At 38.9% G+C, this 71,708-nt stretch overlaps 5 protein-coding genes across 7 annotated transcripts; 2 read left to right on the forward strand and 3 right to left on the reverse strand.

Annotated features, from left to right (window-relative positions):
* Positions 1–5,213: 5,213 nt before the first annotated feature.
* Positions 5,214–9,826, forward strand: LOC144711713 (Serine/threonine-protein kinase WNK (With No Lysine)-like protein). The gene is made up of 10 exons (XM_078585730.1): positions 5,214–5,463; positions 5,579–5,684; positions 5,914–6,003; positions 6,147–6,312; positions 6,409–6,468; positions 6,703–7,449; positions 7,523–7,624; positions 7,708–7,842; positions 7,921–8,046; positions 8,292–9,826. Exons 1-10 carry the CDS (start codon positions 5,304–5,306, stop codon positions 8,478–8,480), a joined length of 1,881 nt encoding a protein of 626 aa, XP_078441856.1. The 5' UTR covers positions 5,214–5,303; the 3' UTR covers positions 8,481–9,826.
* Positions 9,827–9,947: 121 nt separating this feature from the next.
* LOC144711714 (UBX domain-containing protein) lies at positions 9,948–14,326 on the reverse strand. Its single transcript, XM_078585731.1, has 4 exons — positions 13,373–14,326; positions 11,866–12,036; positions 11,589–11,792; positions 9,948–10,441 (listed from the first exon to the last, which is right to left on the reverse strand). The coding sequence occupies exons 1-4, from the start codon at positions 14,135–14,137 to the stop codon at positions 10,208–10,210; spliced, it is 1,374 nt and encodes a 457-aa protein (XP_078441857.1). The 5' UTR covers positions 14,138–14,326; the 3' UTR covers positions 9,948–10,207.
* A 7,132-nt stretch (positions 14,327–21,458) lies between these two features.
* Positions 21,459–24,103, forward strand: LOC144712416 (transcription factor MYB30-like). Of its 2 annotated transcripts, none has more exons than XM_078586670.1 (3): positions 21,459–21,640; positions 22,642–22,771; positions 23,696–24,103. In XM_078586670.1, exons 1-3 carry the CDS (start codon positions 21,499–21,501, stop codon positions 24,009–24,011), a joined length of 588 nt encoding a protein of 195 aa, XP_078442796.1. In that variant the 5' UTR covers positions 21,459–21,498; the 3' UTR covers positions 24,012–24,103. The 2 variants fall into 2 exon arrangements, with proteins under 2 accessions (XP_078442796.1, XP_078442797.1); XM_078586671.1 differs by having other exon boundaries at positions 21,460–21,640; positions 23,699–24,103.
* A 2,281-nt stretch (positions 24,104–26,384) lies between these two features.
* On the reverse strand, positions 26,385–31,305 carry ERCC1 (nucleotide repair protein). Of its 2 annotated transcripts, none has more exons than XM_078586453.1 (9): positions 31,096–31,305; positions 30,531–30,651; positions 30,342–30,445; positions 30,043–30,142; positions 29,546–29,622; positions 27,816–27,915; positions 27,563–27,634; positions 27,383–27,451; positions 26,385–26,908 (listed from the first exon to the last, which is right to left on the reverse strand). In XM_078586453.1, exons 1-9 carry the CDS (start codon positions 31,299–31,301, stop codon positions 26,609–26,611), a joined length of 1,149 nt encoding a protein of 382 aa, XP_078442579.1. In that variant the 5' UTR covers positions 31,302–31,305; the 3' UTR covers positions 26,385–26,608. The 2 variants fall into 2 exon arrangements, with proteins under 2 accessions (XP_078442579.1, XP_078442580.1); XM_078586454.1 differs by having other exon boundaries at positions 26,772–26,908; positions 27,394–27,451.
* Positions 31,306–53,868: 22,563 nt separating this feature from the next.
* LOC144712403 (AAA-ATPase At2g46620-like) lies at positions 53,869–56,337 on the reverse strand. The gene is made up of 2 exons (XM_078586658.1): positions 55,156–56,337; positions 53,869–54,320 (listed from the first exon to the last, which is right to left on the reverse strand). Exons 1-2 carry the CDS (start codon positions 56,098–56,100, stop codon positions 54,000–54,002), a joined length of 1,266 nt encoding a protein of 421 aa, XP_078442784.1. The 5' UTR covers positions 56,101–56,337; the 3' UTR covers positions 53,869–53,999.
* Positions 56,338–71,708: the final 15,371 nt, after the last annotated feature.

The following is a 71,708-nucleotide window of genomic DNA, read 5'->3' on the forward strand; positions in this document are numbered from 1 at the left end:
TTTCATTGATAACCGCAAAGACCATGATCTTAAGCCTCGTCAGCCGTTTTATTATTATTATTTTATGATAACGGTAACCGTGAGGAAGAAAGAAACAGCCGTTTGTCCAACAGTTTCTTTGCGTTTCTCGGTTATCACTGCAATTGGTCTTATTCTCGTGGAAGTTAGTCGACATATTTTCGCCATCGCCATCTACTTCCTAAATCAACTTTGATGCGGGCGTTAATGAGAGAGAAAGCATCAGAAAAAAGCTTCAACTTTGGCGACTGACGTAGTTTCAGACTACTGTGGTGGGGCTGGGTCTTCTACATGCAAGTCAGAATCATGACCTTGGTAACTCGGTAAAGAGAAACGGACGCCCGGAGAACGCGGTAGACAACTTGTCAGTCGCAAAAGATAGCTCTCTGTCTTTCTCTCTCTCTCTCCCTATCTCTGTCGCTCTTTCTCTTTCTTGTTCTCTCTCCCTATCTCTCTCTCTTGTTCTCTCCCTATCTCTGTTATTCTCTCTCCCTTTGTCCCCTTCCCTCTCCCGCCCTCTATCTCTCACTTGTTCTCTCCTTCTCTTCCTCACTGTCTCTCTCTCTCTCGCTCTGTCTCTCTATTGTTTTCTCTTCCGCACTCTCTCTCGCTCTGTCTCTCTATTGTTTTCTCTTCCGCACTCTCTCTCGCTCTGTCTCTCTCTCCCTTTGACTATCTCTTGTTTGCTATTCCTCTCTCTTTCTCTGTCTCGCTCTATCTCTCTACACATTCTCTTTCCCTTTGTCTCTACACTGTGCATTTTGGCTTCCGAAGAGTCAGGCTGAGTGTCATTGTTTGCTCCCTCAACCCGGTAAAGCAAAGAATTTATATTAATCACGCGGGGACTTGAAGATTCGGAATTACCCTGCAGCATCTGAATGAAAAATGATTGCAAGGGAGGAGACGAGGAGACGAGAGAAAATGAATGCAAGGAACTAGCGACAAAGATAGGGAGGGATAACCGAATAAGACTCTTATCATATGCGACAGTTTATGCCTTGTCAGAGTTTCATGGAGCCACCTCCCATTATTCTGAAGAAAATGTGTGCTTAACTCGGAAGTTTCAAAAGAGAGACTCGTATATAACGAGAGTTACTGGTCCCTCATCGTTGCCTCTCTAGGTGTCTCGTTCAAGAGACCTGCTAGCTCATGAAACCACGTCTAGAACAGGACTACTGTTCATGTCTTGACCCAGATATTGTGGTAAGGAGGAGGTAGTAATTTTACGCATACTAGTGTTCGTAGTTTTCACCGGACTAATGTCCAACTAATATCAGGCAGTATGAGCTTTGTAATTAAATGTTTCCCAAAATAAGTGGTTTGAGTTTTAGCCCACGAAGAAGATTAAAGATGATGCAGTGGTAGAGTTTTAGCCCACGTCCGAAAAGACGGCATAAGGAACAAGGACGGCGAGCAGCTCTTACCACCAACCTCATCAAAAGGGCGTAAGAACGAAAAGGGGAGGCGTGGCCGCGTGAGATCCGTCATCTCTCTCTCTCCATCACAATCTGTGTGTCTTCTCGTTATTGAAATGATTCTTCGCCAGAGCTGCTCCAGCACAGATGCTTTGTTACCTCTCTCTCTCTCTCTCTCTTAGCCACTCTCTCTCTCTCTCTCTCTCTCTCTCTCTCTCTCTCTCTCTCTTAGCCACTCTTTTTCTCTCTGTGTGTCTGTATCTCTGCTTCTCTACCTCAGACTCTCTCTCTTAGCCACTCTTTTTCTCTCTCTGTGTCTGCATCTCTGCTCTCTACCTCAGAATCTCTCTCTCTTAGCCACTCTTTTTCTCTCTCTGTGTCTGTATCTCTGCTCTCTACCTCAGACTCTCTCTCTCTCTCTCTCTGTATCTATCTGTCTGTCTCTATCCCTCCGCCTCTCTCTCTCTCTCTCTCTCTCTTAGCCACTCTTTTTCTCTCTCTGCGTCTGTATCTCTGCTCTCTACCTCAGACTCTCTCTCTCTGTGTCTCTCTCTCTCTCTGTATCTATCTGTCTGTCTCTATCCCTCCGCCTCTCTCTCTCTGTCTGTCCATGTCTCTCTCTCAGCCTATCTCTCTCTCTCTCTCCCTCTATCAACCTCTCTCCCCCGCTGCGTCTATCTATCTCTCTCTTTCAGCCTCTCTGCGTCTATCTCTCTCTCCCGCTCTGCCTCTATCTATCTCTCTCTTTCAGCCTCTCTGCCTCTATCTCTCTCTCCCGCTCCGCGTCTATCTTTCTCTCTCTTTCAGCCTCTCCGTGTCTATCTCTCTCTCCTCTCCGTGTCTATATATATCTCTCTCTCTCTCTGAATCTATTTCTCTCTCTCTCTCTCTCTGTATATCTATCTATCTATCTATTTATCTCTCTATCTCAGCCTCTCTCTCCCTGTGTGTGTCTGTCTCTCTCCCAGCCTCTCTCTCTCTATCTATCTATCTATCTCCCTCTCTCACGCTCACTCTCTCTGTGTCTGACTCTCACTCTCTCTATATCTATCTCTCTCCCTCTCTCACTCTCACTCTCTCTGTGTCTGACTCTCTCTCTCTCTATCTATCTCTCTCGCTCTCTCACTCTCACTCTCTCTGTGTCTGACTCTCTCTCTCTCTATCTATCTCTCTCGCTCTCTCACTCTCATTCACTCTGTGTCTGACTCTCTCTCTATCTATCTATCTCTCTCCCTCTCTCACTCTCACTCTCTCTGTGTCTGACTCTCTCTCTCTATCTATCTATCTCTCTCCCTCTCTATCTCTCAATCTCTCTGTGTCTGACTCTCTCTCTCTCTATCTATCTATCTCTCTCCCTCTCTATCTCTCACTCTCTCTGTGTCCGACTCTCTCTCTCCATCTCTCTTTCTCTCCTATGCTCACTCTCGCGCTCTCTACGTACCATGTGCGACGGTATGCAACTCAGCCAACAATGCTCATCTCTACGTGCAACATGCACAGTATCCACAGAGATAGAAAGAGAGACTGGGGCCTCGCTTTTCGCGAATGGTATCCTCGACTGCAACGGTCCCTCCCTCATTCAACGAAGGGTTCATCCAAAGCGGTCGTTTCTTCTAAGCCTAATCTTCCTTTCGAATCTACTGCAACGCGAAAGCTACTGTTGTACCCTTGGACCAACTCTCTCTCTCTCTCTCCCTCTCTCTCTCTCTCAGTTACTATTCCTTCCCCTTTGGAGCAGTGATGTCAGTCTGGCAATAAACAGGCCGTTGCGGACCATCTGACGTATCCGTCGTTCCCGAGGAGACAGCTGACCGTATTTCCACTCGACATGAAACATAGGAATAATTTCGTTGACGGATGTCATTCCGTCATCCGTCGTCCACTTGACTTCATTGGTACCTACCCAAAGTTTACAGCCATCCTTCTCTGGGCAGCTGCGGGGTCGCTGTGTGGTGCGGTTTGAATTTTTAAAATTAAATAATTTACAAATGACTCAGTGCTGGTGATTGATCAACAGGTTCAATCTGTGGGTTGTGGTGCTGAGTTTGACTCCTGTTCAAAATGTTATTTTGCGTTAAATGCCGTGAATTGTCTTAAATGTGGTGAAAATAGTTCTGTGGAGGGATAGTTTTAGGTGGTGGGTAGCTTGGATTTTCACCTCACAAGTGTCCCTTTATCAGCCCAATGGGTTTGTGGGGGGGGGGGGTCGGAAAGTCATTAAACCTGCATTTCCATTCCATCATCCATAATCAGACCCTCAGAAGAAAACATAGTGAAATTATAGACTCTGTGATGGATAACTATCTGAAATGCCGTTCCGTCCCGTCTCGTCAGGCCTACTCCGTCATCTGTTGTCCATCCTCATTCCTCAAGCCTTACATGAGGATCCCAGTGTTGTTTTTTTCATTGAAGTTTATTATTAGCAAATTTCCTAATAAGCATGAATCTTATCACTTAGTTTAGTGGTGTTTGATTCTGGATTGAGTTTCCTTTTTTGTGCGTGGGCTTCTTGTGGTGGGCCTGAAAGAATCAGGACGATGATTAGATTGTTGGGGCGACCAACCTCTGCCGAAAAAAGCTCCACGTTTATCGTCCTCATCCGTTAATCATGATGGGTTGGGCACTTAGCATATTCCATTCATGGACATTATTTTGCCAACGTGGATTTTATGTGATGGAGAAACTCTACGAATTGAGACGAGTTTGGAAGTTGCTGAAGAGAAATTTCAATTGTGATGATTAGAGATATGACGAAAAAGGAGGGGTAGATTTCGGTGGAGAAGAGTTGAGATAGATAGATAGATAGATAGATAGATAGATAGATAGATAGATAGATAGATAGATAGATAGATAGATAGATAGATAGACTGATAGATAGATAGATAGATAGATAGACTGATAGATAATTAGGTAGATAGCTAAAGTGCGATAGAGGGCGAGAGAGAGAGAAGACGACGGACGTTGTCTTCACCCTTTTGTCCTTTTTCTGCCGGACTGGGAAGAATATTGCAAAGAATTCCGCCGCTTACAGCCACCACCTCCCATCATACGTCACACACACTTTCTCTGTCGCTATTATCTCTCTAGCTTTGTGCGTCGGAATTCTAAACTTCTTTTCTTCTTTGCAGAGTCTTCGGAAATCATATGGAATGATAACAATGGCGATTCTCGGGAAGTTCGGAGCACAACAAATGTTTCTCGCAATTGGCCCGCAAACTCACTCTTATCTTCTTCTGCATTGTAGCTTTTTCGAGGGCCAGTGCCTCGTTTATTATTGCTCGAGTCGAGTCGAGTTATCTTTTGTGCTCTCTCTCTTCATCTCCATCTCTCTCTTTCTATCTCTATCTCTACTCTCTCAGCTCACTTTAACTCTCTCCATCTCTCTCTGCTCTCTCTCTCGCTGTATCTCATTCACTCTCCCCCTCCATCTGTCTCTCTCTATCTCTCACCCTTCTCGCTCTTGCTGTATCTCATTCACTCTCTCCCTCCATCCGTCTCTCTCTATCTCTCACCCCTCTCGCTCTGCCATCTCTCACTTCTCTCCCTCTCCCTCTCCCTCTCCCACTTCTCACTCTATCAACTATTTATCCATATATGTATATATATACAACATCAATCTCTATCTATCCATCTATCTATTAATGTCTCTCTCTATCCCTATCTATCTAGCTCGCTATCTCTCTATCTCTCCCTTTCTATATCTACCTGTCTCCATCAATCTATCTCTCCATATCTATCTATCTTTTTATCCTTCTGTCTAGCTCTATCTCTTCCTATCTATCTCCGTCTCTATTTCTACTTATTTACATTTTTCTCTATCTTTATATCATTCTCTCTCCACTGTGGCACTAGTCCAGTGACTCTGAGTGCATGTATTATCGCAACAGAAAACTTCCAGAGGCCTCCCATTCTAAAGCCACTTTTCCATCCCAGTTTTTTTTGTTTCCTTTCCCTCTAATCTTCTCGTGCACTATCCTCAAGAACAGAACTTCTTTCAAATGCCGGCTGGCCGATGAATCATGCTTTGTTGGTAAGAAGGGGGATCTCGAATGTAAAAAAAAAAGCTTTCTCTTTCGTCTGTTTAAGGAAGGAGGAGGGCTTCAATCCATCGCCGTGATCTCCTTCATTTTCTTTCTCCAAAGAAGGTTATCACGCCATGGAATCGGCAGTAAAGGCGGCTCTAAGGAGGCTTTGCGCTCTCCACGGCTGGCTCTATGGTGTATTCCTGCAAGCTGACCTTGGCGATCCCGGGTAATGGCCAGTGGACGAGTTCTCTTTCTCACTTTAACTTCTTTATAACTGAAGATAGTTCTTCGACACTCTATTATCAAGGGTTCCAACCGTGTCCGTCTCGTATTTCTGTTTTCTCTTCAGTTTCTTTATGCTCTTTATTTGCGTTTTTCTGGGGAAGGATGGAAGGAATTCTATAGTGTAATGAATCTGTCGGAGTGCATGTTCTTACTAAATACTCAATGACCAGCTTACTCGCTCCAGTAGAAATCTACTACGAAGGACGCACTTCCTCTGCCATCGTCAATTCTCTGCGCCGCGTTTACCGTTTGGGAGAAGGGTAAGCTTTTCATCTTGTACCCCTTTTGTTTCCTGAATAAACGCATGTATCATTTCTCTATCTTTTTCTGCCCGAGAGAAAGAGAGGTATGTGTTTTTGGCTGACTGATGACCAATTTGTGGGTTAATCATTCTTCTTTCTAGAACTGGAGAGCGATTTAGAAACGTAATCTTGAGCGGGGGACATCGATGGATCTTCTCAGATGCTCTCCCCTTCGATGGATCTTCACACTCCGCGAAGGTTGAATCCACTAGCAGTTGGAAAATCGATCTCCCTGAGCTGGGGCTGCTGTTTCTAGCAGGAGTAAAGGTTCTTCTCTCTCTCTCCTATACTCTTCTCTCTGAACAAAATAGGCTTCATCTGGACCTACTAATTTTTTTTCTTCTTTTTCCGTAAAATTGACAGACAGTCGCGGCTGTATCTTTGCTACCATTCGGGGTTGTCCTATTCGGATCCGACAATAAGGTGATCTCTCACGAAGAAATGAAAAGGAAGAACATAATCCATTTGTTTCCTCTCCGCGCTATCAATTTTTTTTCCAAATTCCTTTTATTTTAAATTTAAAACCGAAGCTCAACAAACCGTGGTCATCACGTATGAGTTTTATTCAAGACATATTTCACTTTGAAGTTCCAGTGTTCAGCATCCAAATTTATAAACGATGGGTTTGGTTAAAAATCAGATCTTTCTCTGTGCCAGGTCCCAGAGAGCTCGCACTTGGTGAACCAGATAAGACATAGCTTCAGGAAGCTAGGGAATACACATGGCCATCTTATCCGACAAACCCACCAGAGGTCTACCATGACAAACGAATCAAGAGGACTATCTTCCCTTGTCCTGCCCAGCAACCTCGTCAATACCAACAGATATACAGTAATGGCGAGCCCAGCTTTTCCTAACCATGGCAGCTTAGAAAGTGAAAGTTTTTACCCTGCTGATCAATGGCTACCGTCGCCGGCCCTTGATTCCCTCAACTTCTCTGATTGGGCTTATTCCTCCGAAAGCGGAAATCTTCGCGATCTTCTTCCACTATCGTCGCTCGATCTTGACGCCGACTGTTCTCTCGGAAACGGCACTTCCGCGGGCGATTTTGAAGGGTTGCTCTGCGACTTTGACTTTGATTCTAGGCGAGATTTCCAAGCGCCCCCCATCTGGGACAATATTTTCAATGAGGCTTCTTTTCCAGAGATGGGTACGATTGACTCGTACAACAGCCACTCTTCCGCCGCCTGCAGTCCCAGATTGGTAAGAACGTTGACCGAAGTTGAAACTTTTGGTCAACGATCTTCGGATGGCGGCCGGGGGAAAGTGGGTGAAAGCAGCGAGGGCAAGGCACAGAAGAAGAGGGCCCGGCCTGGAGATAGTGCTAGGCCAAGGCCCAAAGACCGTCAACAGATTCAAGACCGAGTCAAAGAGCTTAGAGAACTTGTCCCAAATGGATCAAAGGTCAACCCTCTCCTCTATCTCTCTCGGGCAAAAAAGTCAAACCTTTCTAATTTTGCCCATTTCATCATAACAGTGCAGTATTGATGCTCTTCTGGCCCGGACAGTCAACCATATGCTGTTCTTGAGGGGAGTGATCAAATATGCAGACCAGATCAAGCAAGCAGATGAGCCAAAAGTTGAAAATTCAAAACCCAGATGATCTTTTCTTTTTTTCATGCTGTTTTGAAGAAAGTTCAGTATTTTTTCTTAAAATTGTAGATGATCAGCGAGAGCGGCATTATTCTAAAGGATGATTCCGGAGGTGCCACTTGGGCGTATGAGATGGCTGGTCAAACCATAACCTGTCCTGCGTCCATTGAAGAACTCAACCCTCTTGGTCACATGCTCATTGAGGTGCCTCTCAGAAATAACATTTTTATTGATGTGGATTTAACTTAGTTAAGACCGATGAATTATGTTTATTTCTGGTAGATTCTCTGCGAAGATCATGGGTACTTCCTCGAGATAGCAGATTCAATTCGTGGGTTTGGGCTGACAATTCTTAAAGGCATTATGGAGGCTCGTGGAAGGAGAATATGGGCCCGGTTTCTCGTCGAGGTAAAGTCAACTTATATTACTTCGTTGGTTTTTCATCAAAATCTTATCTTTTCCCTTCTTCCAAACGAAAAAGAAAAGGGTGTATCATAAGGACAAATCAATTTGTTTCATCAGAATACTCGTAGAATTTATTTTTCAAATAAATTCTGTACCTTCATCTGCAACTTGAATGTTTATCTTTGTAAGTTTGAAACGAGATTAATTTAACTCCAGACTTCCAAAATTATTTGAATTTTCCTTTGCAGGCGCATCGGAGTACGAACAGGATGGAGATATTTCTGCATCTGGTTCAGCTCTTGGCAAAGAAGTCTTGCAGTAGCGGCATCCTTAAGGACCAGGGAAGAAGCATTGACTACGCCACGAACGGAGCCCTGACGGCTTACCCTCAATCTCTCATGGCGGTGCCGTCCAGGTCATTAGATCGAGGTCGCTGAAATGGGACGTCAGAGACAGTTGCACCCTGTGCATAGCCCTTGAACATCTCTATCTCTCTATCACTCTCTCTCTCTCTCTCTCTCTCTCTATATATATATATATATATATATATCTCCCTCTGTCTCTCTCTATCTCTTTTTTTTTCTCTCTCTATCTCTTTTTCTCTCCCTCTCTCTCTCTCTCCCTCTCTCTCTCTCTCTCTCTCTCTCTCTCTCTCTCTCTCTCTCTCTCTCTCCCTCTCTCTATTTATCTTTATATATATATCTGTCTCTCTCTCTCGCTCGCTCGCTCACTCTCTTTCGTTTTTTCTCTCTCTTTTTATTTCTCTCGATATATATCTATATCTATCCTTCTTTTCTCTCTCTTTATATATCTCTATCTCTATTTCATTCTCTCTCTACATATATATATATATATCTTTCATTCTCTCTCTCTATATCTATATCTATATCTATCTTTCTCTGTTTCTGTCTCTCTCTCTACATATATATATCTATATCTTTCTTTGTTTCTGGCGATATCTCTTTCTCTCTCTCTTTCTCTCTCTACATATATATATGTATATCTCTATTTGTTTCTGTCTATATCTCTTTCTCTCTTTTTTCTCTCTCTCTATCTCTCTTTCTCTCTCCCTTTCTCACTATATATAGATTTCTTACTTTCTTTCTCTCTCTCTATTTATCGACCATGTTTCATTCTGTCTCTCTCTATTAAAGCGTTTATTTATCTTTCGATCCCTAACTTTATATATATATATATATATCTATCTCTTTTATCTATACTGTCTGTCTCAATCAATATCTCTATCTATATTTCTCTCACTCTGTATCTCTCTGTCTTTCCATTCAGCATCTAGATCTTACTGTAGTGCTAAAAGCTATAGTTAGAAGCAAGTGCATGACACTTTTAAGATAGTTTGTTACTCCAAAAATAGTCTAATGCTACAGCATGAATTTAGTCTAGATGTTCTGCCAACATCATATGCTTGCAAGGATCACATCAATTCACTCTGTCATCAATACCTGAGACCTCGGTGCTCTCTTCAAGATTACAAGGTTGGTTCTAATACCACAACGCAAAATTGTAAAACTTAATCCATGGCACAAATATTACCCTTTTCTCTGTTTTTTAATATCTCATCACTTGAGCAATAAAAATTGTATGAAAGTAGTGTGATCTTCATGAAAGTTTGACAAAGACAACTGTCTGTAGGATTAAATTTTGATCCAAAATTTTACCGACAGACTACGCAGAGTTAACTTAGTCAAATTGACTCTGATCTGTGAAAAAAAAAAGAAAAAACAGTGGGCATAATGATCTGATCAGATCAGTGGTTCCAAATCGATCGACCCACTCATCGAACCTGAGCATGGCTGGATAGATCAACCAAATCAGCTTAGCTGAACTTTGAACAATCTCTTCAGCTAGTTGCTTAACTAAACTTGGCCTCTAATAGTCAATCCGGGTCAATCACAAAACCCTTCTTGTCACATAATCATTGGATAAATAAAGATAAACCAGTTTGGGAATTTCACTTAGCTTCAGTATCTGTAATAGTTACACAAAGAAGCTCACCGTTTTTTCTCAATGTGGAGACATGAGAACACCTCAAGTTTTTATAAAAATAAATATATCTACCTAAGGGAGAAACTTGTAAGCAGGATTCAGGTGCCACCTAGAGTAAGATGGAGAGAGATGGGCTCGGCTTCTCTCTTTCTCTCTCTCTTTATGGCTCGGCCAACTCTACAAAGAGGCCGGCATGAGGGTGTAGCCCAGCCTCCTTCAAGGTGAGGGAGTGCTTCTCTGGGCCATAGGACACTCTGGGGAAGTTGGAGACCAGTTTGTAATTCTCCACTTTGAGGCAGTCCATGGAGTCGACGAAGTCATATAGCGTTTTGACTGGAGATGAGCTGTGAAACCTCCTTTCTCTGCGCTCCCCCGTTGGAAATCTCACCAGCACCTGATCATAATTTCATGAAAGAATTAACACTTACTTTAATCTTTGAAAAAAGGGAAATCATTCGAGTACTTTATCTTAAGTCAGAGAAAAGTTCAAGGAAAAGCTTAAGAAGCCATTTGTTGATAGTATAGTTCAGGGACGCGGACGGGACGATTTTTTCATCCCAGGATGAAAAAATCGTCCCGACCGAGGACACGGACGAATTTCGGGGCGAAAATTCATCCCGATGACCACCAGATGGGACGGTTTTTGTCCCGTGGGAAGAAAAAACCATCCCGTCCGGAGGTCTCGGACGATGGATGGACGGATGTGGACGAAAAACTGCCGGATTCACATCCGACGGTTGAGACCTCGCCACGTGGCCTCGTTATGACAATTTGCATTAAGGTCCCTGTATTTTTTTGCATGTGCAAACTGACACCGCTCAGAATTAATTGTTCATATGCCCATTTGCATTCTCTCTCCTCCATATTTCCCTTGAAAAACTTCGAAAAATCTAGATTAATATATTAAAAATATAAAATGGGTTTTGTTTCGTCCGGGACGAATTTCGGGACAAAAATTTGTCCCGGGAGAACTGGATGGGACAAAAACCCGTCCCGGTATGATTGGACGGGACGGTTTTTTTATCGTTGGACGAAAAACCGTCCTGTCCTTCGTCCCTGAACTTACTCTCGACGTTGGACGGGACAAAATTCGTCCCGTCCCGTCCATTGTCCGGGACGATCCGGAACTATAGTTGATAGTGATTCGGGTTCAGCACGTCTCAATGGCATTGAAATGTGACGTTGATGTTGGTAGGTGTTGTCAACATCAATGGGCATTGTCATCGTCATTGTCAACCATCCATAAAAGAAAATTCCCTTCAATATCATAGTCAAAGTCAAGTAGCCCAGTTGACGTTGACAACAACATTGACAGGGTTTGTGATTTTTTAACTAAAATTTAGCTAAGTTGACTGGAGTTGACAGATGACCTCAACCGTCTGCCATAGCATCTCATCCTCAACATCAATGGTCAACAGTAGCTTCAGCACATCGTTGCCATCATCGCCGACATCAACCACCCAAAAATTCGTCTACCTCGACGAGGGTCGATGATGTTGGCAAGAGCGAAGACTAATAGTGAATTTGGAGAGCAACACTACCTGAGTGACATCAGGACCTTTATCTGGTTCAATACCGAGTGACATGGCTTTCTCTTGCCTCCTGCGCGCCAATGCAGCTTCTCTCTCATTCGCCTCACGGACCGCTCTCTCTCTTGCTTCTTCTTCCTCCTTGCGTCTTGTTTCAGCCTCTGCTGCTTCCTTGTCCAACTGCTCCTGCTCTGCTCTCCTTTCTCGTTCTCTTGCCTACATTTTCAGAGCACGGCTCTCAACACGATGGAAAACTATTAAAATCATTAATTAATGTCTAAAAATGCACCTGGTCAGCTTCTAGTGCTGCACGGTAAGCAGCATCTTGCTCCTCTCTCAAGCGCAAGGCATTTCTTCGTTCCTCCGCTTCCAGCCTGGCAGTGACAAGAACTGTGCTGCTTTCTTCATACACTCGCTGAAGAATTCTTAGCATTTCTTCTGGTGACTTTGGTCCTTCGATCTGCAGGCGTTCAAAAGATAGAAATGGAATTGAGGCCAGAGCTCAGGATACAAATTGGAAAAAATAATTATCATTATTTTCTCTGGACACAACTTTTAAGCGGCTAAGGACAAATGAGTTCACCATTTCGGATACTATTTCCATGCTTACAAAGGTTCATCACCACAACATATGTTCTATTTTCCTGCGATAGTTTCACTGTACATAGAATCAATTTAAAGAAATTATCTTGCAACTCGCACAGCACGGCAACTTTTAGAAGGCACGCTGGAGCATGCTCTTCTTTACAGGCTGAATCATAGAAAAGTAAGATCACAACAAATTTCTAGAATAACGAACACTTGTCCTAATTATTACATACATTGGGCTATCAAAATAAACATCTCTTATCCAAACTTTTAATCCATCATGACGAATTGTTTTTGAAAGGAATGCAGACGATGACAAAATAATCATTGTCATTGCCATTGTTGTCATGAAATTGTCATCGAAAGGAATGCAGACGACGACGAAAGGTCATGCCCTAGTTATCATTGTCATTGCCATTGTTGAGGCCAAGGCCTGACCCACCTAGTTATCTAAACCTGCAATTACAATTTTAGCACGGATGTCCCAGATATCACTATCTCCTCAAAAACTTCTATGGTTTTTGCAAATAGAGAAACAAGATCAGAGCTCTTCTCTTTGCTGAAATAATGTACCGGATGTCTAAACCTTCCAAATTCACAGAAGGATGGAGATAATATTTGATATTAAGGGAAGAAAGAATCCAAACTATATTACTCCGCAGTTAACAGAGCATGGTGGCGGTCAAAATGGATAAGCGTATCGGAAACCCTTGGTAAATAAATTTTAACAAATATTGCCATCAAAGTCGCCTAACTACCGCGTATTAAATGTAAACATCACCCAACTGACACACTGATAATGAACATAAGACGAAATCAAACTAGAAATTCCTCGACAAGATAATTCATTTATCCCGCGCCTTTTAAGAATATTTCGTCACATGATTAAATGTCAAACATCCCGAACACGTTGCTCCTCCAACTGATATCTTTTCCCTGACTGCTCCACTACTCCAAAACATCAAAACTTTATTTCAATTTAATAAGCACAATCTTAAGATGGTAATTTAAACCTTAATAAAAAGACATCCAAGCATGAACAGAAGGACAAAAACGCGGGATATAAAAATAACTTGGGCATTTCATCATCCGCAAGTTTCTAATTGAACTCGAACAGAACAAAACTAGGATAAACTCAAGAAATCAGAACAAAAAAGAGGAAATTTTAAACAAAAATAAATCAGGAGATGATGGAAGGAGGGGCAAACCTGTTGAAGCAGAGCAATCCTGTGATTAGCAGCCGCCATCACGACAGCACAGAAGGGAAACCTCAACGCCCTCAGGCTGTTGCTCATCTTAAATCCCTCACTTCCTCTTACACTACCGCCCCAAGACACGAAATTCACGTTCACATAATCCGCCACAAGATCAGAGCACAAGCAACTCGAGCAGAACTCAGGAACATCAGGGTGGTCAGGCGAGTGGAGGTAGACGAACATCATCTTAAACTCCCTTCTTGATCTCTGCAGAGCGTCCATGAAGCCTTCTTCAACGAAATTCGGCTTGGAAACCCTAGAACCGACGAATTCCCTTTCAAACATGGCCGCAAATTCCGCCGCTTCCGCCGCCTCGGCCGAAACCGGAGGCAAAATCGACGACGACGACCCATCTCTGGACCCTCGGGAAGGAAGAATTCCGATCAAGCCAAGTGATCGCGAGATGACGGTTCCCGCGACCCAAGCGCCGACGCCGACGGCGCCGGAGACGACGTAGAAAGGGAGAGTGACGAGCCTCCACGCAATGCCGGGCCGGGACGCGCCTTCTTCCCGGATAACGTCGCGATCGGGGGCAGTATCGCCGTTGGATCTTCGATCTGCGGCGGCGGAGAAGGAAGCAACGGCGAGATCGAGGTCCCAATCGTGAGCGGCGAGGATCTGGGCGCAGAGATCTGGATCTTCGAGGCCAGTAATCGCTTGAAAGGTGGCTAATTTGTGTTCGAACACCGCAACGCCGGCGCCGGAATCGTCCTCCATCGCCAAAAATCACAGAATTTTTGAGAAGAAGGTGGAAGAGAAGATTGAAAAGAGGGGAATCGACGAGGATTTTGCAAGAAACGATGATCAATTGGCCGATCTGCCTTCCCTCTCTTCCGATCTTCTCGCTCGTCGTCGATCTTCTTCCCGGCTTCCGGCCAGGACTACTCTCTGATGTTCATACTCTGGCCTCCAGACTCTTATCGGCCTTTTTAATGCTCGCTAATGGGCTTTAAGCCCAATTAAGAAAGAACATTCATGTGCATAATATTGATATCTCTTTCCCAATTCTGCTGCTGATTTACATACAACTTAGATCAAACTTTGATGTTTCACTTACAACATAAAAAGAGTTGCATTCCAGATGGATTTCATTGGTTAAATGGTTGAAGGAATACAGTTAACTGAATAAATAAACTAAAATATACAAATGGGGTTTTTAATGCATACTGACACACAGATTTATTGTTTTTGTTGCTTCGGTTTTTTTTACTTTAAAGTTTTACTGCTGTGATTGGATACTTTCAAAGTAAGTTGTCAATATAAATTATTGTGCATACATAAAAATTACAGATAATCATAATACAATATATATAATGATTGAGTTGTGTTATTTCGTAATCATGTCAAATAGTTCCATTATCTCAGAATGTATTATTAGTAGTATAGATGATTTGTAATGAACTTTAAAATAATGTGATATTTCACAGTAAAATGAGTGTGAGATGTTATTTATTAGATACTAATGTTTTATATGAAGTTGAGGGACTACGAAATCATAAAGTTTATGTATCATACTAAATAATCCTAAATCAACATCACAAATTAAACAATTGCTATACTACTTTTACTAATAAAATTCTAGAATATTAAAAAAGTAAGATTAAAAATGCTTTTATATAATTGTTAAACCTTTTTTTTCAAATTTTACATAAGGACACTTATTGTGATCATATCTAACCAAACCATTAAATATGAGTAACTTGGTCAAATGAATATTAACTTGTATAACTTGTTATATGTTTATATGTCATAATTATGCTTTTAATATGTACTATTTGAGAGTTTTAACTCAAAGTGGAATTTAAATTTTTTTTCAATTTTTATGTACCTTTTAAGGGACATTATCAAAAAATGTTATTGTATGACAAGCAATTAAGTGAAGCAAGAACACTAAGAGCACCATATGGCATGCATAGATTAAATTCAGCTATATATGATGACGATCTAAAGAATTTTGATCCAGGCTTCAATAAGTACCATCCCCATATTCGATGGGTTCAATTTATCAACCAATATGACATATTCAAAATTGGTACAACGCATGTCATAGCATAAAGTTTTAACAAGAGACCAAGCACTACAGGCATATCTGATGTGTGAGTTTGAATTAGGTAAATACCACTGACTACATACTTGGAAAATCATTAGAAAGTGAACTATAGACATATATATAATTAATTTTTATATTTGGGTTTATTCTTTCATATTTATACTTTTGATCAAAATAGATAGATGTAATAAATCTTTTTTATAAAATAAACTTATTTCCATTTTGAAGCATCGTCATCATCAATAGTATAGTGCTTAAATTAGGAAATCACAGGCGCCTAAAATCCAAGTGTGCGCTTAAATTAGGAAAATACCATCGGATATTTCCTTCGGTAATCAGTAAACAGTGGACTACAAGCATATCTAAAGTCTTAAATTACCATATCAATGCGTTTTATCCTCAAATCCATATAGAATTAATTTCTATATTTGGGTTTATTCTTTCATATTTATACTTTTGATCAACATACATAGATGTAATAAATCTTTTTTATAAAATAAACTTATTTCCATTTTGAAGCATCGTCATCATCAATAGTATAGTGCTTAAATTAGGAAATCACAGGCGCCTAAAATCCAAGTGTGCGTTTAAATTAGGAAAATACCATCGGATATTTCCTTCGGTAATCAGTAAACAGTGGACTACAAGCATATCTAAAGTCTTGAATTACCATTTCAATGCGTTTTATCCTCAAATCCATATAGAATTAATTTCTATATTTGGGTTTATTCTTTCATATTTATACTTTTGATCAAAATACATAGATGTAATCAATCTTTTTTATAAAAAAAACTTATTTCCATTTTGAAGCATCGTCATCATCAATAGTATAGTGCTTAAACTAGGAAATCACAGGCGCCTAAAATCCAAGTGTGCGTTTAAATTAGGAAAATACTATCGGATTTTTCCTTCGGTAATCAGTAAACAGTGGACTACAAGCATATCTAAAGTCTTGAATTACCATTTCAATGCGTTTTATCCTCAAATCCATATAGAATTAATTTCTATATTTGGGTTTATTCTTTCATATTTATACTTTTGATCAAAATACATAGATGTAATCGATCTTTTTTATAAAAAAACTTATTTCCATTTTGAAGCATCGTCATCATCAATAGTATAGTGTTTAAATTAGGAAATCACAGGTGCCTAAAATCCAAGTGTGCGTTTAAATTAGGAAAATACCATCGGATATTTCCTTCGGTAATCAGTAAATAGTGGACTACAAGCATATCTAAAGTTTTGAATTACAACTTCAATGAGTTTTATCCTCAAATCCATATAGAATTAATTTCTATATTTGGGTTTATTCTTTCATATTTATACTTTTGATCAAAATACATAGATGTAATCAATCTTTTTTATAAAAAAAACTTATTTCCATTTTGAAGCATCGTCATCATCAATAGTATAGTGTTTAAATTAGGAAATCACAGGCGTCTAAAATCCAAGTGTGCGTTTAAATTAGGAAAATACTATCGGATTTTTCCTTCAGTAATCAGTAAACAGTGGACTACAAGCATATCTAAAGTCTTGAATTACCATTTCAATGCATTTTATCCTCAAATCCATATAGAATTAATTTATTTTTTTGGGTTTATTCTTTCATATTTATACTTTTGATCAAAATACATAGATGTAATAAATCTTTTTTTTAAAAAAAACTTATTTCCATTTTGAAGCATCATCATCATCAATAATAGTATAGCGCTCCAAGACACAAATAACAACTAGGTATATTTGGATCCATCTTTAAATACTCACACATCTATACTTTTACATCATCAATAATTTTTCCCAATATCTTGTTCCAATTAATCTCATTCTTCTCGTCTCTTACTTTATCAATTTGTTTCTCAGCTTGTATCACATCTACTCCCTCTTTCATAATTCCAATAATTACAATAATTGGAATCATCAAGATATGCATATAAGTTAATAAGTGCAATTTTACACAACTAGTTTTAATCTGATGATATACTTAGCCGTCATCAAATATGGATTAAAATTTTATTCATCAAGAATATATCCTCCAATTTATGTTAAATTTCTCATATATTATATGACTATACTTCTATTCATAAAATTTTCAATTCTTAAATATCTATTACTTATATTAGCCCAATAGAAAGCCACTTGACCCAAAGAAAGGAGCATGTTCTTCTGTCTTGGACTTATCAAAACCTTTAACTTATTCGTATGGACTTTATACTCAGAACAAAATTATTTCATACATTTATGTAGTGACTATAAATTCAAAGAATATAGTAAATGCTCTTTTAAGCATGAGCATTAGTTTTTCCTTTTGAAGTCAGTGTAACAAAAAATAAATGAATCCCAGCAAAAATTAGTTATATCAGGATATTACAAATTTTAACAGTACATTTAAAAAGTCACTGATAACACACAAATTATTATGCTACTATCATGAATTCCATAACTTAAATGGAATCAAAATGGTAACATATGTGTTTTATCTAAAAATTTTAAAAATTATATTCTGATTTTTATATTTTTGATATTTTTATGAAATTTATGACATCATAACCCTTTATAAAATAATTTTATGAACTAGAATTATGGAAGATCCTTTCATGGGACCAGTGTAAAATCAATGTGATGTGCAGTGTGGTTTTCTTTTTCAGACCACAGAGTGAATAACTAAATAATTCGCACTGCGCATCGCACAATGCCTTGTGTGATGCGAGTGTACAATTTTGGCTGAACATTTAAGTAATAAAACTTTAAAATATGGTTTTTTTATTTAAACAGTTCAAACAACAAAATCTAGCATCCATTCTTCTGACTCCTGAGCACTTCCATTTTTATTGGCATTTCTCTTGAGCACTTCCTCTTCAAGATTAAATTTCTCCTAAAGAACACAAAAAATCCACACCATAGTTTGGATCAGTTGACCAGGTTTATGGCTATATGTTTTGAATGTTCCCTTACTTTTTCTTTTTTGCCCAATTGTAGACTTTGCTTATATTACAAAAAATTCGGACCACACAAGATCATGTTCTTGTGCTTGTTCCAAAATTGTGAAATAGAATGATACAATGCAACCAAAATCATGTCAATTGATCAACAATTCAGGAAGTATTTTTTAGGGAGAAAAGGGCTTTGGCATTCTAGGACTACAAATTAAGTTGTTCTGTGTCATTCGCGCCAATGCATGACAATTGAATAATGTGACTCTGGTCCTAGATAAAGGAAAATGTATTTTGATTCAATTCTCTTATGTGTCCAACTAAGAATGTTATTGCCAAATTTGTTATGGTTTTATTCAGCCACTTTGTTTCAGCTGGTCTACAAGCAAGCTATGCCAATGTTTAATATTGTAGAAAATATAGATCCCTAGTAATCTCATAGGAGAAAAAAGGCCTGTAAAAGAAAACCAAAATAAACTGATACTGAAGTATCTCATTGGGGCAGAACGCTTTCAAAACAAAACACTCTAACTCTAATATGTTCTCTTATGTGAATGTTTAATATGTGCAATGCTTCTTTGTAGTTCACCTGAAGACTTGTAAGCAGTTATGGTGATCAGTAGCTAAGCTCCCCTTGCTCTAATCAGGTATTTCTTTGCACTTTTCATTTCATTTTTCATTTATCATTCTTTGTTTCATTTACCTCAATAAGGCCTTTCACCCGGATGTGATTCCTTAGCCTTTACTGATTTTTCTAAAACTATACTTCAATCGTAATATAGCTGACTTTAAAGAAGAGTCAACATATGTTCAGCTTACTCCTGATCTCTTATGAAATTCTGACAAGGAAATCAATTTCTTATTATAGTTCAGACATCTCATCAAAATCAGTTGTCTGATCTGTAATAAGGTGGCCGCATTCCATCAACGTGACCTGATATCTGGTATTCTTATTATTCGTAATGCTGAACAGGTGATGCTTCTGTTATCTCTTCTTCTCCCTCTCCCCCTCTCTCTCTCACACATGAACTATCTCTCTCAATCACACACACTATCTCTTTCTCTCTTACACAAAAACACACACTATATCTTTCTCTCTTTCAGGCCCACACACTATATCTCTTTATCGTAGATAGACATATACTATACTTATCTATCTATCTCTATATATATGTTCATATATATATGAAATTTAAATTTATATTGAAGGATGTATTATCAGTCAACGTTCATGTTTATTTGGACTTCTCTAAATTATCATGGGGTCTCCATTATGGGAGCAATATGTTGCTGTTTTTTAAATCAAGTTTGATATTTTTTTTCATCTTTGACTTTATTCTCCCGGCATATTTTTCCAATATAAATGAGGATAAGAATTAAAGAGAGAGAGAGAGAGAGATGATATTTAAAAAGATAAATCTTATTGTGTGATCCAAGACATTCTTGATTCAGATTGATTCATGATCATTTAGTTGACGATCCTTCAATAAAATATAAATTGAAGCTGAATAACCAAAACAATCTACCCAACTATTGACTAACTTTTACCATGTTTAGTTATATTTACTGATTCATAGATGTCTACAGGATACAAATGCTGGAATCATCATGCAAATATGCTTTGAAAGTTTAAATGAATGGATAAATAAAGTCGATAAATCATGAAATAAAATCTTAAAAATCGTAAAAAATTATTTAAAAATTAAAATAGATTTCCTACAATGTCATTAACTATAGTTATTATGTATTTCAAAATTTTGCCTTACATGAATTATTAAATAACTTACTCAGTATGAACAAAACCGTACATATTGTCAATGAACAGGTGATTTCAATTTTAAAAGGAGCATGGATTTGTGACTAAAGATTAATCTACTGAGATGTTATTTGTTTTTTATATCCTTAAAATTTTGGGAGAAAATTCTTTTTTTCCCTATTGAGGTTACTCTAAATAACGAAGTATCATTACAAACATGAAGATACTAAGTAATAAGTCGATCTGTTCAGCTAAACAAATGAATCCTCGTTTGAATAGATGATGTGGTGGACTATTAAGGTCATACATCCATTTCATCGTAGATTGACCTAGGTCAGACATGATTGCTTACTATTTGACCATTCTTTGAGGTCTTTCTGTAATAATGCACAATTTTGAATATTCATCAAAACCATCGATCTATGTATGCACTCTTAGTCAGTGGTCTAGAATTTATCATTCATACCGTATTATAGATATTCACAACTTTCTTTAATAACAGTTCTAATTACAATAATCTGTAATACCTGGGTACCCTTGGACTCACATAAGTCCATGCATATCAGCGGTCTAGACATCATTCATACCTTATTATAGATATTCACAACTGCCTTTGATTACAGTTCTAATTACAATAATCTGTAATACTTGGGTACCCTTGGGCTCACATAAGTCCATGCATATCTTCAACTGCATTTAAATTGTCTCTTGGTTGGAACACTATGGTCAGCTAATATATCTGGTACATTCCATCACATGAAACTATTCATAACTAGAGTCTAGAACTTTGACTTGGGAACTATGAAGCAGTCCTCTCTTGACTGATGTTCTGAGAGATATTTATCTTTTTTACGCCTTCATACGGCTCCTATTTCAGCGGGACGGGCATGGCCTGAGAAAATAGAGAAGAGCATGTGAAATCATCCGGGTTTAAATGTTGCTGTCAGCTCACCTAGGCGGGACTGTTTGACCGTTTAGTGAGACAACTCATGGCTGACAAATCTTACTTCTCCACGTAAGGCCAGTCTCATAAATGCATCAGTAGCCGGAGGAAAATTAGTAAATCAGCATCTTGGATTAAAGACAAAACGTAGGACTGGATGTGGACCAGTCGTTGACCCAAATTTTCTCTCTGTGGAGTGCGATGCTTTCTCATCGTCTAATCTTGCAGACAATGACCGAAGCCATCGATTTAATCTCTTTTGAATTTTCCTTTGCTGGCGCTTCCAACGTGGAAGCTTCCTCAAGGAAGTTAACGAGGACTTGGTAGCTGCTAAGAGTATTTATGGATGAAGGGCAGCGATACGAGAGCCAGCGTTAGCCTGGTGTTGAAGGCCTTGTCATGGCGGAGAGGGCGTGCGCTGGTGGCTGCGTGGATCCGTGGTTGAAGAAGGGGCAATGGTCCAAGGAAGAGGACGATATACTCGTCTCCCACATTCAGAAGCACGGGCACCGGAACTGGCGGGCTCTCCCGAGGCTTGCAGGTGATATACCTACTCTCTCTCTCTCTCTCTCTCTATCTTTCTCTCTTAATCTCTCTCTCTCCATCTCTCTATCTTTCTCTCTTAATCTCTCTCTCTCCATCTCTCTATCTTTCTCTCTTAATCTCTCTCTCTCCATCTCTCTATCATTCTCCATCAATATATCTATCTATCTTTCCAGCTGTCTGTCATTCTCTATCTCTCTCTCTCTCTGTGTCGATCATTCTCTCTCTCCATCCCTTGAACTTTGTCATTCTCTCTCTCTCCATCTCTTTATCATTCTCTCTCTCTCTCCTTCTCTTTTTCATTCTCTCTCTCCATCTCTCTATCATTCTCTCTCTCTCTCTATCTGTCATTCTTTATCTACCCATCTCCCCCTCTATATTTTTCTCTCCCCATTTATCTTTCTGTCTATCAAGGTTCTTTTTCTCTCTCATTCTCTCCATCTATCTTTCTCTACCTGCCAAGGCTCTCTTTCTCTCTCATTCTCTCCCTCTGTCTTTCTCTACCTGCCAAGGCTCTCTTTCTCTCTCATTCTCTCCCTCTGTCTTTCTCTGCCTGTCAAGATTCTCTTTCTCTCTCATTCTCTTCATCTATCTTTCTCTGCCTGTCAAGGTTCTTTTTCTCTCTCATTCTCTTCATCTATCTTTCTCTGCCTGTCAAGGTTCTTTTTCTCTCTCATTCTCTTCATCTATCTTTCTCTGCCTGTCAAGGTTCTCTCTCTCTCATTCTCTTCATCTATCTTTCTCTGCCTGCCAAGGTTCTCTTTCTCTCTCATTCTCTTCTCTATTTATCTTTCTGTCAGTCAAGGTTCTCTCTCTATCGCTGTCTACTAATATTTCTATCTGTCGATGTTTTGTATCTCTCATTCTCTCTATCCCTCTCTCTTTCTATCAATGTTTTACAGTTCTCTGTCCTCGTTCTATGCGTCCGTCAAGGTTTTCTCTCTCTTTTCTCTCCTCTCTCCCCAGTGAATAACGTCATGTTTCTTACTTCGCTCACAGGGTTAGCGAGGTGCGGCAAAAGCTGTAGACTCCGATGGTTAAACTACCTGCGACCTGACATACGGAGAGGCAACTTCACCCAGGAAGAAGAAGAGACGATCATCTCCTTGCACCAGCAGCTCGGAAACAGGTAAACTTCTCTCTCTCTCTCTCTTTCTCTCTCTCTCACTCTCTCTTTCTCTCTTTCTCTCTTCCACGCACACTCTCTCTTCCATTCTCTCTCTCTCTCACGCACACTCTCTCTTCCATTCTCTCTCTCTCTCACGCACACTCTCTCTTCCATTCTCTCTCTCTCTCTCTCTTTCTCTCTCCCACGCACACTCTCTCTCTCTCCCATGCACACTCTCTCTTCCGTTCTCTCTCGTTCTCTCTCTCTCACCCATGCACACTCTCTCTTCCATTCTCTCTCATTCTCTCTCTCTCACCCATGCACACTCTCTCTTCCATTCTCTCTCTCTCAACCATGCACACTCTCTCTTCCATTCTCTCTCTCTCAACCATGCACCCTCTCTCTTCCATTCTCTCTCTCTCAACCATGCACACTCTCTCTTCCATTCTCTCTCTCTCTCCCACGCCCACTCTCTCTCTCTCTCTCTCTCTTTCCCTCTCTCCCTCTCTCCCTTTCTGTCTCTCTCTCTCGCTTCCTCTCTTTCCCTCTCTCCCTCTCTCCCTTTCTGTCTCTCTCTCTCGCTTCCTCTCTTTCCCTCTCTCCCTCTCTCCCTTCCTGTCTCTCTCTCTCGCTTCCTCTCTTTCCCTCTCTCCCTCTCTCCCTTCCTGTCTCTCTCTCTCGCTTCCTCTCTTTCCCTCTCTCCCTTTCTGCCTCTCTCTCTCTCTCTCCCTCTCTCTCTTTCTCACTTTCTGCCTCTCTCTCTCTCTCTCACTTCCTGACTCTCTCTCTTTCTCTTCCTCTCTCTCTCTCACTTCCTGACTCTCTCTTTCTCTTCCTGACTCTCTCTCTTTCTCTTCCTATCTCTCTCTCTCTCCCTCTCCCTCTCTCTCTCTCTCTCTCGATATCCTCTCATTTCAGAGATATCCCACTGACCGCCTTCTCCAGCAGGTGGTCCGCCATCGCCGCCAAGCTCCCGGGAAGAACAGACAACGAGATCAAGAACGTGTGGCACGCGCGCCTGAAGAAGCGAAGCAAGCCGAGTTCAACGAGCTCCGAACGGAAGAGATGTCGGCTAGAGACGCGTGAATGTTCGTCCGACGACAGCAATGGCGGCAGTGGAGATAGTGAGACGCTACTGCTTGATGAGAACGACTTTGAAGAGTGGGAGAAGTTGCTGAACGACGACGTCTCTCACGTTGTTGACGGCATGAGTTTCTGGAGGAGGGTGTTTGAAGAGGGGTCGGATTTGATGATTTTTTGAACTACGATGTCCGCTAATTTGCTGAGTTCTATTGAATTTGTACTGGCCCAAAATTATTGAACAACTGGGAAGGTAACAAATGTTGACGTTTCTGTGAAAGTGTGAACTTGGGCAGCCCGCATATCTAAATTTCTATGAAAGAGAGAATGGTCGGCGGATGATGAGATAACAAATAAGTTCCAGCTCGCATTTAGAGGATTATCCAATATTTTGGAGATACCGTGGATAATGTTAATTATGCGGCCTGCAACCCCGGAAGACTGAATTGAAACAGTCTCCCTATATAAATCGTTTTTTAATAAAATTTGATTGACTCGTGGACTCAAATTCCAAAGCTATGATCAGTTAGGACAAAATCAGAAGAGAAAAATGACAAATCAGATGTCTTTTTCAGGGGTCCTTCAAGGAATCATTCATGGATGATTTGAACTTGCAGTCAGCAATTTTGCTTAGTTCTGTTCATTTTTTTCTGGCCCAAACTTATTGAAGAAATGGGAAGGCAACAAATGTTGACGATTCTGTGAAACTTGAACTTACGCAGGGTGCGTAATCCAAATTTCTATGGAATAGAGAAAATGATCGACGGACAATGAGGTAAGAAATAATTGCCAGGTTGCTTTCAGAAGATGGTATAATTTTTTACATATTTTGTGAATAATGCTATTTATGCAGCCTGCATCCCTGCTAGATTGAATTCAAACAGTCGCCCAAATAGTTATCGTTTTTAATGAAAGGGTCCTTCCCGGAATACAAGAAGAAGAGAAAAATGATAAATCTGATGTCTTTTCAAAGGGTCCTTCCAGGAATCAGGTACGGATGATTCAAACTTGCCGTCATCATTGACGGTGACTGAATGACGGACCAATCATAAAATGTTAATTGATTTCGATCATGGTACCAAAAGATAAAATTTTCAATCATTACAAGTTTTCTTTTGTGAAACACGTGTCGGATGGTAAAAAAGTTTATGATCATAGCCATTTACTCATAAAAATGTCAACAATGGAATTCTATCCTCTTTTTCAATATTTAAAGAGGGAAGTGAACCGAGAATTATCCTTCTTCGCATTCAGCAGACTACTCTAATATCCTTTCATCAATTTAGTCAACATTTGCGTTCTTTGTTTTTTTGTCAATGTTAAAACCTTATTTTTGTAAGTTGTGGATTCTCTCTCATAGATCCATGTGGACTTTCGTGACCCAAATTAGTTGAGTTGGGTTAATTGATCCAAGTTTTAGGCAAGTTTGAGTAATTCAAATGGTTGAAGATCTTATTCAAAGATCAAATGAGTCGACTGGGTTGATCAGATTGGTCATGTCGATTGTCTCAATTGGCTGAGTCGAACTAAGTAGACTGATTAAGATGGCTGACCAAAAATCCGACCAGATGAGTTAGATTAGTATATTTGTCAGAGTGAATCTTATCAGCCCACTAAGTCCTTTGATTTTTTCCTTTCTTTTAATTAAGGCCGTTCGGTATCCTAATAAATATAGCTGTGTAATATATCGTATAGGTGATTAAAAACTTTTTTTTACTTTCAGTTTTGTGATATTATCATTGCCTCAGTTATTCAGACCATAATCTAAAATAACTCTAAAAATTTAAAGTTATCATCGAATCTAATGAATTAAGAGTATGTGAAATTATTGATATGATATTAACAATCGCAAAAATTAAATTTGCAATAGAATTGGAAATATAATGTATTTGGTACCTTACAATCTATGGACAATAAATCTCAAAAATTGTCATATAAATACAATCTCACTAAAATATCACATAATCCGAATTAAATAATTACATTTTATAGTTTTAGACGGATTTTCAGGCTGAACATCACTTATTATTTACTCGACTAGATATTTACATTTTCTTTAATCTTATACTAATTAATAATGTAGAAGTAAAATTTAAAAATGATATTGCATACTGTAAAATTGCTTGTTCATAGGTCCACTTATTCAATTTATAATAAAATTTTGATACTTACATACAGCTATTCAAATTAAATCTCAGGCATTAGTTTAATAAATAACATTTTAGTTATATAATTAAAAATGTGGTGTTGCAAGTATAATTCTTTGTTCAAGTTTCTGAGACAAGCTACAGATACTGTCTCTTGTCAATCCATGGAGATATATTTTGCTTTCCGCCCTTCCTATCCACTTTTCTCACTGACTAAATATAACTATTTATATCGGTCTCCAGTAGCAACTGTTTTTATTCGGAAAAGAGGAAGCATACACAAATCATAAACCTTCTCGAATTTTACCCTGAAATCACTCATCTTGAGAAATAAAAAGAAGAAAAAAGCCCAATTCCAAATGATCCACATCATAAGAAAAACTATTTAAGGCCGTGGGACGTCGAACTGATTTGCATGAGAGAAATAAATCTCCATACCGTATGGATTAGAAGCTAAATAAAAAACCAAAAAAGCTAAAAAAGCATCCCAAAACTTTAATGCCTACTGATTTATTACACAGATAAATGGAAATAATATTTTTGATCTCTTCTTCTCTTCAGCAACTCGGGGCAAGTCTAGATTGAATGAAGCCCAAAACAAACACGTGTTCAATTTTTCTAAGTGCACCTTTTATTCCGTGTTATTTTCTGCAGGAACGTCAAGAGAGCGGTCCTTCCTGTCTCTGCCACGGATCTTGCTAGAATATTTTGCAAAAGCAGAGGAGAGGGCAGATTTTACAGACAAATCGGCCTTCTTTCCATCTTTTGATGGATCTGCCGTGCAATCCGCATTTGTTGGGTTTTCATCACCTATCACTTCCTCAGAAGAATCTCTGGCAGAATTTTCAGGGGCCGAACACTTACTCAAAGGTGTGAGCTCGGAATAAACACGCCTGAATGGTTTGTGAAATGTATCATGCAGACGTCTAACCTGCACAGATCATGAGTTTCTCTCTCTTCATATTAAAGTGATCAATCTGATAATCTAAAAAGATATCCAAGTATGCTAATTGTACAGTAAGAAAATAGTTAGAGCGATAAAATATGTTGATCGATAAATGTTTTGGAGTGGGTTGAATGTATTTACCAAATTAACTTATCTTTTAATTTAAATAAGGTAATTTTCCTGAGGCAAGTGATAACTAAAAAGTGCTTCTTTTCTCTTTGATGTGAAAACCCCCCAAAAAATACAAAATAATGTAATTTGCCAAGAGTAAGAAACTACAAAAGGCATCTTTTTCTTTGACTTGAACTCCTCCAAAATCCAAATAAGGTGATTGGGATATAAGGTTATTTTGCCTCAGGTAATCAATGACTAAAAAAGAGTTCTTTTAGATTTGTTTTGAAATCCCTCAAAAAATCCAAATAAAAATCAAAGGCAAATTTAGAGAAGGATCGGGAGAACCTTTTGTTCACCTATTCCAGGGCACCGGGCAAGATCCTCCATTGAAGAATCTATTATTCCTGAAAGAGACTGGCAAACGTGGAGCATTAATGAATTTATTTTTATCATAATTCAAAAGACGTCAACCACAAGAAAATCAGTAGGGTAAGAAGGAAAAAAATGAAAGGATTGGGTGGTTACCCCAAATGTAGACCCAAGGGTGATAACGTCAGTCTTGTTGACATGCCTGATGGATGTCAGAGCATGAGTTAGCTGCCAAATTCATTAAGGTTAGTTTGAATGCCAAAATAAATTTTGAGCAACATCACTTACATTTGAAATCTGTAGAATGTTTAGGAAAAAGCAGTGTTCATAAATTTGAAAGAAACGAGGACACTAGAGATGTTTATTCAAATAGATCAGTTTAAAAACGAGATTGGAGATGATTGATTACCCTAGACAAATAGTCTGTATCCATCTGTTCTCGGATACTGTCAGCAGATTTGTTCTCATAAACCTTTATTGTCTCCAAGTAACGGCCGCATTCCTCCAAACTATCAAGCATTGTCAAGAACGAAAAAGTTAAAGAATGAAAATGAAAACCTCAAGAAAGACTCATTTTTAGAAAAAAAAAGATTATAATACATAAAAGCTGCAGGCTCTGATACTAGTTTACAGTGGAAGCAAACCCCAGCAGGAAAAAGCAGCACAGGCCGACAAAGAAAAAAATATACTTCAGAGAAAATATGACTAAATCAGTCCTTCCTGCAGACAAATACAGCTAAGGTCCTCCAAAAGAGAAAAAGATGCAACTTACCCACTTCCCTCCTATAATTATGGAGCACATGTGCGGTAAATAATCATGTGGTGCCTTCCTCTCCTTATCCCAATTGATCCTCAATAGGGCCCTATCTCAGTCTGGCAAAACTTATTTATCGAGAGACATTTATGCCAGTCCCAAAACTCAGAAGCATAATTTTTTTTTTGAAAAACTACTCAGAAGCATAATGACGCTGAATGGTCCAAACGGTACGTTTAAATGGGATATATATCAATTAAATAAGACAAATATTTCCTACTAGGGGTGTTCATCTGCCTGGTTAATATTTAATAATAATCTTTCTTCATTTTTCTTCCTGACGTAAGTGGGCCACATATTATAAGTGCCCAACCAAAAGACTAGTTACTTATTCCCATGGGGGAATAAGTAAGTTAAATTAAGTGGGCTCGTGGCCCACTTTAGAGGATTTATGTTACTTATTCCGTGTGGGAAGAGACAGGGATATACATATAGAAATGGAGATCACATTACTTGAACTGCATACGAATCAGATGGGGCTGAGAATCTAACTAAAATTTCGCCAAATGATTATCAAGCGACACATTCAGGGCAATGAATTTATTGCTCACCTTCAATCTTCTATTTTATGTTTTCCTTTGTTCTACAGTTATACATGTAGATACCTTTTCATGGATCCACCGGGCCATGACCAATAACCATGTTGTAACATATTTGAAGATAGAAACCTCAAAAACTAATACCACTTTTATTGAAACTCTAGTCTGTAGGTGACTGCACAGAGTTGGATATCTAAGGAAAGGAATTAAAACAGGTACTGATCTATGAAGGGTGAAATGCATATTGGTATTGGTTGACCACTTGAAATAAATATATTCATTTGATTTCCCTAAAGCATTAGTTGACAGCACTATTGGCAACCCTTGGTTTCACGAAGGAAATTGTATGATTTCAGATTGCCTGCAATAATCGTCTCTGACAGGGAAAGTAATTCACTCGACTCTTTTGATGTAAACTCTTCTTTCATAAAGGATCCAAGTAGTGGCTGAGCTCTTCCCACCATCCAAAAATTGATGGAAAGAGGCAGAAGACAACTGCCTAGAAACAAACCCTGTATTGTAATTGAGAAATGCAATAAGATATCACCTGGAATGAGAGAACATAGAATGCTTCATACACTCATCATTGAAGACCTATGTATTTGTGGAAATTTTATAGGCTTGATTCGAAATACTAAGAGGGAAAATTATAATACAGAAATAAATATTCCTTGGAAGGCTCAACTGCAACCATGAAGCCAGAAGGAAATAGACAACAGTAGCATGATCAATGCGAGGAAGAAAATTTAAAAATAACCAATCAAGAAAATAGAGAGGAAATCATACCTCCAACCACAAAGAAGAGTACAATCATGTAGCAATGCTGTCCTCGTAACTTCTAGTAAAGGTTTAGCGACATCAACCTAAGTTTGAGAAATGAGGTATTCGACTTTCAGAAAAAGTATACCGGATGTAAACAATGTCTTCTGAGATGCTTCTTGGTTTTAAAAATAAAACCCGTATATCCCAACTAGGCCTGAATGGAGCTTTGGAGCATAACAGGCTTATGACAATAAGTTAGACAAACATAAAAGAATCTCACAAAATGTGCATAACTGAACATATTTATGAACATAAACAATAGAAGAAAAAGGGTAGGATTTGGTAATTTCTGCATTTTGCCAAAGATCAAGCTATTTTTATCAATTAAATTAAATTTCTTTATCTTGTCTTCTGATTAGACCATTGCATCAAATGCTCCAGTCATGGAGAAGCTCCAAGAGACAAACTAGAATTAAAAGATCTGAAGAGCTCGATCAACAGGTTAGATGACTGATGCGTACCACGTCAACATGACAGAGAACAACACAAAGCTTGAAATTCTTCTGTAATTCTCTTATACGATAATACAAGTAATCTGGATGAAGAAGATGATAACGCAGGCTGCACAAAACGAAAAAAATTGTCAAGAATTTTTTTTGAAAGCGTGATTCTGAATTTGTCTGCAAATAAAGTTAAAATTTTAAGACTACAACAAAAAAGGGCTTCTAGATGAGGATCTCAGGATTCAGGAGAAGTTGATTATATAGGAATTAAAACAGAGGAAAGTAGCAAATAAAAAGATGCAGAGTTCATCAGATACCTGATATACAGCGCACAGGAACTCTGTCCAAGCAAATAATCGCAGACAACGTCCGCAAAAATCCACCTCACGTTGCGGATATGCTTAAGCAGGGGATTCCCTTTCTAAATCAACAGGCAGAATTTTCACTAGTTAGACAAAACACTTGTGCGAAATAATTCTTATATGAGCAGAAAACTGAAGGCTGACCTGCCTGTGGCTAACGAGGATGGCATTACGGTTCTGGCCATTCAATGCAGTAGAAGCAGAAGCAGTCGAAGATGAGGACACTCCATCGACTGGACGACTGGACTGTGGTGTACGATCACCTCTGCGCAAGACAAACTTAATCAAAGAAAACTTTGGTAAATACAAAATCCTAACCACACAAACATCTTACAAATTAGCTCGCCTATAGGATTAATTAGATGGAATTCATGTTTGCCAAAGCTGCTTTTAGTCACGCTGAATTCACATTCTGAATATATATTGTGCATGATCTTATTCTTTTCCACCGTTTTGACCCATTGACAAAAACAAATCATGAAAAAATAACTTAAAATATTAGTACATCCATCATAAATCATTTTACAAAAGCAGGTGTGAAGGAAAAAATCTTTGATTTCGCCTAACAACAAATACTAAAACTTCAGTCATAAATTTAGTAAGTAAATGTTTTAATTTCAAGAATTTGAGGATAAAGATGAGATTACACAAACCCATTTCAAGGAATCAAGCATAAGTTGAATTGGCACAAAAAGATCAACCGTCTCACCCGTCCTCCGCAACCTGAGAAGCATCCGGCAGAGGCGGTGGCGAATAAAACTCCGAACTCTTGATGAAGGAAAAGGCTTGAGTGAAGGATGATTCGCCCGCCCGAGTAACCGTGGCAGCAGACGAAGAAGAAGCGTTCTCTCTGTCACCAGCCTCTCCCCCCTTGTCGTAGGCAGGTATTCTGAGAACGCTCTTCTTCCCCGCCATTACTCCCCCCATTCACTTCTGCCGGAACGAATGTTTAAATAGGACACTGAAATGGGCCATCTAAATGGGCCAAATCTTTAAGATTTCTTTCTTCATGTAAGTTTTAAAGAAAATCCGGGTTCATATATAAATATTGTAGGCGCAATGAAGTTGCATTCAGATAGCATATTATGTTGGTTCAAATTGAATAACTCACTCTATATCACTCTCCATTTTAAGTCAGTCCCCCAATCTACGGCAAGTATCAGTCCACATGTTTATATTTTCATTTTTCAATGTATCAAAATAAATGGAAATCAAAACCACCTAACAAGTTCACAATGTATTTTTGTCTCATTATGATTTCAACTCAATACAACTCTTTTATGATCAATCCATCAATATTTCAATCTGAATGTATAGTTCAACACTTCTCCCCATCCTATCACACATCCATGGGTTTTCAGAAAACGCATGTCACATACCTCACCGCCGCCCTCATCTCATTATCAGATGAAGTTCCTGTAATACTGAAGTTCCTGCTGATCGCTGCCGACGCCGCTGAGAGGAGAAGTGCCGCCCGCCGTCGCCACTGACAGCTCGCCGCTGCCTGCCGCCGGGTGCCGCCCGCGCCCCGCGCCACACCGCGCCGCGCCGCATCCGCGCCACGACAGACGCCGCCCGCGCCCGGCATCCTGCCCCGGGGACCCGAGTTCGCGCCCTGCCCCGCTCCCGAGTCACGACCGCGCCGCACCGCGCCCGTGCCGCGTCGACCGTGTCGCGTCCCGCACAGCGATCCGTGCCCGCGCCGTGCTGCGCCCCATATCGCGCCCGCAGCTGCGCGCCGCACGCACCCGGCCGTGCGTGTCCCACCCGCCACGCGGCGCCTTCTTTCGATCCGCGCCCAGCGCCGTGCTCTGCTATGCCCAGTCGCGCCGAGCGCTGAGCATTGGCTCTGCCTGTGCCACGTACCCCCTCTCCACCACTGGTCGTCCACGCCGCCGCCTCGCCACACCCCGCGCCCGCACCCTCGCTCGCGTAGTTGTTGCTCCAGACTCCAAGTGTTACGAGATATCCGTCGCAGGACGCAACGAAGGTACCCCTTCATTACTGCTCTTTACGTCTCTTATCTACTTTAGTACACTTTCGTATTGCCTCCTCTACGATCGGGTTAGACGTAGGTGAGAGAGACAGGTTGAGAAGACGACGATTATTTACACGAGAGTCTTACCTATCCGATATGAGTTGGGTTCTCCCGACATGTGTGAGCATATACAAGCGAGAAATTCCCGTTCGGCATTGTATTCGCCCTCGACCCTCTCGGGTGAGGTTCGAGAGGTCTGTTTGACCTCACCACAAGCGACCCCGTCAATCCTTGGAACGGCGTAACTGCATCTTCGGCTCCTGCACATACTACATCTAGGACTTTCATAGTTCCGTCATACGTATTCTCTGTTCACCCGCATTATCGGTCAACACCCCTGGTCGTTGACCGATAGACATTCAGATTCGATACCGAGCCACTACCCTCGGTGACGACCAGACGACGTCTTGACGACGTCCGGCATCAATAAGAGCCAAAACCAGGTGCTCCCACCAAAGAGTCCTCTCAAGACAAAGAATAACTATCATCTTTAGTCTTCTAATGAAGATTCCATAATAACAACAACAGATAAAGTTTCCTACCCAAAATGAAAATGATAATTCCTCCTAGTATGCTCCCACATGTTAAACTTACAAAGGAGAAAAATGTTTTTTGAAAAGTTAATGTTCTTACAATTATATGATCCCGCATAATGCATCACACATGATCCCCCCTAAAAAGCTGAAGATCCCCACGATGATTGGTGGTACTTTGATCAACATGAACTCTCTTTCTTTTTTGCCAAGACTGAGTTTATCATGGGAGGAATTCTTGAAGCCATTACAACCAAGGTTGCTTTGGATATCCTCACTATAGGTTTTGCCACTTCCACTAAAGACTATGTCCAAAAATTAATGGGAAAGCTCTTTTGGGTTCTAAAGACCTTGACATGGATGAACAAATCAAAACATTTCGCACAAGACTAACTTAACCAGAATCGAACGACATCATTAATACATGAAACGAAGAACCTACGCACAGATCACATCCGTGATTTCTTGGATACTAGAGCGAGACAAGTTGAGCTGCTCAAGTGTGCAGCCTCAAGACATATCCATGAGGTCTTCAATACGTCGGATCTCCCCCTTCTCGTTGACGAGGCCCGTTCAATCTCCGTCGACGTCGTTATGCCGTCCTGATCGCATCGGGAATGGAGAGGAAGTGTGGGGTGAAATGAGAAGAAGGGGAAGACCCTTGAACAATTTTGTCCTAGGTGAATTTCGTTCAGAGCCTTTCCTTATTTATACTAGGTGGGTATTTTTCATAAGTATACTTTTCGACATCCTAAAGATCATTTGCGTGTGATCCTCTAGGCCCATGTATCAGTCTAGTTAATGGCTCAAGAGGCCCAATAACTTTTATTGGCCTTAAAAATTAATTAACTATATCAACATATAGATTAATTAAATTTGGATCGATTGAACCCAATCAAGAGGTTGTGTCTCCAACACGTGGGGTGCTAAGCTTGACCTTATGCTCTAGAAGATAGAAAAGATTGTGTATCAACTCACTCATGGAACATGTTCATCATCAGTTACCATGTATGTATACGCCCTCATCCACTTGACAATCCTAGGAGGACTTAGGGTATGGTCAATTATCAAACCCTAATCGGTCATCCGAGTTAGTACTGATGTGTTTGGAAATTACCGGAGAACTCTTCTCAGATATTTCACTACCTTGGACAAGGACTTTATTGCTTCGTCTTCCTTGAGCTGTCACCTCTTATACCGAGGGTGGATGATCCCATCTTGACCACTCAATCGTCTTCGTGAAGTACAACTGTATGTCCGTCCAAAAGATGTCTTTGGTTTCTCAGGTCTAAGGACCACTTACATAACCGTGACATGAATCGACCTGATTGATGTGAATCAATCAGGGATTCTTACGGATCAATTCAGTGAACTCTTTCCACTAAAGAGCACCCACTATCTATCCTTAGTGTCTCCACACTAATGGCTACGGGGCAGGCCATACTCATCATATGAGTGAGGCTAGATAGTGATATTCTATCCGGATATTTTGATGTCCTTCTCGAGTATCCTTCGAATAGGAATATTTAGAACACATGCTTAAAGACTAGGTGATATCCCTAATACGATCTCATCATAATTCACTACGTCGGATCATGTATTGATGGACTTCATTTTAAGCATCACACGTGCACTATAATGAATATGTTTTATCGATGAACATGGAATGATATATGGAATGTGTGATTGGCTTGCCGACCACATATATTTCCATCAAGCTCCATACCAAAATCAAGGATAATCAACTATTAGAGCAATAAATCTCAGTTTTAGGGATAGTTACACTTTATTAGCACTATCCATGGATCATGTTGATCAAAAAACATTGGTTCATGCATTACTTCATGGCATGGGACGACAATATGTTCTGGTTTTCACAACTGTGTGTGCAGCCACAACCCCAAGGTCATTCAAAGGGCTTTCTCACTTAAGCGATGATGGTGTAATGCTTTCTCATCATCAAGCATTAAAAGAACCATTATAGTTCCCTGGCTTTGCTAATCAAGCTCAAGCTGATTCTTTTAGCAAGTTGGTAAAAATTATTCTTTTGGCAAGTTTGGTAACAACAACACAACTTGGAGCAAAAATGATGGTAAAATTTATTCTTTTAGCATGTTTGGTGACAACAAGACAACCTGGAGCAAAAGTGATGGTAAAAACTATTCTTTTGGCAAGTTTGGTTGGTCGAATCATCATGGTTGGTTGGTTTACTAATCAGTCATCACTCTCAAGTACCCACTATCCAATTTGCACTATGCATCATGTGTTGGAATGATGATAATATCAATTCAATCCTCTGGATCTTCGTGCCTCTAAAAGTAATTTCTCTAATTTGCAGAGAATTATTCTTACACATCTCAATAGTATGAAACATCATAAGCCTTTAAAAATATCTCCTTTGTCGTCGCATCTTCTCACTTGTACATATGTAGTGCTGCCACACATCACATGACCATCAATCCAAATCCTAGCAATGGCAAAATCTGCATTGGTTTTGGATGAGGTTTAACCATCCAATCTTCTTGTAATGTGTTTATGCAGATTTCCTTAATACACCTCAAACTAAATAGTTCTCTTTAGGTTCCTACAATCATACGAAACATCCATGAACAATACACTTATTGAATTTCACCCTCATAAGTATCTTATTATGGATCATAGTGATGGAAATATATGTGGCCGGCAAGCCAATCACACATTCCACATCTCGTTCCATATTCATTAATAGAACATATTTATTATAGTGCACGTGTGATGCGTATAATGAAGTCCATGAATACATGATCAGACTTAGTGAATTATGATGAGATCATAATACGGAGATCACTTGTCTTTAAGCATGTGTTCTAAACATTCCTATTCAAAGGATACACGAGAAGGACATTGAAGTATCCGGATAGAATAGCACTATCTAGCCTCACTCATATGATGAGTATGGCCGGTCCCGTAGCCATTAGTGTGGCGACACTAAGGATAGATAGTGGGTGCTCTTTAGTGAAAGAGTTCTCTGAATTGTTCTGTACGAATCCCTAAATGGTATTATACCGAACTGTCAACCAGGTAGATTCACGTCACGGTTGTGTAAGTGGTCCTTAGACCTGAGACACCAAAGATATCTTGTGGACGGACGGTTGTACTTTGGCTATGGCCAACGAGTCTCTAATCATGGGATTCTAAACGGTCTTAGTTCGGGTGCATCAAGAAGTACACAAAGGCGATTGAGTGGTCAAGATGGGATCGTCCACCCTCGGTATAAGAGGTGACAGCTCAAGGAAGACGATGCAACAAAGTCCTTGGCCAAGGCAGTGAAATATCGGAGAAGAGTTCTCCGATGATTTTCTAATGCATCAGTACTAACTCGGATGACCGATTAGGGTTTGACAGTTAACCATACCCTAAGTCGTCCAAGGAGCATCAAGTGGATGAGGGATTATACATACACGGTAACCGATGATGAACAGGTTCCATGAGTGAGTCGATACACACTCCTTTGTATCTTCTAGGACACGAGGTGTAGCTTGGCACCCCACGTGTCGGAGTCTCGACCTATCGATTGGGTTAAATCGATCCGATGTTAATTAATCTATATGATGATATAGTGAATTAAGTTGGAAGGCCAATAAAGGTTATTGGGCCGTTGGAGTCATTAACTAGACTGATACATGGGCCTAGAGGGTCACACGCAAATGGTCTTTTGGACGTTGGAAGATATACTTAAGTTTTGGGGGTTTTTATGAAAAATACCCACTTAGTATAAATAGGGGAAGGCCCTGAACGAAATTCACCCAGGCCAGAATTGTTCAGGGGCCTTTCCTCTTCTTCTCCACTCTCCCCACACCCGCTCTCCATCCCTGATGTGATCGGGACGACGTAACGACGCCGACGGAGAAAGAACGGGGCTTGTTAATTAGAAGGAGGAGATCTGATGCGCCGAGGACCATGTGGATATGTTTAGAGGCTGCACACTTGAGCAGCTCGACTCGTCTCGCTCCGGGATTGAAGAAATCACGAATGAGATTTGTGCAAAGGTACATTGTTTCAATGTTTGGGTTGATGTCGTTCGATTCGCAAAAGAATCTTCCGCTGCGCATCGTTCTGTGTTGTTCATCCATGTTAAGGCCCTTAGAACCCAACACATAGTACCCCAAATGTAATTCTTAAGGGTGAATGTATGGCGAGACTATACCAAATTAACCCAAAACGAGCCCCCACCACTTGCATTACATAACAAGGAATGTTTGATGTGAAATGCCAACAACTAGGTTACCCATCCTTTAATAATTTGGTTTACTCGTCACTCAATTACAAAACCGTCATGTGTGTTGTTCATGTTGTTTAATTAAATCTCACATGCTATCTTTTAGGCTATCTACTACTAAATTTAATCAAACCTCTCCAACTTATTCATTCAGATTTGTGGGAACCTGCTATAGTGTAGTCGCATTTTTAGTTTGTCTATTACATTATTTTTATTGATGATTACTATCATTATACTTGTATTTAACCTTTTAAAGACAAGAGCGATGTGTCTTTCATATTTGAAGTTTCATCAACTTGTGGAAAGACAGTTTTTTTCCAAACTTTTATCTTTTAGATTTGATTAGGAAGAATATTTTCAAATATTACACAAATATCTCAACTCACATGGTAATCACCATCAAACACCCAACTCAAATACTCTAGAACATAACAAAAACTTAACCTATCCATAGGGTTAAATTGATTAATTAATATATATGTTCGTATAATTAATTAAATATGTTCACTAATAAATGTTTTTGGGCCATCAGAGTTATTAATTAGATTGATACATGGGCATAGAGGGTCAAATACATAGGATTAAAGGACATTCGTGTAAATACTTTATTCTCAAAGACTTCTATGAAAACGCTTTAAATACAAATAATTAAGGGAGACCCATTTTAGCTTCTCATGCCAACCAGACCTAGGCGCACTCCTTCCTTCTTCTTTCTCATGCAATTTACTCTTTCCACTACAAGGTCTTGATGGTCAGAATATCAGATACATCTTCAAGAAGAGCTGGAGGAGAAGAATAAGAGATGCAATAGTCCCTTGATCATGTAGGCACATCTAGAGGTGTGGCATGTGAACTACTTGAAGACACTCTGGCTAGCAGCAAGTCTATGGTGGAACAATTTCCACACGAGGAAATGAGACTAATGTTTAACATTAGGGATCGAGGATTTGAACTGATTGGTGGAATATTCAATCGAATCGACCATGACGAAAGTTCTGAAGTAGAAGAGCTTCATAGGCTTGGTCTAGTAACTTGATAACTTGATCAAAATGTTGGACATAATGATTCAAGCAAATGTTGAGACACTATCTTAGAGTTGTCAGTCTCTGACCTATGGATGAGTCAATCTAACACCATGAATTGGTGAGTGTTGGATCTTCATGAGAATAAAACTTTGATCAGATAAGTTTTAATGGTTTATCAACATTTTGAATTTAATGAGTAATTAATCCTTCTTGATGAAGGCTACTAAAGTAGTTAAAAGAGCGCTATTATTTGATCGTATAAATAATAATAATTTTTTTCCAATTATAATTGGTTTACAAATATTAAATATATATGTAGGATTGTTTGGTGTCGAACTCAAGATCTCAAGAATTTTAATAAGGGCCTTAAACCATTCCGCCTACTTTATGGTTTTGATATTAAAGAAACAAAAAATCAATATAATACCTTTTTCAGCCCATTAGGGTAAAAGGTACTATAAATGCATCTTTTTTTAAAATGTGCTTCACTTTTTGAGCACCCACTCTCTCTCCGAAATGTGCTCACCTTGGGAATTGAGATCTGTTCTTGATTGAGAGCTACAAGCTTCAAAGAAATTAGGGCTTCCTGGTGGATTGATTGAGCATTCACTTCTTGGATCTAGATTCATAAGGATTGGTGAGATTGTTTCATAATAACTGTTCTTGATCATGAAACCACTTTAAATCATTGAAAGAAAGCGTTGCTGTTGTTTCTTAATCCTCCACATTTTCTTGTTTTATTTGAACTTCAAGGAGGTTGAAATCTATTGGAATCGACTCAAAAAGTGCCCCAAATGGATCAGTATAGCTCGTTCTAGAAGGAATTCAAGATCCACGGTGAGTTTTATTTCCCGAAATTTATTTTCCAAAATTTAGGCATTCTACAACTCCAAATTGCATTAAATTTGGGCTTGGATTGTTTGTCTTGGGGAATAGAACAACAAGGTACGATTTATTTTTCATTGAGTTCTTTTTTTTCCTTTAAATTCTGATGTTTTAGAAGCCTTTGCCAAAAAAGTTGGAAAAAAAATGTCGCGGCCCGCAATCCCATGCAGGCCGGTGAGTTAGCGGGGACGTCTAGCTGGCCGTCTGACGTGTCCAACATGTCAAACAGCCAACAGACCCAAAAAGGAGAGCTGGCGCTCCCAGCTCATCATTTATTTGACGTGCTCGCCACGTCAAATAATGCTGGCTTGGATGCGCCAGCCCTAAGATCCATCCAGGCCATCGGGTCAAACAGCCTAGATGGATCCAACGACCATAAGAAAACAAAAACAAAAAAAGCGAAAAAAAAAAGATTAAAAAATTAAGCCGTTGGCATTAAATGCCAACGGCTCATCTCTTACACCTATTCATCTCGAAACTAAGCCCATCGCCACGTCAAATCTAATAGCCGAGAACGAATCTGGCCTTCAAATCCAGCCATTCGCCACCGTTGGATCAGCCAGCTCATCACACGTGGATGGCCTTCTTAATGCCGCTGACAACGCACTAAATGCGTTGACGGTAAGCTCACCTCCTCGGCCGTCCACTTCTTTTGACCGTTCAGCGCTCACCTTTTTTGACCGTTCAAAGCCTTTGATGCCGTTCGATGCTCCTCTGGCCTATCAATCGGACAGCTTTGATCTCGCCACCCAGACGCCACCTCATCGGACCACCGCCAAGGCTGACTTGGCGGCGACTAGTCGAGATGACTCGGCTGAGTCACTCCGAGTCGACTTGGTCGACACGCAAGACTCAGCCCGAGTCGATGAGATTGAATCGGCCGACTCAGGCCGAGCCAATCAGGTCGCGCCCGACCAAATCGACATGGTCGACTCGGCCAACTTTGACCGAGTCGATCGGGTCGCGAGAGTCCGAGTCGACCCAATCGACTTGGTTGATTTTGATCGAGTTGACCTGGTCTACAATGACTGAGTCTACCTGGTCAACTCGGTCCACTCGGACCGAGCCGCCCTGGTCTACTCGGTCGCCTCAGACCGAGTCGACCCAGTTAACTCAGTCCACTCGGACCGAACTGACCTGGTCAACCCGGTCGCCTCAAACCGAGTCGACCCAGTTGACTCAGCCAACCCTGACCGAGTTGACCAAAGTGATTTGGTCAACTATGACTGGATTGATCAGGCAGACTTGGTCAATCTTGATCATGTTGACCAGGTTGACTTGGTGAACCTGGACCATGTAGATCAGGTTGACTCGCCCAACCCGGCTTTGGTCAACTCCGACCCGATCGAACCGGCCAAGACTGAACAAGTCGACCTGGTCGACTCGGGTCTCTTTGACCGCGTCAACCTGGTTGACTTGGTCCATTCAAGCCAAGTAGAACCAGTCATCCCGGTTGACTCGGCACCACCTGCCCGAGTGAAATGAGATGACTCGATCAAAACCGATCGAGTCAACCAAGGTGACTTGGTCCAGGGTGACCAAGTCAAAATAGTTGACTTTGACTGTGTTGACCAGGTTGACTCAGTCAACCCCGACTATGTTCACCAAAGTGATTTGGTCAACTCTGACAGGGTTGACCAGGCTGACTTGGTCCACCTTGATAGTGTTGAACAGGTTGATGGGGTCAATCTTGACAGTGTTGACTAGTTTGACTCAGTTAACACTGACCGTGTTGACCAGGTTGACTCGATCAACTCTGATCTAGTTGACTCAGTCAACCCTGACCGTTGTGACCAGGTTGCCTCAGCCACCCCTGACCAGGTTGACCAGGTTGACTCGGTCAACACAGTCACCTCTGAGCATGTCGGCCACGTCAACTCGATCAATCCTGATCGCGACCTAGGGCATTTATACTTGGGCCATTTGGACGACCCTAGCTGACCCGACTCGGGTACCTTGCCCCCCTCCCCCCCCCTTTCCCATCTTCTAACCGGACTAGCACTGATGGGCCAGCCCGAGAGGTCTTGAACGACACTGGGAAAGTAAGCTTGACATCTTCCATCGAAGTTGTCCCTCCTACCTTAGATCACATCGCACCACTCGGACTAGGCATGGAGGATCAGCGAGCACCGAAAGAGTGTGGAGATGCACTTGGTGGGCAACCCTCTGGGCAACCACCATCGACGTCCTAGGTGGCGAAAGTGGCCGGGACTACGCACACGGCTATCACTCAACCCCTCCCCAAGATCACACTTCCCCCACTTTATGATGCCACGACCCCAAAGCGGGGTTACATTGACTCGGAGGAAGTGAGAGTCGTAGCCTTCTCCAAGGAGGAGGTCTTGCGAATGGCTGCACCATTCGCTTACACCTTGATAGGGCAATTTGCAATGAAGCGCCCATTTATTGATAACATTATGAGGATATATTTAGCGCCCGGGAACTTCATCGGACTGGAGGTTATTGGAGCACGTAACCATCGGAGTGTCTTTATTCGCTTCCAATAGGAAGCAGACTTTAAGAAGGCTTGGAGCCGTACCATGTGGACAATTAGTGGTTCCACGATGCACACTTATTGATGGACACCCGAGCAGACTAGCAGCTCACGGGAACATTGCCCACACTCTGTACTGATATGGATCAGTTTCCCAGGGCTCCGGTCACATCTCTTCACACCCACTACTCTAGAGTCCCTAGCGAGTGCTATTGGAACATTTATACGTCTTGACGAAGATGTACATCAGTTCAACCACCCCGGATATGTGAGGGTGTGTGTCGAGATAGACCTATTAGAGCCCATCCATCACATGATCCTCATTCACAATGGGGATGAGCTGATTCGACAACCTATAGTGTACGAGAACCTTCTACAGTTCTGTACACACTGTATCCTTCTTGGTCATACACTTCATATGTGTCGCCAAAGGGCGTCGCCGACTACCTTGACCCCTAAGAGGAGTACCTCCCACCTTTGCCTTATAATGACTACATCATAGAAGCAAAGTCTACTTCTCAAGGACGTCGGCCCACCCAGCGACCGACTTTGAGTACACGCCCCGCCCCCGCACCGCATGGTGCGACTACTACTACCCCTCTCCTACCTAGGGACTCTATGTCGGTCAAACCTGTCTCGGCCAAGCATACAGCTTCAAGGTCACAATGGGTGAAGAAGGGGGCTGACAAGCGCCCACAAACCCTACCCCGTCCCTCGTATGTTCCCCCTATCAGCATTTGGCCGGGCAAGGGTAAGGAGGTACAAGCACCCAATAGTACCTCCAATACCTTTGCCCTCTTAGATCTAGAATTCCCTAAGGGAGACTGTGTGGAGGTTGGGTAGAGTCGTTCGAGTCTCCCCAGCACTTTCGGCCATACACCCACTCGTCCCTCACCAGTTCCCCATTCCTTATCGTCCCCCCGTTCTACACCCTCTTGCCTCTCCTCAGTCCACCGACCTCCATCTTCATCACCCCCACCACCTCACTCCCCTCCACCTAGCTCACCTCCACCGACATCTTCCCATCCTTCCCCTACGTCTCCCCCCCTAGCGCCACGCTCCCCTCCACCGGCTTCACCTTCATCCCCTCTCTCCTCCACTACCCCACCCCCCACTCTCCACTCTTGCACACTGCTCTCCTTGCTCTTCCCCCTCGGACCCACTCCTCCCTATACCTCGCTCATCCCTCCTCCCCCCCACACCCCTCACTCACCACCCATCCCCATCCCAAGCTTACTGCCCCACCCTAGCCACACTCCTCCCCCACGTGATATACTCTCCTCCATGCCCGACCTCCAACCATCACATATCCCTTTTGAGTAGGCAGAACGCTTGACTAATTGTCAGGCTTCACTCACTAGTTCAGAGGACACTTCTGGAGGTACTAGTGGTCTGGCTTCCACGGGAGAGGAGGAGGACGATGTCTCTCTCTCTGAGGATTCAGACGTGGATGCCTCTCCCCCTCTGGGACATCGTTCAGATGCCTCCCATACACGCCGCATATACAACACCTGATCGATGGTGCGTCACGTGAGCCGGTAGTTTTATGATTCCAAGTCTTGTTTGGAATTGTAGAGGGATTGGTAACACTCTAACCCAGTCACATCTCCTCTCACTAATAAAAAAGCACAACTTAGGGATAGTTGGGCTTATCGAACCGATGACAACATCGGATCATTCCCACTCCATAGCGAGTAAACTCGAAATGGATCATGTTTATTGTCATTCCTCAAATAAGCTCTGGCTTGCTTCTTTGGAAGCGAGATTATTCGTTGGTGCTACTGGCTGAAGGGACTTGGTACGTCACTTTTGACGTATCATACTCCTTGAAGTCTTACTCGCTTACTGTCGTTTACGCCCCGAATAGACAACTAGAGCAAGAGGCCCTCTGGGAGGAAATCACCTTACATGCCTATTCCCACTCACGGCTTGTTGATATCTCTTGGTTTATAGCTGGGGATTTCAACTACATACGGGCAGTTAGAGAGCGCCAGGGGGCCGCCCACCTCGGTCATTATCTATGCAAACATATAATGACTTTATCCATCAGGCGTCACTAGTGGAGCCGCCTACCATAGGTGAGTAGTGGACCTGGTGTAATGAACATCAGGCGGATGCGCGTATGTACGAACAGCTCGACCGTTGTTTTACCAATAGTACTGCACTGATGCATTGCATCATCACGATTGAGATTCTATCGCGATATTACTCAGACCACTCGTCGATCCTCCTTCTCCCAGACTCCAGCAATCGAGTCTACTACCCTCGCTTTCAATTCCAAGCCATGTGGTTAGAGCACACCAACTTCCATCGTTATGTACGAAGCCATTGGCATGGAACGATGTGGTTTTGTCAAGGGTGGACAAATCCATGATAATATCTTGCTAGTTCACGAGCTAGCCCAGTCGCTAGACGCTCATATTCAGGGCTCAAATGTCATCATCAAACTAGATACGGAGAAGGCCTTCGATCGAGTTGAGTGGAATTTTCTTACCCATGTGTTACGTCATCGATGCATTCATCAATCTAGCCGATGCCTGTATTCAAGAGAATCATTTCTCTCTCTTGATGGATGGAAATTCCACTAGCTTCTTCACGGCCATGAGAGGTCTACGGCAAGGTGATCCTATCTCATCCACCCTTTTTATATTGATGGAGGAGGTCTTTAGTCGATCGCTCACATGTGCGATCCATCGTGGCCTAATCCAACCGTATTTACAAAAAGGGGATGCCCGATCCTCTCACACTCACTCTTTACGGATGATGCCATCCTTTTCCTTAATGGATCAAAAAAATCCATTAAGGACTTTATGAGCATCCTTACTGCGTACGAGCAAGCCTCGGGCCAGCTCGTCAATGGCTCAAAGAGTAGCTTTATAGTTGGTCCTTCCACCGCTACAAAGTGCTCTCAGATAATCAAACACTCTACCCGTTACTCACGAGGATGCCTCCCTTTCGACTATCTTGGATGTCATATCTTTTTCAAACGCGCTAGGCATCATTACTTTGATGCCCTTCTGGCCAAATCGAGAAAGAAATTTGATGGATGGAAACTCTGTTTTCTCTCTCCTAGAGGACGCATCCAACTTATTCCACATGTCCTCATGAGTATCCCGCTGTATACCCTTGCAGTCCACTCACTATATCTCACAGTCCTCCACTCAGTGGAATGACTATGCGCACATTTCTTATGGTCCGATCACCTCGAGGGCGAGCGTCACCATCATTGGGTCTCTTGGGAGAAAGCATGTCCGTCGACGGCCGAGGGGGTTTAGGGGTCAGACACCTCTCAGACATCCAAGACATGTTTCAAAAGAAACTCATATGGCACATGCACACCACACACTCCCTACTAGGAAGTTTTATTTTCGTCAAGTATGGCGAGTGGGCCCGTCGAGAGATGGATATCTAGGGCCATCAGAGATGGCAGATGTGGCAGCAACAGTGACTTGAGATCGCCCAGGTCACATGTTGGCGTAGAGGCCGAGGTAGGATTAGCGCCTAGTTTGATACTTGGCATGCCGACGAGTCTTTTGCTTGCCATCCCCACTTTGTACCACATCGAGTGCGACTCATAGTGGCCTAGCTGCTTATAGGCAACACACCACACCTATGGGAGCAACATGGCCTCCCCTCCGCCATGTTACCCCAAGCCCAGAACACTTCAATCGGGTCCACTCCCGCCTGTACTATTTGGATGCTCACACTCGACGGCGCATACTCATGCAGTTCTTCTTGAGAGTATTTCCGTGAGAAATCCCCCATCCAGCACTGGGGTCGCCGCATCTCGCACTCGGCAATCCTTACCCGTGTCTCCTTTTTCCTCTAGAGACTAATGATCGGGTGATCCGTCTAGGCCACTCTCTCACCTCACGTTGCAACTGCTGTCTCGCATTTCCACATATTGAGACTAAGGAACATCAGTTTTTCCATAGCGAGACAGCCATAAAATGATGGCGCCAAATCACGCACCTTTGGCGCCCACTCCTTCATATTCCACTAACCCCGTTGGAGTGTTTTTGGCAAGAAATTTCTCTCGCCAATATGCTCTAAATGGAGCCCTATCCTACACATCACCATAGCTTATTTACAATGGGATATATGGAAGGGGCAAAATTCTTCTCGTTTTGTAGGGACTCCCATGTGCGCCGTGGATATCATGCGTCGCGTCAAGCTGTGGATACGACGCATCCACCATCTCATCCCCACTCGCGACTACAGCTCAGTACTCAGATGGCGTACACACTAACACAGTAACCAAATCTATGGCGATACGTGATGGTTTACTCCTCTGCGAGGAACGAAACCTTCATAATATCGTCGTAGAATCAGACTCACAGGTGTTAGTCGACATGCTTCATGCAGGTACATGCTCCCAATGGCCACTACATCGTGTATGGCAGGACATCATGTGGTGCCGCCCTCGCATAACTAGCGTTCGTCATCAGCTACGAGAAGGCAACTAGACACTAGATGCCCTCGCCAATCACGCAGTACACACACGACTCCCTTCCTCCCTTTTTCCTTTCTTGGCAGGCACTCCCTCTGACCGCTAGGGGATGCTATTGCATCTAACGTCTCAGCTTGCCGAACCTCCGCACGTGCCGCACACTTTTGAAGGAGGCCCAGCGGGAGTGGCGGATCGCGTGGAGCACTTGAGGTGGGAGTGCTCATGCCTGATCTGACGATCATGACAGCGGGGTGGACTGCGCCAACCTCAGATGAGGTCCTCGCCACGCACTTCATTGATGCACATGTTAAAGGGAGGGACAGCTCCTGTATCTCTCAACCATCATCATGCGGGGGGCTCGTGTGAGGCGTCGACGCGAGCACTTCTTCGAGCACCTGCAAGGTATCACTTATGCATCGTTTCCTTTCCTGCACATGGGCGTGGACGAGTGGGATCTGAGTGTAATTGGGATGTTTATACTCGCTGCACGCCTATAAACATTGATAAACACATCACTTTATAAATGAAATCCCCCTGGGTGGCGTCCAGGGCACAGCTGGATCGATCTACAGGCACAACCGCAAGGTTGGTCGTACCCAGCACCGTGTTTTTTGCCAATAAAAAAAAGAAATAACTGTTCTTGATATTTTCAATTTCTAATTCCTTAGAAATTGGTTAATTGATTCAATCCTGATAATCTTTTTGTGAATGTAATAATAGTTTGAATCTAAGATTTGTATCTTGAATCAAAATTTGCACATTAGTAATTCAGATTAGTCATGAATCATTTTATAGTTCTTGATTCTTCAATCTGAAGTTCATAATTGAATATAAAAAATCTGAGTTTACTATTCCGAAATCTGAAATTGAGAATTCTAATTTGATTCTTTATTCTTTAATCTGTAATTCATAATTGGCTATTTGAATATTTTTTGGATTACTAAATCTGAAATTTGAAATTGCCTTTTCTATTTTGATCCCTGAAACCTTGTAACTTAAAGTTGAAATTGATTTTCCAAATTCGATTCTTAAACTCTTGATTCAATATCTTGAAGACTGAACTGATTATCCAGATTTAATCATTGGTTATCTACTCTAAAATTCATTCTTGTTAAATCGACTTTGTGATAATCAATCTTTTGTTAATCATTCATCTTATCCATATCATATTTTTTGACTTGATCGAGTCAGTTTATTCATCTAATTTGGTCAAAACAAATAATTTGATTTGATAATACCTGTTAATTGCATTTGATCATTTCAGATAAATTCAATTAATCTTGTTGTGACCATACTCTTCAACTGATTCTGATTATATTTGTTAATTCAGTTCAATCATAAATTTGATTGAAAGTTTGATCACATTTGTTTTTGTCATTGATTTGATAATACTTCATCTGATCCGGTTATGCCTAATTTTGACTTGATCACTTCTGATTAAATGATTAATACATTCCATCATAACATTGATTGGAATCGACCAACATTATTTTTCTCTCATTAAGTAAATCAAATCGATTATATCCATTATTCTAAATTGATCATATTTGATTTTAATGATCGATTTCAATTGATCATATTTGATGTTATCATTGATTTGATCATAACTGATCACATCCAATATATCTAGTTTGATTTGATCAAATAGTAGTCTAAATTTAATCAATCCATAAATTTGACTTGATTTTGACTTCATGACTTACTTTTGTCCATTAAGAACTGATTGAATACGATTAAATCAATTGAAGTAAATCCAGATTGTTATTAGATTTTATTTGACCACTCTGATCCTATTGGCTTTGACTTGTAGTCTTGAATTCAATTTGAATTTCCAACATATTTTATTCTACGATTCTGATTTGATTGAAATTGAATATTAAGATTCTGTATTTGATCCATACTACATTAGATAATATCAACCTAAACTTGATAGTAAGTGACTTATCATTCTGCAACTCTGAAGTTGGTAGTCTAGTTTTTTTTATCGATTTAGTTAGGAAATATATTTGGACTGAACTTGGTGAACCTAAGAAGTTAGTGTGTTGACCAAGGGTCAACTATCAAATATTTGGCCTTGTACTAGTGCAGGTAGGTGGTCACCGAGGCTGAGAAGATCAGCTTGGATCAGGACAAGGAGGGTGGATGTTAGGATCTTCGTGTTGCTGTGGAGATGTCTCTAGTTTCTTTATTCTTGACTTAAGTCTAGTTGAAAGGTGAGAGTGACGCTCTTTGCGCATGTAGTGAATTGCGGTTTTTTATAGGACTTTCTCTAGGCACTTGAGCCTGTGACTATCCTGAGACCTAGACGATCGCCCATGGCTGCATTAAGGGCACTTTTGTGCTCCAAGCAGGGTAAAAAACTGTGTTAAGGTGAGAAGAGTGGTTGAGAGACAATATTAAATAATGAATCTTAAAAAGATAATTAGATAACATAAATACAAAAGTAGACTAATTCAGCCCCCTCTTAGTCATCGGTGAGATCGAGTAGATTCTGAAACTTGGTCCATGTACCTAACCTATTTTGGATCTTGGTATACCTTCCCAAGGTTATGGTACCCCATGGGTATAAGTGGTTCTTTTAAGAAAGATTGGTGCTAATGGAAAAGTTGGAAATTTCATGGCAAACTTTGTGGAGAATGGTTATGATCAAAGAAAAATAATTGACTATGAGAAAACTTTCTCACTAGCTTCCATGATAAAGTCAATTAGAATCATTCATGCCATTAGAGCACACCATGATTAGGAAATCTGAGAATGAATGTCAATATTGATTTCCTCAATGAAACCTTGAGGAGGAAGATTTATATGAGACAAACCAAAGGTTATATATCCAAGGTGTGCAAGTTTCAAAGGTCCAACTAAGGACTGAAACAAGCTTCCCCAAGTTGGAATTTGGGTTTTGATAATGATCAAATTTGATATCTTCATTGATAATGAAGATGAGTCGAGTGTGTATACAAAAAAATTAGTGAGAGCATAGTTACTTTCATAATCCTTTATGTAGAGGACATTCTACTCATTGGGAATGAATTATGAATTTTATCATTTATTCAGAAATGATTTTCAAAGAAGCGCTCCACAAAGAGACTTGGGAGAAGGAACCTACATATTGGGAATAGATCTATAGAGATAGATTATGGAGGTTGATGAAATTCTCCAAATCCATGCACATAGGAACCATCATTGAAAAGGTTTTTTTTTGAAATTCTCCAACTTCATGTTCATAAAATTCATCAATGAAAAGGGTTTCTGAAATTCTCAAACTCCATGTACATATAAACCATCACTGAGAAGCATTTCATGATGGAGAAATCGAAGAGAGGTTTCATATTGATGAGATGTGGAGTTCAGATATCTAAGGAGTATTCACTAATTACTCCTACAGATAGAGCCACCATGATAAGAATAACATATGCCTTGGTTATCAGATATGTCAGTTACATAGTGCTATATACAATGCCTGATGAGACAATTTCTCCAAATGTTATGATAATACTTCAGGCTTACCTTGAAGAGGAACAATGGATATCTGTAAAATACATCTTTAAGTATCTGTTAATGGAGAAGAGGAGCTAAATCTTCAAGGTTGCACCAACTCAAGTTTCCATTAAAATTGGGATGATATTAAATATACATTTGAACTATTATTCAAATTGAAAGAAAGTGTATTGTCTTAAAATATTTAGAATAGAGTACCACTATAGGCTTGAAGACAAAAAGCCAAGTATATTGCTACAACTGACATAGGTAAGCCGACAGTATGATCAGAGAAGTTCATCATTGATCTTGGAATTATCCCTCGATCTCGTAACCTAATATGTTGTTGTGTGTGACAACAATGGTTTTGTTGCATGAAAAGATGTTTAAATATTAATATTTAAACATGTATTCTAAACATTCTTATTCAAAGGCTTCCTGAAAATGACATCAAAATATCTAGAGAGAATAATATCATCTAGTCCACTCATAAGACGAGTATTGTCAATCTCGTGACCATTAGTGTGGAGACATTAAGGACAGATTTTGGGTACATTACTTATAGTCAATTACATTGATTCTTTAGCCATTAGTGTCGACACATTAAGGAAAGAGTTCACTAAAATGATCCGCATAAATCCCTGAATGGTATTATACATATTGTGAATTAGGTTGATTCATGTTATGGTCTTGTAAGTGATCCTTAGACCTGAGACACCAAAGAGGCCTTGTGGATGGATGGTTGTGTTTTTATTATGACCTACTAGTCTCTAATGAAGGGATTCCAAACATCCAAGCTTAGATGCAGAAAAAAGTCCACAAATAGCTAATTGTGTAGTCAAGACTGGATTGTCCACCCTTAGAATTAGAGGAGATTCACTCAACAAAGATGATGTAGTTTAAATTTTGGCCAGGGCAGTGTAAAAATCACAGAAAATGTTATCTAATGAATTCACCATGCAAGCATTACTTACAAAAATGATGATAAATTCAATGATGATAAATGTTCCACGAGGAAGTTGATATACTCCTTTGTATTTTTAGGGCACGACATGTAGCTTGGCAACCCACGAGTTGACAACTTAACTAGTGGATTTGGTAAATTAATTAATTAGTAACTCTATATGTGATATACTTATTAATAAGGTCATCAAATAAAGGTTACTGGGACATTGAAGTTATTAACTTGGCTGACACATGACCTTATAAGGTCATACACCCAAAGTTTTTGGACGTTGGTAGATATACCCTAAGTTTGGGGCTTGATTAATTATTCCCCAGGACAATAAGTTTTCTGAAATTTTACTAAGAACTTCCATGAAAATTTCTCTGGATAGTATATATAAGTAGAGGAGGGCACCCTCATTTAATAGCCATGCAAAACAATTTCAGTGCCCCCCTTTTTCTTCAATTCCTCTTCTCTGAGTGTTGTTTCTAGTGGGACCCTCACTATAGGAACCAAGAATTCACAGATTCGATCATAGAGAAGGTGATATTTTTTCGTTTTTCTATGTTCTTGTTTTTTCAATCCATTTTTGATTTTGTTATTTTGTTGTGAAATTGAGGTTGGATCACGTCTATCGTAGCCCTAAAGTTCCAAAAACTTTCTTCTCATTCCTCCCCATCAACTTTCATTCCCCTCCCTTGATCTCCCAATCCTAATTTGGCTTCATCTTCCAACCCTTGTGTCACATCACCCGTATCTGGCCTCTATAGTTCTGGTCACCTTGAATCATCCCCTTCATAACATACTCCATCACATCCGTTCAAGCTTATTTCTTATCTTCAGATCAAACCCACTCCCATCCCTGACTACTTCGTTATCTAACTAGCCTCCTCTAAACCGCAGGCCTACGCAAATACTGCTCAAAAGTTTTCACTGGCTTCAGAATATGACTATGTCATATAAACCCCTTCTTTACAATGGTACTCCGGTCCTTGTCCCTCATCAACCTCATCATTGGGTTCTAGGATGTAAGTGAATCCCACACCCAATTTAACTTGTTGGTTCCATTGAAATGTAAAGTGATCAAATGGCTGCATAAGGCTGCCGCCAAACTGCTGGTGTTAGACATCTGACTTCTCATCGTTAAGGTCACTTCCATCTGACTTCTCCTTACCATTGATGTCTTGTGTCTCTAGATTATAGTTAGACATCTCTAATTTAACCGTGCACAATAATTTAACCACTGCTTTTTGTGACTTTCAAATTGTTGGGTCATTGCTACATCTAACCTTTTCATGTGTTGATATTTTCTACTTAGACAATAGCATGTCAATATATGCATAATCATCTACCAGTTCATTTGAAAGCTATCAAACATGTATTGCATTAAATAAAGGGAATTATAAACTATGGAGTTATGTTTCATCCAAATTCAACTTTACCTTATGTGTTTAGTGATGTAGATGGTCCAGGTGATGTTGAGGATCCTCAATCAACTAGCGAGTGCCTCATTTACCTTCGGTCAAATCTGATCTCTTCAAACTCCGAGAAGCAACCAATTGTATACTGAACCAATACTGAGACAGAATACAAAAATGTTCCATATGCCACGACCAAAACTAACTTGAATTCAATCTTTTATGGAGAACCTTTGATTACCGTTAACGAGCAACTAATTTCTCTGGTGCGGTGATCTTTGAGACACCTATCTTGCTAAAAATCTAGTCTTCAATGCTCGCACCAAATGTGTGTAAATCCACTTTAGTTTCGTTCATGAATGAGTCATGTTTACTTCCAGCAAGAGTCAACTTGCTAACATCCTTCCGGAGAGCGTGCCCAAACAACCACTTATTTTACTCAGGTCCAAGTTAAATGTGGTCCCCCACCATGCGCTTGCTGGTGTGTGTGAAAGCTACTGAAGACATAAGTGGTTCGGGGTGGAGTTCACACAATCCAGTCTCCAAAGGTCAATAATATTGACCATACCAATAATGGTAAATCCAATGGTCCACAATGAGCCACATGCACAACGGTGACTTATCTTGTCCTCTATATATTCTTCCATCTTGTAAAATTTAGTATTGTTCTTTCTTCATTCTATGCCTCCAGCTTCTCCTTTTTCCTATTTCTCAAGCTTTATCAATACCAACGCAAGGAAATCATCTTACCAGAAAAAATAAAGTTTTTTTCTCTTTGAGAAGGACCCACAACATTAAAAGTAGCACACAACGCCGGGGAATATTGAGGCACACTACCTCAAATCAAAGCCATGATCCACTACAAGATGCTGCCATAACACTGTTGGCTCGAAAGCTTGAAAACTCCACATCCTTAACTAGGGTATGGAGCTCTCTTAGCAGTTCCTGAACGCGGGCGTCAACTGTTAGAGATCCCTCCAGGCTTAGCGATCCACTTCATACCAGAGAACTACTAGACAAATCAAGACGACTGGTTATTAAAATATCCCATGATTGATTCTGCCGTGTATGCCGTGTATGCCTCTGTGATACAACCCATGATTGATTCTGTAAGGGAGAAAAGAGGAAGTACGTCTATTTTAGCTTTGAGAAAAGGTATATTTTAATCACCAGTCGTCTTCATTTGTCTAGGATTTCAATGATATCCAATGATCGCTAAGCCAGGAGGGATTTCTAACAGGGTCAACTTTCTCTAGACCAAAAGTCCAGGTTGAGCTTCCGGGCAACCAGCTTCCCTATCAGAGGGACAGAGTGAGCTTATCGTGGAGGAATCAAACTCTATGGTTATCACATGCAGAAAGATGGAGAAAGAGAGACAGATCAGTTGTTGGTAGTTGTTCCCGAGATCCAGATGAAAGGCAGAAAGATATAAAGGGTATTGAGAGAAAAGTATGATGATGACTAAAAAGTGGGATAGTTAGAGAGAGAGAAAAGGGGAAAGAAATAGACGGGTGGTCTCCTCTTCCTCCACCCCCCTTTTCCCACTTGTCTCTCGTTTGCCATGAATCACGCTTCAGACAGAAAACTAAAGCCACGAGTTGATTTTTTTATGCATCATTGTTCATATGCAAATACACGAGAGAAAAGGTAAGTGCTGTGAACTTTTTTATGTACTTTGTTATTGTCATCGATAAATGCTAATTCTCCTGATGGAAAAACAAAATTCGCGATTCTTGGCGAATAAAAACAAAATTCGCGATGGAAAAAAGAATAAAAATGACAGATAAACATTCGATAGTGGAAAGAAAAGTGTCATTTATTTTGCATGCAGACTTGTTCTTCTCGAGTTCCCAGACTTGTTATGCAGCGCTGTTTTTATAATCAACAAATCTCAAACAGTCGTTTAATATCTGGGCTGAAAAGAAAGAAAAAAAGGAAAAGCGGGAGAGAACAAAATCGAAGCGCCAAAACGAAATGCCATTGAATGTTTTTTATTCTGTGTTGTTCTGATCATCTACAAATCTACAATCCTGGGTATCAAAAATACGAATAATAATAATAACAATAATAATAATAACAATTGAATTGGCTACGAACGATCGGAAGAACGATCCTTCTCCGAATCGGCAGGCGAGTGGGTGACGTCCTTCCTGATTGCGCCGCGAAGCTTAAGCAGGCTGTAGAACTTGCGAATGTCCTTAAGCGCGCCTTCCTTTAAAGCTCCACTCTTATCACAGCTCTGCAAATCTCTCTCTTCCACCGGTGTGAAAATCGGAGGGCCGACATTTTGCCGCTGCAGCGCTCCGATCACTGTCCTGATCGCCCTGGACGGTGATCCCCGGCCCGCGATCATCATCTCTCCGATCTCACCGTGGCTGATAGCCGCCCCTGCCCTGAACATCTCCTCTACCTGCGGGTACAGCTGGTCAGAGAGTAAAATATTTACTCATCTTTAAAGAGAAAGATGAGAGTTTTTTTTATCTGTGAGCAAAAAATAAGGTTTTGACGAATCACTATGAGAAAATATTGTGGATACAAGAAGAAAAAGTATAATATTTTCGGGATATTAAATGAAAAAAATGAGATTCTGAATAGCCAGATAATCATCCCCTCCACCAGCAGGTACAGCAGGTTAGAAACTTTGAATTTTGTTGATCTAAGAACAGAAAACTGATAACTTGGGATCCGTGTACAGAAAACCGGTTTTGATTACACTAATAGAGAAAGTAGGTTAGGTTTACTCATGGGAAATAAGGAAAACAAAATACTGATGATGCAAGAAGAAAAAAAGTTGCATTTCGTGGATATTGAAATAAACTACAAAAACTAAGATTGTGATGATCCAATTAGATAAGAGAGGTTTGATTTATTTTTGGGAAATAAAAAGACAATATAGAGACGATGCGAAACGGAAAAAATAATATTTTGTTGACATTGAAATAAATAGATACGTACGAGATTTTGACAAAAAGCGTGAAAAAAACTACGATAACGACGATCCATTTCGAAAAAATAGGTTAGGTTTACTTGAAGGAGATAAAAAAAAGACAAGATATAGATGATGCAAGAAGGAGAAGGTATCACTTTTGGATTTTGAAAAAAATAAAACGAACACTATGATGATCCCATTATAGGAACTATCTAAAGTTAACAACTGGGAAAATTAAAATTATAAGATGTGACGATACAAGAAGGGAAAAAATAACATTTTCCCGATACTGAAATCAAAAAAATAACGAAAATACCTGGGAGTACAGCTTGTGATCCTTGATCCCAAGGTAGCTCCCCGCCATAGCCTTGAATCCAGCGAAGTCGCAGAGAGGAAGATGAACTACGACGTCCACTCTCCCCCTCCCCATCTCTTCCTTCTTCTCTCTCGTCGTTAACACCACCACCCTCTCCTCCCCCACTGCATCCAAAAACCCTAATCCCCCGTCGAACCGGTCCACGTCCTCGACCAGGATCACGGACCGCGGGCTTGCGCTTAGCACCATGGCCCGAGCCGCGGCCGCGTCCCCGACCTGACCCAGGTCCAAATCGTACACGTCGTAGCGCAGCAAGTTAGCCATGGCCGCCGCCACGCTCGACTTCCCCGTGCCCGGCGCGCCGCTCAAAAGATAGCTCCTCTTCCAGACCTTCCCCAAGCGGCGATAAAACGCCTTGCCCTTCGCAAAGCTCTCCAAGTCAGCTTTCAAGCGGTTCTTCAGCTCGACGTCAATGGCGAGGCTGTCGAACGTGGCGGGGTGCGAGAACGGGCTCCACGCCCAGCACCCGGCGGCGCTGTTCGCGTAGAGCCGCGGTTCGTCCGGCGTAGACTCGACCTGGCCGAGGTAGGCTCGCAGGATCCGCCTGTGCTGGGCCGGCAGGGTCAGGATAAGCGCCTGGTCGGAGTCGACGGTCCACGTTAAGGGCGCCCCGAGGAACCAGTCATGTACGCTGCTCCCCTTCTCCGGCCGGAGGTACAGCCGACCGCCGGCGGAGAAGATGTTCGCGTTTTGGGAATCCTCTAAGGAAGCGAGAGAGGAGATGTACGCCATCGCCTTGCGGTAGAGGGGGTTCTCCTGCATGTACTCGTTCTGCCGCGGTATCTTGTAGCGCCGCCGCCGCGCGGCCGGGAGGAGGAACCGCAGGGACAGGATAAACCGCAAGAGAAGTAGAGCCGCGGTGGCGTAGACTGCCGTGGTTATCATCGTTCTCGCTGTTTCTCTGTCTGGGGGAAGAGGGAAGATCTGTGTCAAAAAGGGCGAAGGTTACGTGAAGGAGAAGGGTGGAAGAGGATGACGAAGAGGGGCCGTTGACTTGACGGAGGGACGGTAATGGCGGCGAGAGGGCAGGGGAGAGAATCTAGCGCAACCGTACGGCTGCATGGATAGGAGACTGCGGAGAGAATAAATGTGCGTGAAGGAGAGAGGAATGGCAAATCAAGCCAGCCGGTTACCTTATATGTGAAGAAAGTGAATAATTGTGGCCATTAAGGACAAGGCTTCTCTGGGGACTTCGTTCATGAATGATGTTTGCCTTGCTTGATTTTGAAGGATGGATGTGGTTGGAAGTTGGCAAGTGTCATGCGGCTTTACTCCTTTCGAGGTTCACGCGTTCCCAGGTCACAAACAATGGACAAGAATCTCAAAACGGGTTATTGCATAATGAGTGAAATCTTTTTCTTAGAGTTGCCCATTGTAAGAAATGATGAAAGAGGTCCTTGCATTTAATGCTTTGGTTTACAAATCAGTTGACTGAGAGTGGTTCTCAAAGAAGAGAGGCTAACAACCTGTTCTAATATTTTATTCCTCCTAGAGATGATTTGTTATGAAGTTTTCCTTTGTGGTTAATGACTGATAAATGGTTTATTTGCAGTGTCAAAAATTTTGGTCATGTTGTAATGTAATATCCACGAATCCCATGATTCCATAGTGCAATTCATTGCATTAAATTTCACGTCTTTCATGATGGCGAATTTTTACAAATAAATGTTGAACGACCATTAATTCAGTATCAGTCATTCACACAATCTCCCTAATCAGCATAATTATGTTTCACATGAGAAATATTGAAAGCAGAATAAATAATGATGCAACTAAGATGGTTAAAGGATAATAAATAAGATGATTCATTAACATTAAAAATAAATTAATGCTAGGCTGACAACATGAAACATTTAACATACAACCCAAAGCCTTCACAAATACATTGCTTTATTTGATAGTATTAATCTTGTACTTATTTCAAACACGCCCAAATATAAATAAGCAAGCAGTGGGCATAATCAACTTTGAGACAAAAGAATGCTTTGGGGAAAATATTTGACAAATAGAATGAGAAAATAATCTATACTTTAATTATTTTAAAAATTTAAGGGATATGCCAACTGATCCTTACAAAACTAACATCTCCGTTAATATAAGTTTAAAAATATGGAGAAAATAATTTCTATCACATGTCACTAATGCCAAATAAATAAGAGATTATCATATCTTTCATTTATCGATAATCTAAGATCTTTTAAAGAATATGATCCATGCTCTAGGATGGCTGCTTTAGACCACAAATATCACATTAGAAGTAAAATAACCTTCTAGTTTCATTATGATGTGTAAAAAAAGGTATATACTGGTTTCATGTTAATCATCATTAAGTAACTTGTGTTAGTTAAAGTGGCATAGGAATAACCTAAGTTGGGGGTGGGGTTGAATTAGCTTATCTAACTATATTATATTTTTCTTTGTTTACTAACCTAGGATTTTTTGAACTAGGAAAGGAGGTAGAGGAAATGGGAGACACAATTGTTTTTTAGACAGCTTAGGCTAATACTTACTGCTTCTTGGGGGGTTATCCATTCTGAGGTGATGTTGTGCCCAAATCATATTTGTGTAAATGCCCCCCAAGAAAATCCATTGTTAAATACGGTTGAAAAATATACCAAAAATAAGAAAAAAGTCAATTAAGCTCTATCGCCCTCAACCCCCAGAGTCTTCTGTACTTAGGCCCCCAAAGCCTTCTGTATTTTGGCACCCCAAATACTTCTGTACTTTGGTCTCCAAAGACTTCTTTATTTTGAACCTAAAGCCTTCTCTACTTTGGCCCCAAAGCCTTCTCTACTTTGGCCCCAAAGTCTTAACCTGACTGACCACAAATATCTAACAATGACAATATATTTGCAAGAAATACGGATTTATCCTCAACAACCCTTAGTTTTTTATCTATATTCTTAACTAGACTTCAAAACAAGGCATAATTTCATGCACTTCAACAAAACTATTCTTTCAGATAAAAATTCTTTTTATTCAGATATAACAATCAATATATATATATTTATGACTTCCCTTCAGCAATACCTCCCCATTTCTAGTTGCTCGTTCCTCCAGTCCTCTTCTCCTCCATGTTTCTCTTTGGATGAAATTTGTTAATATGCATTTGACCTTTAGTGTTTAAAGCTAACATATCTTATTCAATTATACAGCAAATGGCATGATTTTAAATTTATTTTATTCTTAAATTTATTTGATTCTCAAGAAAAAATTCAAAAATCAAATTGAATCAGTCTATAGAGGTCAACCTTTCCACATTCTTAGTCTACAGCATGATTGCTCTACGTCCAAGTTTAAACCCATATAACATTTTGAAAAATCAACCGAAAGATAATATTTCAAGTTTTATGGATTTGTATGAATGATATTTACTAGTCATAAGTTTAACAAAATCTCAAAACCAATGTAGAACATATACTAAAGTATTAAACTTATCACGAGGGCCCAGGATGTGTGAAACTTGGAGGCCAGCTTTTTTTCCTTTGAATATTGAACCGCCCTGCACCAAGAAAAAAAATTCCAAATACTTCGGACTCAGATTAACATTAACAAAAAAATCTACTACAAGAAATTTTGACAAGCGCTTGAAAATTGCATCAGGGAGTGAAAGATCTTTCTGTCTTTTGAAATTATATTTTCTATACAGCAATGAGAAGTAGGGTTTGAAATTACGGCTCAAAACTGTATATTTTACTGTATGGGCTCAAAACTGTATATTTTACTGTATGGGCTCAAAACTATATGGGCTTAGAAATATGAAGGGCATATTTTAATTTTCTAAGAGTCCAACATTCATATTTACTGATTATGATTAGGCAATATTAAATATTAATCTTCTTAATATTCAAGTTTTAAATTTTCTATTTTGCCATAAGTGCAAATTACCTCTCAAGTGCTAAGAGAAGAAATTAGCTGTTATGCCAACAATATCAGGTTTAAAAAATATGGAAATTTAATTATGTTTACAACATTATTTTACTCAAGGTATCACCATTACATAGTCATATTTTTATGCATTTAGTCAAGATTAAATCGTTAATAAATTCAGCCTTAAATATCCAAAGGTGGTAATTGAAAATTTGACAAACTATTAAACCAATCAAATGAAGTCAAATTCACAAAAAAAATTATACAGATTTAGAGTATATTTTTATCTTCATGTCTTATAAAATTCAAGTCCTGAATGAATGATTTGACTTGATCACCATCTAGTCAAACTTAGTAGCCTTTTAATATAATTGAAGACTCTATTTGGTTTTCACTTAAAACCATTGAGCTAGTTGACTGAGGACCTATTGTGCTTGATCACAACCCCTATTAAGGCATGCATTCCTTTGAAAATTCATCAAAACACATATTAATGTATTATATCAAAAAGGCCTCAAGGCTTAATCTTTAGCATATTTATGCCATGTGGGAAGATGTCATGTTTAATAAGCCCTAACTAAAGTTATTTTTATGACCAGGGGAAAACCCAATTGTGAAATCCATGTCTTAAAATTAGGGTAGAATCCAAAATAAATATCATGTATTCTTTTAATTTGCCATGTTCAGAGTGGTTCATACTATATTTTTCATTACAAAAACTTGTAATAAAAAATATTATTTATGTGAGGTATTTCTATTTGACGGATCTTTCGTGGCATTATTCACCAATTTTCTGGTTTATGTCCCTTTAAACCAAAAAAATTGGATTTTTTATTTTTTTTTGGAGTCAGTTAATGGTCCATTGGATAGGTCAGATATCAAGGATAGCATATCTATAGGACAGGAGCATGTTTCTTTCACCAAGTGGTATTATGTTTTCATGTGCACAAAGATATGGATAAAATGGGTGGGAAAATTTAATCAGAGACAAATTCAATGATACTCCTAGAAATCTACTTTAACGTCAGAACTCTTTTTCTCATAGTGAAATATCATTTGATGGTGTTAAATCTATATCTTGTGGATTTTTTATACATCACATATTGTCCGTGTTTTAAAAATATGACATGTTGCTTTAAAACCCATAATATAAACATATCATTAAATTATATTTATGATGTCAATTTTACATCACAGATGTCTGAGTTCATGACATTGGACCATCAAGGTACATAATATTTGAAAATGTAGGCACATGATGACCATTTTGATAAATTGATTGCCTTTTATTGGCTGTATTGAACCATCAACGGATACAAAAATAAAGATTCATCATAGACATTGGACTACTAGGAGAATATACGATTGTTAAAATGCAAAGTCAGATTATCCCTCTAATTTGGTTATGAATATCTAGATGTATATTTTATTAATTCTTATGGAATCTCAAATGCTTGGTAGGCTGAGCGAAATAAAATATGTGCCTTTGGTGATTTTGAATTGAACGAGTTATCAACGATCAAATTTAAACACAGATAGATTAAATTTAATTGGGACTGAAGAAATCAAACCTATGGGTAGTGAAACATAAATATTGAATGATGGACCTAAAACTCTAATTTGTTGATTTGATTTTGCATGATTTTTACAAGTGAGGCTTAATTGCTTACACTAATAAATGAACATGCAATAACTATTTAAACACAATTTCACACAAGAAAAACATAAGTATAAGTTCTGATAATATTTGGATATCATCTGATGAAGAAATAAATCATATTGGAATCAAATATCTTCATTACATAGTATATTTTTTGTATGAATATATTTGACTTTTGATCAAAAGTTTAGTTGTTCAAGAGTATGTTTTGAAAAAAAATTATGATATGAAGATAATTATATGTTATTTTGTGTAAATGAATTGAAAGATGTATGTAGAGAGAGCCTTGAGGTAATGGTAAGGCAATGAGAGGAGCCCCACCACCTATGATCAATCAATACGAAGTATAAACCCTAAGAATAATAGGGATACTATGATATAAGATAATACACTTGATTAATTTGAGAAGATATAATGTATTCGCTTATATGGGGCTACGACATACATGACTGGGAGACATCTCACATTGGATATGACAAACTTAAGTTTGGGGGTTTAATTTTTTGTTCATAATTGAGTTAATCAATTAGATTTAAATAGCGTCTTGACTCTTAAAAACTATGATTAGCTAGGGATGATCAAGAGTGATGATTTTTAAATGGAAATTTTGTTATGATAATATATATTTAATGAGAAAAAGGAATATGGTAATATAGGAATATGAAGGGATGGTATGGATGATATGTGGGAATATACATATCTAATACTTGAAGAACATATATGGAATAAGGGGGCACAATAGATGATGATGATGAGTCATTTGGAAATGGATGGATGTGGATGGTTGGAGGTGGATAAATGTATATGGATGGATGAATGTTGATGGAGGGGTGTTGAGAAGAAGACGGCAACTTATGTCCATTGAATCGCACAGAGCCTAGCATTATGGAGATACCCTTCACTTTTATTATATCTTCCAAGTTCAATAAACAATCTGCACTAAGAAGCTTGAAGGATACTAAAAATTCTTTCAATCACCCTACAAATGTAGGAGCAAATTTAAGATGATTTTTACATGTATACAAAGTCTATTTATAAGTTTTAGGATGGGTAGAGGAAAAGGAATGACCTAAAAAATCTACCTGATGAATCATACATCAGGGTTAAATATGTCATTCAAGGCTTCTGGTTTATATAACAATATTTGTAATTTCCTTATGAGCATAATGTGAGTAAGGCTCGAATCTACAGGGACCAGGTATTGAATAAGTGAATTTTATATTTAATTTGTAATTTTGGATTTATATATTTATTTTCATATTTAAATCCACTTTAAAACAAGATAGGGAAAAATAACTCAAAATACTTATGGATAGGTCCAAAAATTATTATTATTATTTAACATAATTTATTCATATTCGATATTATAATTTTGAGAATTTTAATATAAATTTATAGTAGAAAAATACTAACTAATTATAATTTAAAATACCTTAGCCAGAACTTTGGGAGTGTTGGATGATGGTGGACAGAGATGCAAGTTAGTGGACTGGGATGGATGAAAGAGAAACCTTGATGTTTGTAATGGTGATGATGGCTGATATCTACATACGAATGCCCTGCGAATAGCAATGGAGTTGAGGGTGGTGTACATGAGAGTGAAAAGCTAGACTATCAGTGATGATAGCTTAGAAAAAAGATGATGAAATGAGTTGGAAAAAAATGAGGATCACACTAAAATTTTCATCACGTGCCAAATGGGGTAAGTGGTATTTTTTCTTCACGTGTCTTCATCTGAATGTCACTCTTTCTATCCTTCGCTCTTGCAATGCAAGAGCAATCAGAGCCATCTGATTTTCTCTCTCATCTGATTAGTATGGTAAATTGCCGACATGGCACAAATTTCTCGGAATTGAATAGTCATCAAATTCATTTAAAATATTTAACTTAATTCAAATTTATATTCTCTTACTGATAAAAAACATTTTTAAAATATAAGAAAATCCCAAAATATACTAAAAAATTATAAATATTTAACTAAATCTAAATTTATCTTTTTCTGACATAAAAAAATATTTTTTTAATGAAATTTATGCAAGAAAATTATATTAAAATGCCAAAAAAAAGAAAAGTTGGAACTTTACTAAAAAATGTATTAAACCATTTTAAGCCTTAATAACATGGAGTTATGACTATTTAAATGAGAACTAACACATAATATAAATCTAAATTACTAATCAAATTTGCATGTTATGTGATTATCACTATGCCCAAAATTTCAGTCCAAAACTCTGGCATCATTAGATTTTGCATTATAAAGTTGGATTACTTTGACCTATTATTTTTTCTTTCTCTACATTGATCTGTCTCTTATTTAAAAAAATTCACAGAATAATCAGATTATTTCAACATTCCACCATTAAATTCTTCATTCAACTTTTGATTTGATGTGATTTCCGTTTTTAAAAAATTAGAGCCAACGATTGAAGTATCCTCCAAAATAGTCCTTGAGCCACCAAAGTCGCACAAACACATGTCCATGCATTTTCTGATATTTGATTTGCATCTATAATAATATAATTTCCATGTTTTTAAAATGTTGAAAATTTTTTATGCTTTCGCATTTCATTTGTGAAATTTTAATTGCTGGAGTATCAACTGCTGACACATGCTTCATTGGTCTATCTCATTTATTGAAATACACATTGGTCTATCTCATTTATCTCATTCCCAATGCATTAAAACTTTTTATTCTTAAACGATTGGTTGATTATCATACTAAAATATAGTGAGGCCATAATGTCACCTTTCATTATGATTGTGTAGTTGAGTGTGTAGTTATAGCCATACCAAATTAAAAGCAGACAAAATAAAAAACTAGAAACCCATTATAAACTTCAAAAATGATTTATACTAAGTAAAAGGTAAATACGTACAGAGACAAAAAATTCAGTTGTTGAAATTTTCTTACATTTGAAATAAGAAAAAACACTATCACAAGTAAAAACTGTTTTGTCGGATTTTTTGAATTTATATAATTTATATTTAAACATGAAGGTAAAATAATGACTAAAATATTTAATATGATTGCCACTATTTTAATATTACAAAGGAGAAATAAATTTATGTATTTTTAATAAAATTTGATTCAAGGAAAATTTAAGTAGAAACGGTAAATGAAGTTTTAAAAGCTTTCAAGAATTGAGTGTTAGCCTAAATTTTTATAAATAATTTATTTTGATATTTTATATAATTTTAAAATGCATAATAAGATAGAAATTAACTTTTTGGAAGTTAGGGGTGGAAGTTGGCAACATCTGATGGCAGTAATGGACAATGATTCGTAATTTTTGCCATTGGACAAGCAGATCTGGTCATGTCATATCACCATAACCTCCAAATTTTGGCCCGTGGAACCCTTAATTGGCCAGATTTTGGGAAAGTCCACGTAATGGAGCGGGACAAAATTTTGCAAAGATAGATATAAAAATATAATGAAATTTGAATACAGAAGTGTTGGGTACTGAAATTGGAAGTGTAAATTGATAAATTATTTTAATAAAAATTTTATGTTTAGAAACTAATGTGTATCTGGATCTTAATTTGAGATCTCCACTTTAATTTAATGATATACACTCAAAAGTAATCCCTGAATCTCCCCCACGTGTCTATTCATAGGCAAAGCAACATCCTCTAGATTATGGGTCTTGACTTTATTTTTTCCTTCCAGCAAGGAGAGTATATTATTCTTGGGGTCTATATTATTATGTAATGCCTTGTTATCATTATTTTTATATGTTAAGGTGTTTATTATTAGTCTCTCTCTCCCACTAGGCTTGATTTCCTATAATAACTATAGTTTCTAGAAAAAATAATCATTTCCAATAGGGAATATAATATTTTTTCTATGTTGGGCACATATTGAATCTCATGTTCCATCATATCCCACATGTGGCTTTCGCTTGAAATAAGGGGGTACTATTGATGAGAGGAATATGGGTGTTGGATTATTAGGCTATTGTTTGGAGCTTGAAAATTTTGGGGAACTTGTCCCACTCTTGACTTGCTCTCTGGGAAATTGATTTCAAGCCATTCACGTACTCGGTCTCTAGACAATCCACGTGATCAAAAGAATATTGGATCTCCTTCCCTCCTCCAAATTTTCTTTTGGAGTGAGGTGAAGAATGAAGAAAGAAGAAATGAGCAATCTACCTAAAATGAGTGCCCCTTCATTTACATTTATTGAAGGATTTTTTACACAACTCTAATGAATAAACTATATTCACCTTTGTCCTTTTAATGTAATGCATGTGAGCCTCTAGGCCCATGTATTCATCTAGTTAATAAATTTAATAGCCCTATAACATTGATTATTAATTAAATTGATGTATATAATAGTTAATTAAGGAATGATTTAACCCATTTAATAGGTTAAGTTTCCAGCCCATGGGGTGCCAAGCTACACAGCATGCTCTGAAAGTTACTAGTTAGTATTTTAACTCTCTCATGCAAATAGTCACTGTCATTGATTGCCGTATACGTATGATCATTCATCTACACGGGACTCTCGAACGACTTAACATATGGTTAGTGACAATCATAAATATCATCATATTCTTTGTAATATTTTCACACACTTAGTGTGCGTATTTTCATTAAAATGATCATAAATCCATGTTATTAGTACTTAAATTTTTCCTTATGAATTTCCTATTTTTCTTAATTTTATGGTATTTTCAATTGTTTTTTGACATTAATTTCATGAATAAAATGATTTTACAAGTCAGAAAATATTTCTTTAAATATCTTAAGGGGTTTATTATATTTTTAAGTTGATATTCTGATTTTCCTTGATATTCTAGCATTTTAATGGAATTGTCTGAAGTTCAATTCAAAGAGATGTAACTTTATAAGTCAGAAAAATAAGTTTTCAGTTTTTTAATATTTTAATGAATTAACTGACTTTTTTTTCCATTGCTAGACGTTCGTGCCACGCTGGTAATCCGCCAAAGAATTTAGAGGAGAGAGAAAAGTGAAGGATAGAGAAAATTGAGGGGTCAGAAACTTGGCGAGAGACCATAAGCTGGCTCATCTTTGTCCATATTAGAACGCCAATATCTAGTTGTCCAAAAGGAGGGCTGGGCTGAAATTTTGAGGATAGTCCAGATTTTCTATCTATCAATATAGTTGGATCTATGAATATAACCTCACATCATTGTAAAAATGGTACGCCTGGATTTTGTTCCTAATTATAATTAGCAAAGTGATTTGCTCATCCAAAACCTTGTTTGGATCTGTTCCTGTATTATAGGGGTGAAGGATTGAAGGAATGATGTTCAGATCAAGACACATGAAGAAACAACACCACAGGACATTTTTGGGCATGTGGCGACTAGTTTAGAGTGATCCTCATCTTTCTCAAACTCACATCATTATTCTTGTTCCTAGGTAATCATCACTAGTAGCTTAGGTTTCCACGATCATGCACACCACCTTGAAATCCTTTGCTCCTTGGTGTGTATCTGCCACTATCTCCATCGCACCATCGATGATAAAGTGGGCATCACTCGCCCCTACTCTACCGTTTGTCAGTGCATATCTGACAGTATCTCCATCACATACAACACAATATCTCTTTCATAACCTTCACTCTACTCACACCCATCTCTGTCTACCATCAACTGGTGCTTCCAAGCTGCATCTTTTAAATAGAATTAATTAGTAATTTTCTACCATAAATTTTAATTAAAATTGTCAATATTAAAATCAGGTTAAAAATATTAAAATTTTCTAAAATTCTTATAATTATTTTGAGTTATTTTTACTTTTTTGCTTTCTTTCAATACATTTAATTCTTAACTTAAATATAAATCCAAAAAATAGAAATTAAAGATAAATTTTCTTATTCAATACCTGGTCTTTGTGACTTTGACCTTTATTTGCTCTATGATTGTAAGGGAAATTAAATATTGTTGTATAAACCAAAAACCTTTAATGGCATATTTAGCCCTAATATCTGATTAGTCATCACACCCTAATTCAACATTCATTTAGTGCAAATACATAACTGAGATCATTGGATAACACCTTCAGTAATATCTTCACCACCCTAGCTAAGGATTTATATGCATATTCTTCCTTGAGTCAATCTATTTAAACTGATGGTGGATAATGCCTACTTGACCACTCAATCCCCTTTGTATATTTCTTGTTATGTCCAAGCTGATACATGTTTGAATTCCATAGTTATAGACTCGTACATCCATGCCCAAGATGTTCCTTATTATTTTATTCAAATACCAATTATACAATAGTGACATTTGTAAACCTAATTGACGCTTCCGAATATTACCATTTAGGATTCATAGGAATCACTTCAGTGAAATCTATCACTAAGGAGCATCACTATATGGCATATGTGCCTTCATATGATGGCTAGAGGATGAGTCAAAAGTATCATATAAATACGATCAAATAGTGTTATTCTATGATGATAATTCAATGTTTGTCTTGCGTATCTAATGAATACACGCTTGAGGAATAGTGATCATTATATCTGATGGATATTATGTGGGCATCAAACTAATCACACCACCATGTTTATTTATGTCCATTGAAAGAAACGTAAATTCATTTTTGTTCGTGTGTGATGTTTAGAATGAAGTTTGTGAATACATGCAATGACATAGTGAATTATGAAGAGATCATAGTAAAAATGATCACTAGTCTTTAAACATACATTCTAAGTATTCTAATTAGATGGATCATCTGTGTGATCATGCTTAAATATTAAGTATGACAGATCATGTGGTCATCCATGTGGAGACACTAATGACATATGGTGGTGCTTTCTGGAGAAAGAGTTCACTGAATTGATCTGCATGAATCCCTGAATGGTAATATGCCTAAATGTCAGTCAAGTTGATTCATATCACAGTTGTATGAGTGATCTGTTGACTTAAGAAACCAAGGAAATCTCGTGGATGGATGGCTATGTTTGGGTATGACTTATAGAGTCTTTAATCATGGGATTCAAATAAGGAAATCTTGGGTAAAGTAAGAAGTATATAGAGGTGATTGAGTGTTGAGGACATGATTGTCCGCCCTCAGTATATGATAACATTGACTCAAGCAAGAAAAAGCAAATGAATCCGTTGCTAGGGCAGTGAGGCTTGTTATGCATCAGTATTTACCAGCTCATGGATCAGGGTTTTAAAATTAACCAGACCCTAAGTCATGTGGAAGGCTCGTAGGGACAGAGGATTATACATCTATTGTAACCAATGGAAACCAAGATTCCATTAGTTTAAATAATACTCCATATCTTCTAGATCACGAGGTGTAGCTTGGCAATCCATGGGCTGGTAACCTAAGCTATTGACTGGGTTAAATAAATCCGTGATTACTCATTAATATGTTGATATACTTAATTAATAAAGTTGGGCAATAAATGTTATATGACCATTTAAAGTTATCAACTAGAGTGATACATGGCTGCTAGATCTTGGCACCCATTTTAGGTGTCCATGCTAGCTAGATCTTGCCCCCCCCCCCCACCCCACCTCTTTTCTTTCTTTGCTTTCTCCACTCATTCCACAAGCCCTCCTTGATAATGAGAAGATTGAAAATATCTTGAAGAAGAAGTGATGAAGAATCAGCAACCTTCTAGACATGTGGATACCACTAGAGGCTTGACAATTCAACGACCTGAAAAAACTCTTCCAAGAAGCAAATTAAAGGTGAAAAAAGTTCCCCAAAAGTTACTCATCATCTTATATGTTTTAGAGATAAGTTTTGAATTTATATTTAGCTTCAGCTACGTTGAAGTCCATTTTCATTCACCAAAACCATATCCCCACAACCCAACAGTATCATGATTGCATCATAATTCACTAAGTCATTACTTGCATTCATGGACTGTATTATAAGCATCACATGATAAAGGTTTTTAGTTAACCAAACTTCAGTTGTATTTCAACTACCCCTGCTAGGAATTTAACATTATCTTCTTCCTTATCCTCACACCAAATGATATGATATCATACTAACCACACAATCATTTTCATGGACTTTTGAATGAGATCATAGTATGCCAATCAGTTATATTGAAATATGTATAAAAAATACTCTAATTCAAATGATATTCAATAATGAAAAAATTGAACATAATAAAAATATCTATTCCTAAACATATGATAATTTTTGTTCTTCCTTAAATCATTTGCCTTGAGATACTTAAGATGATATGAATAAATCTTTGGATGGTTTTATACATACACATGGATGAGGTATTATATATAAACATTCTAAGAGTATAAAATGGATGAATTATTATATATACACATTAACTGATTGATAGAAAGGTTCAATGAAAGAGTTGATTAACCTCTTATGGCTTTTTGAACACTGTGTATCTAGGCACCCCATGCGTTGGCAACTCTATGCATGAACTGATTTAAATTGATATTTTATATAATAATCTATACATTTGATATAGATAATTAATTAGTATGGAAAATACTGAGTTATTTGGCTTATGAAGTCATTAAATAAACACTTTAACACATGGGTCTAGAGGGTCACCTATATAAAGTTTATTGGATGTGGGAGAACATACCTAAAGTATAGATATTTTAAAAAATAAATCATATTAATTTTCTAAATGAAGGAATCCCAAAAAAAATGCCCATAACAGACTTTCTTTGGGTGCCCTGATGGATCTAATGTTTTTAGGTGCAGATTGCTCATATTGAACTCACCATCGACTCAACATCTTGGTTCAAACAATATAATCCTAAGATACATTTATGGTACCAATGGCTATGTGATAATTTATAAAAATGTATTTTGAAACATTATCAATTATGTAGTTTGATATTGGGCTGGAATTTGAGTTTCAGAATGACCACTATAAATGTGTTCTTATTTGGAAAATGTGCTATCTCATGGTCCCCCCGAGTAGCAATATATCGTGGGATTCTCTTCATCCAAGGTGAAGTATTTTTGTATGACAACCCTAAGTCACCACATGTTGGTCCCCCCAAGAATCAGGAGATTATTGATTTTTTAGCATCATTGTGAAACTCAACAAATCCTTTTTATGAGGAGTATTGAAGACAATCTAAATAAGAAAGTATGAGAACCAAACACCACGTAATGTCAGAATAAGACAACAATTTGCATCACCAAAAGTCCAGTTTTTTTCTGGGCAGCACAAAACTCATTTCAATTGGTCTTGAATGCTTATGCATTCATGATCAGCTTATGAATGGATTGATCAAGGCAATATATATGACCCTTTATGGTCGATTCATGTCGATCGTGTCCCTTGTCATAAGACCTGAGACTATGAGGACATCTTGCGAATGAAAATTTATGTTTATTTTATGGACAATGAGTTGTGCTGAGAGAATTCAAATATTCTCAGCCTCGATGCTACAACAACTCCATAAAATTGTTTGAGTGGTTGAAATGTGTTCGTCTGGCCTTAGTAGATGAGGAGGCTCTTCAAGAGAGATGATGAGATGAAGTTCTTGTTAAGGTGGTGTATTTATTAAGAAAAGAGTTCAATGATTTCATGATGATTGATTCTTAACTAGGATGACCCATTAGGATTTGACAATTGACATATCGTAAGTCATTTCTGGAGTGTCATACAAATGAGGAATCATACTTACGTGGTAACTGATGACAAAAACATTGCATAGAAGTGTTGACCTTCTAAATCACGTGGTAGAACTTGGTTCTTCATGCATTGGTGACCTACATATCCATTGGATTAAATCAATCAAAGATCAAATGATATACATGTTTGATTTAATAAATTAATTGGGTTTGCATTAAAGTGTTATTTGGCTTATACAGTCATTAACTAGACGAACACATGGGTCTAGAGGGTTAAATGTTTAAATTTTACTAGAAGTGAGAGGACTAGGGATCGTCAAACGTCATCCATCACGTCACATGTCACCATGATGGACACGTGATGGATGACGTGACGGTGACGAATTGGATGAGGCATGATGGTGACGGTGACACGTAACGGTTTGTCCGTGACGGTGACATGACAGTGACGGGCTAGTCCAGATGCGTGACGTGACGAAAGCTCCGTCACAGATGATGATCGTGACAGAATTTTAATACAATTTAATAATAAATTTGGGGACAGATAAAGAAGAAAACTTTATTGTTTTATTCAATAGATGTTAATAATTAATTTGTTCCGAGGATATGTGTAAAAAATGAACGATTTTTTGACGTATGGTTTAATATGTTCTGATAATCAAATTATTGACTTAAGATTGGGAATATAGATAATTTATTAATGAAGTTCTTGATTGAAAAATTGAAGAATCTAATAATTAATTTGTTGACAGAAAAGTGAAGACATTTATTTATTTTTTATATACAGTTAAGTAATTAATTTGTTGCCAAGGGATGCAAGAAATTTGTTGTACTAATTAATTTATTGACCGAGAAATTAAGGATTTATTGGCGCAGACTTTAATAGAATTGAATAATTTTTTTGCAGATTAAAAATTTATAGTTACATTTAAATAATGAAAATTCTGAGTAAAAGAATTTAATAAATTAATATCCTGTAGGAAAAATGTTGTATTTACTGTTTTATGGTTTAATATGTTGTGATAACAAAATTGTTGAGGTAAAATTGGGAATATAAGTAATTTAAGAGTTAAGTTCTTTGTTGGGAATTTTAATATTTAGCTAAAATTTGTTGGAAAAATTTAAATTTTTTTTAAGAATGTGAAATTATGAATGTAATAATTAACCTGTTGATATAGTCTTTAAAAAGTCATATTAATATAGTGATTTAATAATTTAATGAAAAATTAGTGACTCACCAGTGAGAAAATGTCTTTCATCTCATTTACTAGTCATGACTTTCATCAATAAAAGATATAATAAATAAATATAATGATAGAGAAAATACCAAAATTTTCTCGTTCAGGCAGAATGTCCACGTTGGCGAAGCAAAATGAAGATTTACTGTCACACCAGAACA

The sequence above is a fragment of the Wolffia australiana genome, chromosome 14 (assembly GCF_029677425.1).
Source record: "Wolffia australiana isolate 7733 chromosome 14, ASM2967742v1".
Taxonomy (NCBI): domain Eukaryota; kingdom Viridiplantae; phylum Streptophyta; class Magnoliopsida; order Alismatales; family Araceae; genus Wolffia; species Wolffia australiana.

What these genes read in the sequence shown, in the direction of transcription:
- LOC144711713 (XM_078585730.1), top strand. Translation starts at nt 5,304, where the DNA reads ATGTATTATCGCAACAGAAAACTTCCAGAGGCCTCCCATTCTAAAGCC. An exon ending in GTTTACCGTTTGGGAGAAGG is followed by an intron (nt 6,004 to 6,146) that starts GTAAGCTTTTCA and finishes TCTTCTTTCTAG; the next exon opens with AACTGGAGAGCGATTTAGAA. An exon ending in AGCAAGCAGATGAGCCAAAA is followed by an intron (nt 7,625 to 7,707) that starts GTTGAAAATTCA and finishes TTAAAATTGTAG; the next exon opens with ATGATCAGCGAGAGCGGCAT.
- LOC144711714 (XM_078585731.1), bottom strand. Translation starts at nt 14,137, where the DNA reads ATGGAGGACGATTCCGGCGCCGGCGTTGCGGTGTTCGAACACAAATTA. An exon ending in GGATTGCTCTGCTTCAACAG is followed by an intron (nt 12,037 to 13,372) that starts GTTTGCCCCTCC and finishes GAACGCCTGCAG; the next exon opens with ATCGAAGGACCAAAGTCACC. An exon ending in AAGGTCCTGATGTCACTCAG is followed by an intron (nt 10,442 to 11,588) that starts GTAGTGTTGCTC and finishes AATTATGATCAG; the next exon opens with GTGCTGGTGAGATTTCCAAC.
- LOC144712416 (XM_078586670.1), top strand. Translation starts at nt 21,499, where the DNA reads ATGGCGGAGAGGGCGTGCGCTGGTGGCTGCGTGGATCCGTGGTTGAAG. An exon ending in GGCTCTCCCGAGGCTTGCAG is followed by an intron (nt 21,641 to 22,641) that starts GTGATATACCTA and finishes CTTCGCTCACAG; the next exon opens with GGTTAGCGAGGTGCGGCAAA. An exon ending in CACCAGCAGCTCGGAAACAG is followed by an intron (nt 22,772 to 23,695) that starts GTAAACTTCTCT and finishes CGCCTTCTCCAG; the next exon opens with CAGGTGGTCCGCCATCGCCG.
- ERCC1 (XM_078586453.1), bottom strand. Translation starts at nt 31,301, where the DNA reads ATGGCGGGGAAGAAGAGCGTTCTCAGAATACCTGCCTACGACAAGGGG. An exon ending in TCTCAGGTTGCGGAGGACGG is followed by an intron (nt 30,652 to 31,095) that starts GTGAGACGGTTG and finishes TGTCTTGCGCAG; the next exon opens with AGGTGATCGTACACCACAGT. An exon ending in TCCTGTGCGCTGTATATCAG is followed by an intron (nt 30,143 to 30,341) that starts GTATCTGATGAA and finishes CGTTTTGTGCAG; the next exon opens with CCTGCGTTATCATCTTCTTC.
- LOC144712403 (XM_078586658.1), bottom strand. Translation starts at nt 56,100, where the DNA reads ATGATAACCACGGCAGTCTACGCCACCGCGGCTCTACTTCTCTTGCGG. An exon ending in ATCACAAGCTGTACTCCCAG is followed by an intron (nt 54,321 to 55,155) that starts GTATTTTCGTTA and finishes CTGTACCCGCAG; the next exon opens with GTAGAGGAGATGTTCAGGGC.